This window comes from Aotus nancymaae, unplaced genomic scaffold (assembly GCF_030222135.1).
Source record: "Aotus nancymaae isolate 86718 unplaced genomic scaffold, 86718_ANA_hifiasm-v0.15.2.pri h1tg000028l, whole genome shotgun sequence".
Taxonomy (NCBI): Eukaryota; Metazoa; Chordata; class Mammalia; order Primates; family Aotidae; genus Aotus; species Aotus nancymaae.
In genome coordinates, this window is record NW_026988441.1 from 27161642 (window position 1) to 27215186 (window position 53545).

Consider the following 53545-nt stretch of genomic DNA (forward strand, 5'->3'; position numbering starts at 1 on the left):
TCAGGATGCTGAGGACGGGCGGCCGCTCGGGGCAACCTGGCAAAGAACCTGCCTCCTCGACCATCATCAGCACCCCACACCGGCTGCAGGATCACGCCGCTCCCAGACGCCTCGGATTAGAGGCTGGGGCCACGGAGAATAGGGCTTTGTCCAGCTCTCTCCGAAGGGCACTTCTAGGTTCAGAAGCTACAAAAAGCGGGGAGGTCAAAGGTCAACAGTCTAGACGGTGGCAGCCGAAAGGGGGGCTGCTGTGAGGGGCAGATTTCCATGAGCTGCCACCCTCCACCGGTCACACACCCCCGGGCACGGGCGTGCGGGCGTAAACACACCAGCTGATCTCGCTTCCGGCACAAACGTCCAAGACTAAAAGGCACCTTGGATCTATTTTTCCAGCTCTCCCTTCTGCCCCAGTGTGAATACTTCTGTTCTAGATATTTCTATGCCAGCAATGAGCAGAAGAGCAGAGAGGGGAATTCCTCTTTTTTTTTCTGAGACGGAGTCTCGCTATGTTGCCCCAGGCTGGAGCGCAGTAGCGTGATCTCAGCTCACCGCAACCTCCGCCTCCCAAGTTCAAGTGATTCTCCTGCCTCAGCCTCCGGAGTAGCTGGGATTACAGGTGCACACCACCACTCCTGGTTAGCTTTTGCATTTTTAGTAGAGACGGAGTTTTGCCATGTTGGCCAGGCTGTTCTCAAACTCCTGGCCTCAAGTGATCAGCCTGTCTTGGCCTCCCAAAGTGCTGGGATAACAGGCACAAGCCACCGCGCCTGGCCCTTTTTTTTTCTCTCTCTCTTCATTTTGAGACAGGGTCTTGCTCTGTTGCCCAGGCTGGGAAGCAGTGGTGCAATCACAGCTCACTGCAGCCTCCACCTCCCGGGCTCAGAGGAGCCTCCCAAATCAGCCTCCCAAGTAGCTGGGACTGCAGGTGCTCAACACCACACCTGGCTATTTTTTTTTTTTTTAATTACTGTAGAGATGGGGTCTCACTTTGTTGCCCAGGGCTGGTCTTGAACTCCTGGGCTCAAGCGATCCTCCCACCTCAGCCTCCCAAAGCGCTGGCATTACAGACAGAACCATCTCCAGGATATCCTTCCTTGCCAAGAAACTACTGCCATCCGGAACATCTCCTCCAAAGATCTGGCTCTGAACGGGAAGCTGCGATTCCGCCCCCACCCCCTGCCCCTGCCCAGCCTTTCCAAGTGGCCCTTGATTGGAGCAGGTGGGCCCCCAGCTCAGCCCATCCACCTTGAATTCCTGCTGCTGCTTTTCTTTCCTTTCCACTCCACCTTATTTTTCAAGCTACGTCTCCACATACATGCCACTGACCTTCTTTGGGATGGGGGTGGGGTACTAGGGGCCCAATAAAGAAATAAAAGTCCACAGTCTTGGGCATCTTAAAAGAGATGCCATCATCAAGCTGCTCAGGGCACCAGGTGCCCCGATCACTGTCCCTGCGCCCCCGCCCCGACCTCCGCACCCTCCATGAGGGTTCATCAGGGAAGCCCCCACAATCACTTCTCACCCTTCCCCCCAGCCTTCCCATCACACCCCTCAGCCCGTCCTTCCACCACTGACACTCGCCACGTCCATTCCGCTCCCCAACACCTGCCAAGTCCCACTCACTCTGCAGACCCTTTCTATGACACCTGCAGCCCCCACCCCAGGCTCTGAAAATGACAGGGGAGAGGAAATGGGACTTGGTCCCTACCTTCTTGCACGAGGATTTTTTTTTTTTGGGGGGATACGGAGTCTTGCTCTTGTCACCAGGCTGGAGTGCAGTGGTGCGATCTTGGCTCACGGCAGCCTCCACCTCCAGGGTTCAATCAATTCTCCTGCCTCAGACTCCCAAGTAGCTGGGATTACAGGTGCGTGCCACCACACCCAGCTAACTTTTGTATTTTTAGTAGAGATGGGTTTCACTATGTTGGCCAGGATGGTCTCCATCTCTTGATCTCGTGATCCACTGGTCTCGGCCTCCCAAAGTGCTGGGATTACAGGCATGAGCCACCGCGCCCGACCTTTTTTTTTTAAGACAGGGTCTTGCTCTGTTGCCCAGTCTGGAGTACACTGGTGTGATCATGGCTCACCACTGAAGCTTCAACCTTCCAGGCACAGGTGATCCTCCTGCCTCAGCCTCCTTAGTATCTGGGACCACAGGCATGCACCGCCACATCTGGCTAATTTTTTGTATGTTTTGGTAGATATGGGGTCTCTCACTGTATTGCCCAGGCTGGTCTTGAACTCCTGGGCTCAAGGGATCCTCCTGCCTCAATCTCCCAAAGTGCTAGGATTACAGGTGTGAGGAACCACATCTAGCCCACGTGAGGATATTTTAAGATGAGATCCCACAAAGGTGGAAAAACACATCATAGAGTGCATAGATGAGTTCCACTAAAAAAAAAAAATTATAAAAAAACTCAGCCAGGTGTGGTGGCACGTTCCTGCAATCCCAGCACTTTGGGAGGCTGAGGTGGGCAGATCACCAGGCCAGGAGCTTGAGACCAGACTGGCCAACATAGTAAAACCCCGTCTCTACTAAAAATACAAAAAATTAGCCAGGTGTGGTGGTGGCACCTGTAATCCCACCTAGTCAGGAGGCTGAGGCAGAATTGTGTGAACCTGTGAGGCAGAGGTTGCAGTGAGCAGAGATAGCAAAACTGTACTCCAGCCTGGGTGACGGTGCGAGATTCTGTCTCAAAAAAAAAAAAAAAAATAGGCTGGGCATGGTGGCTCACGCCTGTAATGCAAGCACTTTGGAGGCCAAGGTGGGCAGATCACCTGAGGTCAGGAGTTCAAGACCAGCCTGACCAACATGGTGAAACCCCGTCTTTATAAAACAAAACAAAACAAAAAATTAACAATGAGAAAATTAAAATGAGCCAAATGCTGTGCATGATGGGGAAGGATGAGATACTGGCTTGACTTGGTGAGGAAATGGTAAACCGCTGCAAGAACGTGAAGATGACACACACACACTCGACAATGAGTAGACAGTAAGTTACATCTGTAAGGAGCTACGTCACACAGTGCTTTAAACAGAGGTGAAATGAAGACAAAGGGAAGATAAGTGTGGAGCCGGGGCAGGTGCTTAGCTCAGTTCAGGCCTGGCACAGCCCCTCCTCATTTTGCCCCCGTCTTGGCTAGACTTGTTTGCTCTTCAGAGGCCCGCAGACCAGACCTTTGAGGAACAGAGCAAGAGGAAGCCTGAAGTTATTCTCCACGAGACCTCTGGGGGATCCCTGAGTCTCGAGTTGTTCCCACATCCAAAAGAGGCCACATGATCCTCCTGCCTCAGCCTCCCGGGTATCTGGGACCACAGGCATGCACCACCACGTCTGGCTATGTTTTGGTAGATGTGGGGTCTCTTGCTGCATTGCCCAGGCTGGTCCTGAACTTCCCTTCACAGATGCTGGGGGGACAGAGGCAGTGATGTCTGCCACACTCCAGATTTCTCAGGACAGAGAGCTACCAGGGACGTGGAAGTGGCATTTCCAGCGAAAAGAAGGCTGGCGTGGAGGGAACAAGAGTCCCTACTCATTTCCACCTGCTGGCCACCGTCCACACCCGATGCCAGGTGCCCACGGCAAGGCACCTGCCAGCATCCACCTCCTCCTCCAGAGAAAGCCCAACACTTGGAAAACGTGTTTCACAGAAATCCATCAACCCAGTTCCCAAACGCTATAGAAGAGCAGCAGAGGCAGGAACCACAGCCAGCATCCAAACTAGACAAGGAAGGTGAACGCTGAAGAAAACAAAACAGAACTCTCAGCTGTTTTAAAAAAGAACTGGTCTGGGCACAGTGGCTCATGCCTGTAATCCCAGCACTTTGGGAGGCCGGGAAGGGAGGATCGCTTTGAGTCCAGGAGTTCGAGACCAGCCTGGGCAACATGGCGAAACTGTCTGTATAAAAAACTTAAAAATTAGCCAGGTGTGGTGGTGCATGCCTGTGGTCTCGGCTACTCAGGAGGCTGAGATGGGAGGATCACTTGAGCCCGGGAGGTTGAGGCTGCAGTGAGCCGTGATCACACTACTGTACTCCAGCCTGGTCAACAGCGTAAGACCCTATCACACACAAAAAAACAACCTAGATGGTAGGAAAGCAAGATCAGATTCCACTGTGCCACACTCAGGAAAACAGAACAGCCACATTTCCCCCGCCAAAATAGAAAGTGCTTTCCAGAACGTGCATTTCACTCAATTGGTTTCACCGTGGGGGTCATCCTCTCTCTCTGATGGGTGTCAACATCTGGCTGAACTTTGAGCACCTGGGGAACGTGACCGTCCTCCCTGCCTGGTAAGTTCAAGGTTACCAGGAAGTGAGAGAAAAACTGACTCCTGACTCCTGGGCGAGTGTCCAAAACCAAGCTACATAAAAACCTCAGCCGCCCGGAATTCCTCTTGCTCAGACATGCTGGGACATGCCAAACTCTGCAAACTCCAGCTCCCACGCCTCCGTTTTGTGTACCCCCACATCACCGCTAAGGAGAATAACAAACTCGTCGTGGCACCAAGATCTTGAAGCTCCAGGCCAGATGGTGGGTTTTCTGCTGCTGTGGAGTTTTACGTATTAAAAAGACAAGTCAAAAGCAGACAAAATCCGCCTTCCTGCAGGTGGCCCAGTCTCCATGGCAACAGCTCACAGCTCGGTGTGGAAAGGACCACGCCCTCTCGTGGCCACATCTGGGGCTGCAGTCCCACCCGTTGCCTGGCTACGGACCCTATGCCTTAACCAAGGGGCCCTCATTTTTGTCCCTAAAACAAACATATGTCATCTTAAGTCCAGTTGTTTTTCTGCGATGGAGTCTCGCTCTGTGGCCCAGGCTGGAGTGCAGTGGTGTGATCTCGGCTCACTGCACCTCTGCCTCCCAGGTTCAAGCGATTCTCAAGCCTCAGCCTCCTGCATAGCTGGGACTACGGGCACGAGCCACTATGCCCGGCTACTTTTTGTATTTTTAGTGGAGATGGGGTTTCACTGTGTTAGCCAGGCGGGTCTTGAACTCCTGACCTCAAGTGATCTGCCCACCTCGGCCTCCCAAAGTGCTGGGATTACAGGCGTGAGCCACTGTGCCCGGACAACATGGCATCTTAAGCCCAATTTTCAGGGCAGGAGGCAAAAGTGGCCTCACCCTGGGGGCAGGGGAAAGACACTTGGCTAAAAAGCCTGCATTTTAACCAAAGGGAATATAAGTTACTCTGTGCCCAAACTAGCACTATTATTAAAAAAAAAAAAAAAAAAAAAAAAAAAGAGAGAATAATAATAATACTATTTCCCAGGGTGGCCCCAGAAAGGGCCAGGCTGCTGAGCACAGTTCAAGGTCAAGGACTCTTCAAGAGGCTTTTAAATTTCGGAAAAGCCAGTCAAGTGTATAAAGTGAATTCTGAAATTCCTTCATCAATGGACAGGAAAGCAGTTGAGAACTCGTGGCCCGGCCATGGGATCATAGCACGTGGATCCAGCAGAGATCCGCTCTGGGCATCTGGACCCTATAGGCTGGGCTCCCCGGCCGAGGCAGCTGTGTCTCCAGACGCAGGGAGGAAAATGGAGGAAAAAAAATCTTCAGCCGCTTCCCTCAAATCAACCGGAGCTTTTGTAGAGAAGGAGGAAGAGGAGTTGGGCACATTAGAATCTCTTCCAGATCGGATCCCCAAGCTGAGGAGTTTGTCTCTTCCTGGCCACGCCCCAGAGGGTGGACGTCCCCCCAAGGGTCCTCAGCAGGAGGAGGTCTCAGGAGACCTAAGTGTCCCTCAGTGTCTGTGGCAGTAGCTGATGCTGCCCTCTGACTGCTCCAGAAGGTCCAGCATCTCCTCGATGATGGCTCTCAGCGCCCTGCCCAGCTGGTCGGCGCTGTAAGGCTTCCCCAGCGGGGGCACATGGACGAAGGCTGATCGACCGTGGCTCTGGTACAGAGAGGTGTAGTAGGTAAAGTCGCAGAGATATCTAAGCCGCAGGGTGTGGCGGGTGAGAAAGAGACGAAAATGGGGTCAGAGGGGCAATCCGCAGACCAAGGTGACAGCCCCATCCAAACCCAGGAAAGACCCCAGCCTCACCAGCAACCCACAAGATGGAATAACGCTCTCCTCCCTTCCCAGGTTGGCGAAGATGAAAAAAATCACCAGGGGTGGTGGTGCGTGCCTGTGGTTCCAGCTGCTCAGGAGGCTGAGGCGGGAGGATTGCTCGAGCCCAGGAGATCAAGGCTGCAGTGAGCCATGATTGCACCACTGCACTCAGCCTGGGTGAGAAAGTGAGAGGCTGTCTCTTTAAAAAACAGAAAAACCCAAAAAACTTGTTAACTCCCAGTGCTGTGGCACATGTGGGGAAATGGGCAGAGTGAGCTGTTGCTGGTGGGAATGCACGCTGGTTGCCCCCATGTGGAAGGCAATTTGACAGGCTAGGAAAATCATAATCACCCAGACTTTACAAGCTGGTATTTCCATTTTTTGTTTGTTTGTTTATTGGGACAGGGTCTCACTCTATCACCCAGTCTGGAGTGCAGTGGCACAATCACAGCTCCCTGTAGCCTCAAACTCCTGGCCTCCAGTGATCCTCCCACCTCAGCCGCCTGAGTAGCTAGGATACAGGCGTGCACCACCATACCCAGGTTTTTTGCCTTTCTTTTTTCTTTTCTTTTTTTTTTTTTGATACAGACTCTCACTCTGTTGCTCAGGCTGGAGTGCAGTGGTGCAATCTCAGCTCACTGCAACCTCTGCCTCCCAGGTTCAAGCGATTCTCCCGCCTCAGCCTCCCACGTAGCTGGGATTACAGGCACCCATGACCATGCCTGGCTAATTTTTCTATTATTAGTAGAGATGGGTTTTTACCATGTTGACCAGGCTGGACTCGAACTCCTCACCCCAAGTAATCTGCCCACTTCGGCCTCCCAAAGTGCTGGGATTACAGGAGGGAGCCACGGCACCCGGCCTATTTCCAGTTTGTTTGTTTGTTTGTCTATTTGTTTATTTAGAGATGGAGTCACACTCTCACCCAGGCTGGAGTGCAGTGGTGCAATCTCAGCTCACGATTCTCCTGCCTCAGCCTCCTGAGTAGCTGGGATTACAGGTGCCCACCACCATGTCAGGCTAATTTTTGTATTTTTAGTAGAGACGGGGTTTCACCATGTTGGCCAGGCTGGTCTGGAACTCTTGACTTCGAGTGATCCGCCCAGCTCGGCCTCATAAAGTGCTGGGATTACAGGTGTGAGCTGCTGCACCTGGCCTATTTCCAGTTTTCAGATCTACCCTCAGGAACCCTCTGCACAAGGGTACAAGAAAGTACAACGGGGCTGCTCCCCACCGTATTATGTATAAAAGCAGGAAAACAGAAAGCAACCTAAAGCCCACTGATGGGGCGTGGCTTAGCAAACTGGTTTATCCACACCTTGGAATCCTATGAAGCCATTTACAAGAAATGCGGTACAGCCAGAAAAAAAATGGACTGGCCAGATGCATGTTAAACGCTCACAAGTGAAAACTGAGGAAGAGAATTCTCAGTGAAGTGTGACTTTCACCGTGTGACTCCATCCATGTAAAAGCAAAGCAAAATAAGACAAAACCGTAATCCAGCACACCGAGTGATGTATGTATGTACAGAAACGTGTCAGTGGGAAAAGCTTCACGGTTTCGTGTCTGACTTCTCAGAGGGACCACTATGGGAAAAGAGAGGGAGTGAAAAATTTTCTCGGTTAGACACATGAGGATATGTTCTAGAATTACCTGTGATTAAAAATTAATTTTTTGTTTTGAGATGGAGTTTCGCTCTCGTTGTCCAGGCTGGAGTGCGATGGTGCCATCTCAGCTCACTGAAACCTCCACTTCCCAGGTTCAAGGGATTCTCCTGCCTCAGCCTCCTGAGTAGCTGGGATTACAGGCACACACCACCACACCTGGCTAATTTCTTGTATTTTTAGTAGAGACGGGGTTTCTCTGTGTTGGTCAGGCTAGTCTTGAACTTCCGACCTTAGGTGATCCGCCCATCTCAGCCTCCCAAAGTGCTGGGATTACAGGTGTGAGCCACTGCACCCAGCCTAAAACTTAATTTTATAAAGAGACTGATGGGAGCTGGGTGCAGTGGCTCACACCTGTAGTCCCAGCACTTTAGGAGGTTGAGGTGGGAGTATCCCTTGAGTCCAGGAGTTTGAGACCAGCCTGGGCAATATGGCAACACCTTGTCTCTATCAAAAATACAAAAAGCTCACGCCTGTAATCCTAGCATTTTGGGAGGCCAAGGTGGGTGGATCACCTGAGGTCAGGAGTTCAAGACCAGCCTGGCCAGCATGGTGAAACCCCATCTTTAAAAAGAAAAATAAATAAAATAAATAAATAAATAAATAACTACAAAAAAAGTTGGGCCAGGTGTGGAGGCTCACGTCTGTAATTCTAGCAACTTGGGAGGCCAAGGTGGGCGTATCACTTGAGCTGAAGAGTTTGACACCAGCCTGGCCAACATGGTGAAACCCTGTCTCTCCCAAAAATACAAAAATTAGCTGGACATGGTGATGGATACCTATAATCCCAGCTACTTGGGAGGCTGAGGCAGGAAAATCACTTGAACCCAGGAGGTAGAGGTTGCAGTGAGTCGAGATCGAGCCACTGCACTCCAGCCTGGGTGACAAAGTTAGATGCAGTTTAAAAAAAAACTCAGCCCAAAATCTCCTGAAACTGATTAGCAACTTCAGCAAAGTCTCAGGATATAAAATCAATGTGCAAAAACCACAGGCATTCCTATACACCAATAACAGACTTAAAGAGAGCCAAATCAAGAACGAACTGCCATTCACAATTGCTACAAAGAGAATAAAAGACCTAGGAATACAACTAACAAGGAATGTAAAGGACCTCTTCAAGGAGAACTACAGACCACTGCTCAACGAAATAAGAGAGGACACAGACAGTTGGAGAAACATTCCATGTTCATGGTTAGGAAGAATCAATATCATGAAAATGGCCATACTGCCCAAAGTAATTTACAGATTCAACACTATCCCCATCAAGCTACCAATGACCTTCTTCACAGAACTGGAAAAAAAACCTTAAAATTCATATGAAACCAAAAGACAGCCCGCATAGCCAAGTCAATTCTAAGCAAAAAGAACAAAGCTGGAAGCATCACACTACTGGACTTCAAATTATACTACAAGGCTACAGTAATCAAAACAGCATGGTACTGGTATCAAAACAGAGATATCAACCAATGGAACAGAACAGAGGCCTCGGAGGCAACACCACACATCTACAACCATCTGATCTTTATAACAAACCTGACAAAAACAAGCAATGGAGAAAGGATTCCCTGTTTAATAAGTGGTGTTGGGAAAACTGGCTAGCCATGTGCAGAAAGCAGAAACTGGACCTCTTCCTGACACCTTACACTAAAATTAACTCCAGATGGATTAAAGACTTAAACATAAGACCTAACACCATAAAAACCCTAGAAGAAAATCTAGGCAAAACCATTCAGGACATAGGCACAGGCAAGGACTTCATGACCAAAACACCAAAAGCATTGGCAACCAAAGCCAAAATAGACAAATAGACAAATGGGACCTAATCAAACTCCACAGCTTCTGCATGGCAAAAGAAACAGTTATTAGAGTGAATCGGCAACCAACAGAATGGGAAAAAATTTTTGGAGTTTACCCATCTGACAAAGGGCTGATATCCAGAATTTACAAAGAACTAAAACAGATTTACAAGAAAAAAACAAACGAGCCGATTCAAAAGTGGGCAAAGGATATGAACAGATACTTTACAAAAGAAGACATACATGAGGCCAACAAACATATGAAAAAATGCTCATCATCACTGGTCATTAGAGAAATGCAAATCAAAACTACATTGAGATACCATCTCACGCCAGTTAGAATGGCGATCATTAAAAAATCTGGAGACAACAGATGCTGGAGAGGATGTGGAGAAACAGGAACACTTTTACACTGTTGGTGGGAGTGTAAACTAGTTCAACCATTGTGGAAGACAGTGTGGCGATTCCTCAAGGACCTAGAAATAGAAATTCCATTTGACCCAGCAATCCCATTACTTGGTATATATCCAAAGGATTATAAATCGTTCTACTATAAGGACACACGCACACGAATGTTCACTGCAGCACAGTTTACAATAGCAAAGACTTGGAACCAACCCAAATGCCCATCGATGATAGACTGGACAGGGAAAATGTGGCACATATACACCATGGAATATTATGCAGCCATCAAAAACGATGAGTTTGTGTCCTTTGTAGGGACATGGATGAACCTGGAAACCATCATTCTCAGCAAACTGACACAAGAACAGAAAATCAAACACCGCATGTTCTCACTCATAGGCGGGTGTTGAACAATGAGAACACATGGACACAGGGAGGGGAGCACTACACACTGGGGTCTGTTGGGGGGAAATAGGGGAGGGACAGCAAGGGGTGGGGAGTTGGAGAGAGATAGCATGGGGAGAAATGCCAGATATAGGTGAAGGGGAGGAAGGCAGCAAATCACACTGCCACGTGTGTAACTATGCAACAATCTTGCATGTTCTTCACATGTACCCCAAAACCTAAAATGCAATTAAAAAAAAAATTAGGCCAGGCATGGTGGCTCATGCCTGTAATCCCCGCATTTTGGGACACTGAGGCAGGCAGACCACCTGAGGTCAGGAATTTCAGACCAGCCTGGCCAACATGATGAAACCCTATCTCTACTAAAAATACAAAAATTAGCTGGGCATGGTGGTGTGTGCCTGTAATCCCAGTTACTTGGGATGCTGAGGCAGGAGAATTGCTTGAACCCAGGAGGCAGAGGTTGCAGCAAGCCAAGATTGCGCCACTGCACTCCAGCCTCGCTCCAGCCTGGGCAACAGAGAGAAAAAAAGTTAGTTTTAAAAAGAACTCAGTGGTAGGTGGTGGCTTTTGCCTATAATCCCAGCACTTTGGGAGGCCAAGGCAGGAGGATCGCTTGAGCCCAGGAATTCAAGACCTGCCTGGGTAATGTAGCGAGATTCTGTCTCTACAAAAAAATATAAAAATTGGGCTGGGTGCGGTGGCTCACGTCTGTAATCCTGCACGTTGGGAGGCCAAGGTGGGCAGATCACAAGGTCAGGAGATCGAGACCATCCTCGCTAACACAGTGAAATCCCATCTCTACTAAAAATACAAAAAATTAGCTGGGTGTGGTTGGCAGGCATCTGTAGTCCCAGCTACTCGGGAGGCTGAGGCAGGAGAATCGCTTGAACCCAGGAGGCAGAGGTTGCGGTGAGCCGAGATCACAGCACTGCAATCCAGCCTGGGTGACAGAACGAGACTCCATTTCAAAAAAAAAAAAAAATACAAAAATAGCTGGATGTGGTGGTGTGCACCTGTAGTTCCAGCTACTTGGGAGGCTGAGGTGGGGGGATCCCTTAAGCCCAGGAGGTCGAGGCTACAGTGAGCCATGATTATGTCACTGCACTCCAGCCTAGGCAACAGAGCGAGATCCTCTCTCCAAAAACAAAAATCCTATCCATAAAACCAGGCACTCCTTCTGTCAGCCAATCAACTGCATTGATCAGTAGCCGCCTTTCAGCTGGACAAGCGCACAGATTAGGGAGACGTGAGGAAGCCGGTGCTGGGGGCGCATAACTTCGTCTGGGGAGTTGGCGAGGCCTAAAAGTCACAAGGAGGTGACTGATGTTGGAGTCGAGACTGGAAAAGAGGGCCGGGCATGGTGGCTCACGCCTGTAATCCCAGCACTTTGGGGGGCCGAGGCGGGTGGATCACTTGAGGTCGGGAGTTCAAGACCACCCCATCTCTACTAAAAACACAAGAATTAGCCGGGCATGGTGGCGCACCCCTGTAATCCCAGCTACTTGTGAGGCTGAGGCAGGAGAATCCCTTGAACGTGGAAGCAGAGGTTTCAGTAAGCCAAGATCGGGCCACTGCACTCCAGCCTGGGTGACAGAGAAAGAAAAAAAAGCCTGGAAAGAGGAGTTCTCAGAGGAAGGCATTTTGGGCGGAGGCCATAGGGCATGCAAAGGCCCTGAGCTCGGTGGTTTGAGGAGCAGCAGGAGGCTGCTTTGTGTGTAGAGGCAGAGCGGGGTGGAGAGGAAGGCCAAAGGCCAGGGTTGGGATCTTACTCCACTTGCAGTGAGAGCCACAGTGAAGGTCTAAGAAAGGAACACGTGCATTTATTTATTTAAAGTCAACAGGGTCTCACTCTGTTGCCCAGGCTGGAATGCGGTGTCACCATCACGGCTCACTGCACCCTCAAACTCCTGGTTCAAGCAACCTCCCGCCCCAGCCTGCCATTTTTTAATTTGTTGTTGAGATTGGGTCTCGTTATGTTGCCCAGGCTGGTCTTGAACTCCTGGGTTCAAGTAATCCTCCTGCCCTGGCCTCCCAAAATGCTGGGATTATAGGCATGAGCCATTGTGCCTGGCCCTGATTTAAATTTATAGAAGATCTTTTGTACCAGGTTGAATCATCTGCCCTCAAAATTCATGTTCACCTGAGACCTCAGAATGTGACCTTATTTGGGCCAGGTGTGGTGGCTCATGCCTGTAATCCCAGCACTCTGGGAGGCTGAGGTGGGTGGATCACCTGAGGTCAGGAGTTTGAGACCAGCCTGACACACATGGTGAAACCTCGTCTCTACTAAAAATACAAAAAATTATCTGAGTGTGGTGATGCATGCCTGTAACCCCAGCTACTTGGTAGCCTGGAACAGGAGAATTGTTTGAACCTGGGAGGTGGAGGTTGCAGTGAGCCAAGATCACACCATTACACTCCAGCCCAGGCAACAAGAGCAAAATTCCATCTCAAAAGAAAGAAAAAGAAAAAAGGCCAGACGCAGTGGTTCATGCCTGTAATCCCAGCACTTTGGGAGGCTAAGATGGGCAGATCACCTGAGATCGGGAGTTCCAGACCAGCCTGGCCAACATGGAGAAACCCCATCTCTACTAAAAATACAAAATTAGCCGGGTGTGGTGGTGCATGCCTGCAATCCCAGATACTTGGGAGGCTGAGGCAGGAGAATCGCTTGAACCCAGAAGGTGGAGGTTGCAGTGAGCTGAGATCGTGCCATTGCACTCCAGCCTGGGCAACAAGAGAGAAACTCCATCTCAAAAAAAAAAAACCACCAAGGATGCCAGCAGCCAGCAGCTGCAGGAGAGAGGTGGGAAAGACTCACCCTCAGCACCTCCAGAAGGAGCCAGCCCTGCCACAACCTTGACCTCGGACCTCTGACTTCCAAGGCTGTTAGACAATACATTTTTGTTATGTGAAGCCAGTTTGTGGGTAGTTGTTACAGCAGCTCCAGGAAATTAACACAGAAACTGACTGCTTGGATTGGGGTGGAGGCAGCAGGGAGGAAGACTGCGGTGGCGGCTGGGGCAGTGTCCAGGTGGGAGATGCTGGGGGCCTCAGTGGGGTCCGTGATGGTGGGGAGAAGTGGGCAGATCCATGAGTCCCAGGAGCAGAACCAATGGCATGCGCTACGTACAAATACTTGGCTCTGTGCCTCGTATATACTAAGTACTTGGACCAGAGAGGCCAAGATCAACACACTTAGCTCATTCTACACCTGGGTCAGTGGGTGGAGGAGGGAGATCCCCACTCACCCCCACCCCACAGGGCCCTACCTGCCGGCATCCTGTGAGATGGTCACCGACACATCCAGGCCCAACGTGGTGACTCGCTTGCACACAGCGTCCATGTCGATGATGGAGTCAATGCTTTCAGGCCCGTCCTCCACGCAGCACTGGGAGCCGGGGCAAAAGCGGCAGTTGTCCAGCCCCTTGTAGCCCTTGTTGTGTCCGCATTTCTCCAGTGTGACTGTGGTCGCCATGCCTGACACCCCCACGTGCACCACCAGCTGCACACAGACAGGCAGGACTTAACACGGTCTGCCTGTGGGACTTGGAAGGGGTCCTCCTAAGGCCAAGGAAAAGGCAGCATCCTCACTGAGCTCTGCCTGGGGTTGTGTTGTTTCTGACCTCTTGCTGCTGGAATAGACCCTGCAGTCACTCTTGCAAAAAGGCACGTCACGTAAGACAGGCAAGAATTTAAAACATGCAAGGGTGTTCATGGCAGCTCTTCCTGTTATTGAAATCAAATACTGGAAACAAGCTCACTAGCCATCCAGGGGGAGTTAGTTCAATAAATAATAAGCTACTATGCAGCTGTTAAATGCCAAGGCAGTGTTTTGTTTGTTTACTTGTTTGTTTGAAATGGAGTCTTGCTCTGTCACCCAGGCTGGACTGCAATGGCGCAATCACGGCTCATTGCATCTCTGCCTCCTGGGTTCAAGCGATTCTCCTGCCTCAGCCTCCTGAGTAATTGGGATTACAGGTGCATGCCACTACACCCGGCTAATTTTGTATTTTTAGTAGATATGGGGTTTTGCCATGTTGGCCAGGCTGGTCTCAAACTCCTGACCTCTGGTGATCCACCCGCCTTGGGATCCCAAAGTGCTGGGATTACAGGCATAAGCCACCGTACCCGCCTTGTTTGTTTTTTTAAAAGATGGGATCTTGCTCTGTTGCCCAGGCTGGAGTGCAGTGGCACAAAAATCTTGGCTTACTGTAGTCTTAAACTCCTGGGCTCAAGCAATCCTCCTGCCTCAGCCTTCCAAGTAGCTGGGACTCTAAGCATGTACCATCATGCCTAATTTTTAAATTTTTTTGTAGAGATGGGATCTCACTGCACTGCCCAGGCAGGTCTCAAACTCCTGGACTTAAGCAATCCTTCTACCTCAGCCTCCCAAAGTGCTGGGATTATAGGTGTGAGCTACCACACTTGGCCTGGATAGCCCTTTGGGGTTTTTTTTGTTTTTGTTTTTGTTTTTCTGAGACAGAGTCTCGCTCTGTAGCCCGAGCTGGAGTGCAGTGGCATGATCTCGGCTCACTGCAACCTCCACCTCCTGGGTTCAAGCGATTCTCCTGCCTCACCCTCCTGAGTAGCTGGGACTACAGGCACCCACCATCATATCTGGCTAATTTTTTGTATTTTTAGTAGAGACGGGATTTCATCTTGTTGCTCAGGGCAGTCGAGAACTCCTGAGCTCAGGTGATCTGCCCACTTCCCAAAGTGCTGGGAGTACGGGCGTGAGCCACCACTCCTGACCTGAATAGCCCTTTCGAAGACAAGGCTGTGGCACTGGTCACGTGATCCAATCAGGGACAAAGCCACGGAAGTCCTCCACATGAATGGTGCCAACCTGTAAGTCCTGATGAGGAAGTGCTGCCGCTCAGCACCACTCACCTGCGGACTGTGCTTCTCCCACAGGGCGGGGATGAGTCTCTGGACCGTCTTGTACTCAACCGGAATCTCGTACACATGCAGGTCCACACTGTCACCCAGGCCTAGCTTTTCCAGCTCCTGGAAGAGAGGAGAGTGGGGATGTCGTGGCACGGGATGACAGCTCTGGGGACAATGTGCCCCCTGGGGGTGAAACAGGCCGCTCTGCTGACTCATTCTGTAGAATGGGAAGGGGTGTGTGTTGATTTAGCCCAAAGCCCCTCATTTCCTTCCCCACCCACTTGCCTCGAAGTCTCTCTGCATCAAGGTCACATGACTCTATGGCCCCTGGGGTTAAATCCCAGGCTCCTTGGACTCAATCCTGCCTGAGTGACCTTGGGCAAGCCACTTAAGCTCTCTGAGCCTCAGTTTCCTCATCTGTAAAATGGGAATAACAGAGTCTCAGGCCAGGTGCAGTGGCTCACGCCTGTAATCCCAGCACTTTGGGAGGCGGAGGCAGGCGGATCACCTGAGGTCAGGAGTCTGAGACCACCAGCCTGGCCAACATGGCGAAATCTTGTCTCTACTAAAAATACAAAAATTAGACAGGTGCAAAGCTTGCGGTGAGCTATCATGCCATTGCACTCCAGCCTGGGCAACAAGAGTGAAACTCCGTCTCAAAAAAAAAAAAAAGAAGCCTCTCCAGTATTCACAAGAGCCAAAAGGCAGAAACAGCCCAGATGCCCATTGACAGATGGATAAATGAAATATGGTCCATCCATCTGACGGACTATGATTCAGCCATGAAAGGGAACAAAGCACTGATCCCTGCTACGATGTGGATGAACCCTGAAAACATGATGCTGAGTGAGAGAAGCCAGACACGAAAGGCCACGCGGTGTGTAATCCCATTGATCTGAAATGCCCAGAACAGCCAAATCCGTAGAGACAGGAAGCAGATGAGTGGCTGCCAGGGGCTGGGGGAGGGGAGTGGGGAGTGACTGCTGATGGGGACAGGCTCTCCTTTTCGGGTGATAGAATGTTCTGGAATCAGAAGTGATGGTTGCACAACACAGTGTCCTTCATGATGTATAATTATATACTTCGAAATCATAATTTGGGCAGGCACAGTGTCCCAGGCTTCAGCCAGGGAGGCGGAGGCTACATGCAGTGAGCCGAGATTGTGCCCCTGCGCTGCAGCCTGGGCAACAGGGCCAGGCCTTGTCTCACACCACCATGCCCGGCTAATTTTTGTATTTTCAGTAGAGACGAGGTTTCACCATGTTGGCCAGGCTGGTCTCAATCTCCTGATCTCGTGATCTGCCCACCTCAGCCTCCCAAAGTGCTGGGATCACAGGTGTGAGCCACCATGCCTGGCCAAAAGTAAAGGTTTTTTTTTTTTTTTTAAGTACAATTTCCGTTTTATTTTTCTCCAGAAAATAGTTGTCTTCAGTCTTTTAAGGACTCAGCTCCTTACATGGGTTTTGGTGGGGGTCGTGCGGCTGCACCCGCAGGTCTAAATCGGGGTGGGGGTGTTCGGTGCTTGCCGGCTTCACGAGATCGATTCCTGACTACTTTGCTGTGAATTGCACAACTCACACAGTAGCTTCACATACAGCTTGGGAAGCACACAGGCACCGAAGACGCTTGCTTCAGAAATGTCCTTTTTTTTGAGACGGACTTTCGCTCTTGTTACCCAGGCTGGAGTGCAATGGTGCGATCTCGGCTCACCGCAACCTCCGCCTCCTGGGTTCAGGCAATTCTCCCGCCTCAGCCTCCTGAGTAGCTGGGATTACAGGCACGTGCCACCATGCCCAGCTAGTTTTTGTATTTTTTATTAGAGACGGGTTTCACCTTGTTGACCAGGATGGTCTCGATCTCTTGACCTCGTGATCCACCCGCCTCGGCCTCCCAAAGTGCTGGGATTACAGGTGTGAGTCACCGCGCCCGGCCCTCAGAAATGTCCTTGACCGCTGCAGCCTCCAAGATGTTTCAAACGATGAATTTCTTTGTTTTGCCTTTTTTGTTTTAAGTTTTTTGTTCTTTTTTTTTTGAGACGCCTAGGCTGGAGTGCAGTAGTGCAATCTCGGTTCACTGCAATCTCTACCTCCCGGGTTTAAGCAATTCTTCTGCCTCAGCCTCCTGAGTAGTTGGGATTACTGGTGCGTGCCACCATGCCAGGCTAATTTTTATATTTTTAGTAGAGATGGAGTTTCACCATATTGGTCAGGCTGGTCTCAAACTCCTGACCTTGTGATCCTCCCATCTCAGCCTCCCAAAGCACTGGGATTACAGGCATGTGCCACTGTGCCCAGCCAAACAACGAATTTCTTAATGGTCTTGTCCTTGGGCTCGCATCTGGCACAGTTCATTCAGCGAGTAGGCTGAATGTGGCCGCGGCCCTTTTTGGCACGACCTTTGTTCCTTCTTTTCTTTGTCATCTTGGAGGCACGCAGCGGAGAGAGCAAAAGTAAAGTTTTAAAAAACATTTGCCGGGCGCGGTGGCTCACGCCTATAATCCCAGCACTTTGGGAGGCCGAGGCGGGTGGATCACAAGGTCAAGAGATTGAGACCATCCTGGTCAACATGGTGAAACCGGGTCTCTACTAAAAATACAAAAAATTAGCTGGGCGTGGTGGCGCGTGCCTGTAATCCCAGCTACTCAGGAGGCTGAGGCAGGAGAATTGCCTGAACCCAGGAGGCGGAGGTTGTGGTGAGCCGAGATCGTGCCATTGCACTCCAGCCTGGGTAACAAGAGCGAAACTCCGTCTCAAAAAAAATAAATAAATAAAATAAAAAACATTTACGGCCCCGGGTGCGGTGGCTCACACCTGTAATCTCAGCACCCTGGGAGGCCGAGGCAGGTGTATCACGAGGTCAGGAGTTCGAGACCAGTCTGGCCAACATGGTAAAAACCTGTCTCTACTAAAAACACACAAAAAATTAGCCAGGCGTGGTGGCACATGCCTGTAGTCCCAGCTACTTGGGAGGCTGAGGCAGGAGAATCGCTTGAACTCGAAAGGTGGAGGCTGCAGTGAGCTGAGATCACACCACTGCACTCCAGCCAGAGTCTCGCTCTGTCTCAAAACAAACAAACAAACAAGCAAATCAGCAGCCAGGTGCAGTGGCTCGTGCCTGTCATCCCAGCTACTGGGGCAGACCACTTGAGGCCAGGAGTTCGAGGCCAACCTGGGCAACATAGTGAGACCCCACCTTGAGAAAAAAACAAAAAGCCCATACACACCAAATGACACGAAAAGTACAGACAATAAAAGAAAGAAACTGATAAACTGGATTTCATCAAAATTAAAAAGAGAATTAAAATATTTAAAAGAATGCGTAATCTCTGCCTGGACCAAGCTGGAGGGATTTCCAGGAATGACCCGTGGCAAGACTGCGCGACCTTTGGGCGAGGAAGGAATGGGAGCCGGGATGGGGAGGGGAGGGAGACTTCTCTGCAAAAATCTCATCACATGATTTTGACTTTTGAACCATGTCAATGTTTTACAAAATCAAAAAATAAAACAACCCATAGTCCCATATCAACAGATTGCCTCTTTTCTGTCTTTTCCCTAGGAGGCACAAGGTAATGTCTTGAGTCTCCTGGGATGTGTTATTTTAAAAATCAACATGGAGGCCGGGCATGGTGGCTCACACCTGTAATCCCAGCACTTTGGAAGACCGAGGCAGGCAGATCACAAGGTCAGGAGTTCAAGATCAGCCTGACCAACATAGTGAAACCCCATCTCTACTAAAAATACAAAAATTAGCTGGGTGTGGTGGTGGACACCTGTAATGCCAGTTACTCGGGAGTCTGAGGCAGGAGAATCGCTTGAACCCAGGAGGCGGAGGTTGCAGTGAGCCAGGATCACGACACTGCACTCCAGCCTGGGCAACAGAGCAGGACTCCGTCTCGAGAAAAAAAAATTACCCAGACATGGTGGCACATGCCTGTAGTCCCAGCTACTTGGGAGGCTGAGGCAGGAGGATCACTGGAGTCCAGGAGGTCGACGCTGCAGTGAGCTATGATGGCTCCACTCCTCTCCAGCCTGGGCAACAGAGCAAGACCCCATCTCAAAACAAAAACAGTTTTTCACCGAAGTGATGAAGAAACTTAAGTTCTGTCTACATTGCTTGATGTAAATTATCCCTCGATTTTCAGCAGGGTAACGGCGGGAAGCCGCCTGCCGTACAGGGTATCTGGCCCTAGATGGAAGTGCACGGCTGATAATCTGGCTGAAGTCTTAGCCTCTGAATACGTTCTGTTCCAACAGGGCTGGACGGTTCTCCTCTGGGAGAAGGGGGGCAGGGCACCCCAAGTCCCACATCACTTTGCCGGGAGCACAGCCGGCCTTGCACACCACCCGAGCATACACCGTGAAAGAACGGGGCTCGGGCAGACGCCCCATTGTCTACACCCCGTCTACCTGACAGGACCCCGCCGCGCAGCCGCGTCTGACCGATTCCCCTGACCCCACGACAAAGACCCTCTTTGTTCCCCGGTAATATCCTTAGCAGGTCTGTCTAGACTCACTGTGGCAGCAATTGTCCCATGATGTCACCAAGCTTGGTGACCCGGGTCCTCCTCACCCAGCTCGGGAGGAGACGCCCCAGATGGCCCCGAGCCCCGGGGCTCCCCGGCTTAACACCCACCTGCACCTCCTCAGAAGAGAGAGAAACAGCCAGTGCCCCAGTCCACCCTGAGAGGCAGGGGGGATGGGACACACGAGACACATGGTTCCTCCTGCTTGGGGTGCTGCGGGCAGCCAACATCCCAGAAAAAAAAAAACAAAGGTTCCCCTCTGTACCCCCAACTCTCCTCCAACCTCCTGAACACTGCAGGTGGGAAACAGTCCCGTCTATGTTGCGGCATGACTTCACCCAGGGCACGAAGAGAGAGGATCTGGAGAGGCAGAGACAGGCCGGGCGTGGTGGCTCACGCCTGTAATCCCAACACTTTAGGAGGCCGAGGCGGGTGGATCACCTGAGGTCGGGAGTTCGAGACCAGCCTGATGGCAAAACCCCATCTCTACTAAAAATACAAAAATTAGCTGGGTGTGGTGATGCACACCTGTAATCCCAGCTACTCAGGAGGCTGAGGCAGGAGAATCGCTTGAACCCGGGAGGCGGAGGTTGCAGTGAACCGAGATTGCACCACTGTACTCCAGCCTGGGCGACAGAGAGAGACCCCATCTCATCTCAAAAAAATAAAAATAAAGGAGAGAGAGAGAGAGAGAGAGATATGGAGCCAGAAACAGAATGGAGAGAAAGAGAAGAAGAAAGAGACAGAATCACAGAGAAAGAGACAAGGAGGCAGAGAGCAAGAGACACACAGAGAAAGACAAAGATAGAAAGAGAAAGGGGAAGAGGTAGTGAGACCCAGAGAGACAGGGAGACAGAGAGAAACCCAGAAGCCTGGGCACGGAGGCTCACGCCTGTAATCCCAGCGCTTTGGGAGGCTGAGGCGGGAGGATGGCTTGAGCCCAGGAGTTGGAGACCAGCCCGGGCAACGTGGCCAGACCCCATCTCTACAAAAAAAATTAGCTGGGCCTGGTGGTGTATGCCTGTAGTCCCAGCTAACTGGGAGGCTGAGGCGGGAGGACCACCTGGGCCCGGGAGGCCAAGGCTGAGGTGAGCTCAGATCACACCGCCGAACTCCAGCCTGGACAACAGTGAGACCCTGTCTCAAAAGAGAGAGAGAGAGAAACAGATGGAGAGAAAGAAGGGACGAGGCGGGAAGGAACAGAGAAACCCAAGGAGAGAGGCAGAAAGAGACAAGGAGACAAGAGAGAGAGAAACAGACACGCGCAGAGAGAGGAGGGGAAAGTGACAGAGGGGAGAGACAGGGAGAGATGGAGAGATGAAGAGAGACACAGAGATGAACAGAGATAGGGAGAGAGAGGAGGGGAAAGGGGCAGAGGAGAGAGACAGGGAGAGATGGAGAGATGAAGAGAGACACAGAGATGAACAGAGATAGGGAGAGAGAGGAGGGGAAAGGGGCAGAGGGAGACCCAGAGAGGAGAGAGAGACAGAGAAGTACTTAGGGGGTCCCTGGAGGAGGAGGAGCTTCTGAAAAATCGGTCACAGCAGGAAGCCATTGCCACCCACAGTGCAGAACAAAACACCCATCTTTGGGTGGCGTGACACCTGGCCATGGTGGCCTGCGTTACACCAAGAACACCCGGGGCACATTTTTTTGAGAAGTGGATTCAATCCATTCAACAGTGACACCTTTTTTTTTTTTCCTTCTTTCTTTTGAGACGGAGTTTCGCTCTTGTTACCCAGGCTGGAGTGCAATGGCGCGATCTCGGCTCACCGCAACCTCCGCCTCCTGGGTTCAGGCAATTCTCCTGCCTCAGCCTCCTGAGTAGCTGGGATTACAGGCACGCGCCACCATACCCAGCTAATTTTTTTGTATTTTTAGTAGAGACGGGGTTTCACCATGTTGACCAGGATGGTCTCGATCTCTTGACCTTGTGATCCACCTGCCTCAGCCTCCCAAAGTGCTGGGATTATAGGCGTGAGCCACCGCGCCCAGCCCCAGTGACACCTTTTTAACAGGGAAATCCAGGACAAGGCAGAAGGAAGGGGCAACTCCTGGGCGGCTCTCCCAGCGCTGGGGACCCAGAAGCCACTTGTTCCCGCCAACTTCCAGAACAGGCAAAACTCACCCAGTGGCGTGAAAAAGTCTGCAGAGGTTCACATCTGGAGGGCTTGGGAGTGCTCGGGAAGAGGCTGTGTGGGGCTTCTGTGAACTCGAGGAAGAACCAGGGAATGTTCGAGATCTTGACCTGGCCTTGGGGGTGCACGTATGTAAAATTCCTTTTTTTTTTTTTTGAGACAGAATCTTGCTTTGTCACCCAGGCTGGAGTGCAGTGGCACGATGTTGGCTCACCACAACCTCCACCTCCTGGGTTCAAGCGATTTCTGGCTAATTTTTGTATTTTTAGTAGAGACAGGGTTTTGTCATATTGGCTAGGCTGGTCTTGAACTCCTGACCTCAAGCAGTCCCCCTGCCTCGGCCTCCCAAAGTGCTGGGATTACAGGTGTGAGCCACCACATCCGGCCAAATTTTTTTTTTTTTTTTTGAGACAGAGTCTAGCTCTGTCCCCCAGGCTGCAGTACAGTGACACTATGAGGGCTCACTGCAGCCTCGTCCTCCCCAGGCTTAGTTGATCCTCCCACCTCAGCCTCCCAAGTAGCTGGAACTACAGGCGTGCGATACCACACCAGGCTAATTTTTGTATTTTTTTTTGTAGAGATGGGGTCTCGCCATGTTGGTCAGGCTGGTCTCGAACTCCTGGCCTCAAGTGATCCTCCCACCTCAGCCTCCCAAAGTGCTGGGATTACAGGTGTGAGCCATCGCGCCAGGCCTAAAATTTCACTGATGAGTGCCCTGGGTGTATGTATGTTAAACTTTGTTTTGTTTAAATGAAACAATTGGATCTGAGAAAGTTGGCATCTTTTTAGCAGGGGAATAGTGGGGAATCTTGCGTCCTAAACTTCAAGAAGAAAGCGAAAAGTGGGGCCAGGAGCGGTGGCTCACGCCTGTAATCCCAGCACTTTGGAAGGCCGAGGCAGGCGGATAGCCTGAGGTCAGGAGTTCGAGACCGGCCTGGCCAACATGGCAAATCCCTGTCTCTACTAAAAAATACAAAAATTAGCCGGGCGTGGTGGTGTGCGCCTGTAATCCCAGCTGCCAGGGAGACTGAGTTAGAAGAATCGCTTGAACCCAAGAGGCGGAGGTTGCAGTGAGCCAAGACCACACCACCGCACTCCAGGCTGGGCAACAAGAATGAAACTCCATCTCAAAAAAAAAACCGAAGAAAAAAACAAAAAGTGGGAAGTTGCAGGTCTGGGAAGAAGAGAACCTAGGAGAAGGGCTATTTCCTCTTGGACCACAGGATAAAAACCTGCCATCCTTCACCATCCGAGAAAGCCCGAAGCTCAGAGGGGTTTCCAAAGAGTGTTTAATTGATTTTTCTTCTATTTAGATGCAGATCATAGTGTCTGGGGCCCAGGAATTCAGACACCCGCTTTGTGTCCACTCAGCCCCGTGAAGGCTCCTGTCTGAAATTCGCACAAAGCCTGACACACAAGTCCTCAGAAACACGCTGTTTCTTTTTGTCTGGCTCTCCGGGGAGCGGGTGAGCAGGCAGGGCCTCGGACACGCTCCCATCTACAGGGTCCCGGGACCCCGTCCCTCTGTCCCGTTCACAAAGTGGGCAGAAAAGGAAAAAAAAAAAGAAAAAAGAAAACAGCCAAAACTGTGAGGTCTGAAGTTGGGGAGTGAAGGGGTGATTAAAAAATGGGGGGTACAGCTGGGGACTGCCACGCTGAGGTTTCAACTTAGATTTTTCTCCATATCTAGGACTCTGGAGTGGGAACAGAGGTTACTTTCAATCAGGCAGCAAATGCACTAGCATGAACAGTTTGGCTCTGGTTTGTGCCGTTCTGATTTCTATAAGAAGACATTTCCCTTGGGAGGCCAAGGCGGGTGGATCACGAGGTCAAGAGATCGAGACCATCCTGGTCAACATGGTGAAACCCCGTCTCTACTATAAATACAAAAAATTAGCTGGGCATGGTGGCGTGTGCCTGTAATCCCAGCTACTCAGGAGGCTGAGGCAGGAGAATTGCCTGAACCCAGGAGGTGGAGGTTGCGGTGAGCCGAGATCGTGCCATTGCACTCCAGCCTGGGTAACAAGAGCGAAACTCCGTCTCAAAAAAAAAAAGAAGACATTTCCCTCTCTCCTTCTTCGCATTGCTTCCCAGCCTGTCCCTACAAAATACTCCAACTGGAAAAGAAACTAGAAAGGCTTTGCAGACTGGTGTCTTGTTCAGGGCACCAGGAATGACAGCCCCCTCGGCCCCTAATATGCCATCTTTTCTTCCCCGGCTGCCAGGAGGTGACATCGAGGCTCACTGTACCCCCTCCTACAAGGTCAAGACACATCCCCCTGCCACCCCACCCCACATATCCCTGCCTGGTCCTTCCTAAACCATAAATCACCTGCTAAAACATAGCACAAAATTCTCACGTTGACTGTTCAGAAACCAGCCTAAGTCACGGTTTGACTCTAAGTCGAAGGAAAAGATTTTTGTTAAAAAGGAGAGTGATACTGGCCGGGTGAGGTAGCTCACGCCTATAATCCCAGCACTTTGGGAGGCCGAGCAGGTGGATCACGAGGTCAGGGGTTCAAGACCAGCCTGGCCAACAGGGTGAAACCCCCGTCTCTACTAGAAATACAAAAATTAGCCGGGCATGGTGGCGGGCACCTGCAATCCCAGCTACTCGGGAGGCTGAGGCAGGAGAATTGCTTTAACCCAGGAGGCGGAGGTTGCAGTGAGCTGAGATTGTGCCACTGCACTGCAGCCTGGTGACAGAGTGAGACTCTGTCTCGAAAAAAAAAAAAATCCTAGAGTTGGATAATTCGTAGGCAAAGTAGGATCCAGCACCACATAAACAGCTGTGTCCTGGAAACCAGCTACGTTCCTATCCACACCTGGCCCTGCAGTCCCACATCTGCAGCCTCTGGCCGGGGCCTGAGGCACTTCTGAAGCAATGCCACTCCCACTTCTTGGCTGTGTGACCTCAGAGAACTCCCTTCTTCTCCTCTGGGCCTCAGTTTCCTCTTCTGTTAAGTGGGCGCAAGAGTAACTGCACCTATTACTCAAGGATTGTTGGGAGAATTCAGAGCGCTGGGCTGCAAACAAGTGCTCCACACACGTACGCTCCGGTGGTTACTACCGGGAGGATACGTGGATCTGACGTTGTTTTGTAAAAGCTGGCTACGCGTGGTGGCTCACACCTGTAATTCCAGTGCTTTGGGAGGCTGAGGCACGCAGATTACTTGAGGTCAGGAGTTTGAGACCAGCCTGGCCAACATGGTGAAACCCTGTCTCTATTAAAATGACAAAAATTAGCTGGGCGTGGTGGTGGACACCTGTAATCCCAGGCACTCTGGAGACTGAGGTGGGAGAATCACTTGAACCCAGGAGGTGGAGGTTGTGGTGAGCTGAGATTGCGCCACTGCACTCCAGCCTGGGTGACAGAGTGAGACTCCGTCTCAAAAAAAATTTTCTTGTTAAGAAGAGACTTTCTCACAAAAAAAAAAAAAAAAAAAAAAGAAGAAGAGACTCTTTTGGGTGCCATAACTTTTTGGGGGGTGGGTGCGCAGCTCCAAGCCTGACTCCCCACTCGGGATCTAAGTTACCTGAACTGCAATCCAACTGGCATTCACGGTGTGTTCCCCAAAAGGCCCAAATCCTGAAAAAACAGGAAAAGCAATATATTACCCAAGAGTGGTCCTTTCCAGTCTGCCCCTGGCCTGGCCCTACTGCCACCTGGAGAAGCAAGAAAGGAGCTTCGGGGCACAGCTGCCAGGGACAACATCGGGGGCCTGGTCATGAGTTCTGGGAGCACCTGGAGGCCTGTCAGAGCTGCCATCTTGCACCTGTCTGCTCTGAAGTCCATGAGTCCCTTCCACTGTCACCTCTGCCTGCCCCTCATGCCCAGCCAGGGGCCAGCAGTCTCTTCTGCCTCCGAAAAGGCTGTCCCAATCCTGTCACTACTTTCTCTCTTCCCCTCGACCCAACCTACAATTATTGTGTCACTGTCCAAAATGTCCTGAATTGGCACCGGATGAGGAATAAGCCCTCCAGGGACGTGTGCGGGTTCTTCCCAGGCCAGCCTATCTAGGTAGCACCTTGTCACCCTCCTCTCTGCAAGCTCAAATTCCAGGCCCCCTTTCCAAAACACGACAGTCACTCAAGGCTGTGTGCTAAGTAATCTGACTCAGCCTGGCAGCATCCCCTTTCAGGCAAGGCTGTTTCCTGGGCCCAGTTTCCAGGAGCAGGGACTGAGGCACAGAGACATGGAGCTAGCTGCCCAAGGTCACACAGCAAGAAGGTGAAAGAGCTGATATTCAAATCCAGACCTGGGGCCGGGCACAGTGGCTCACGCCTGTAATCCCAACACTTTGAGAGGCCAAGGCAGGAGGATCACTTGAAGTTAGGAGTTCGAGACCAGCCTGGCCAATGTGCTGAAACCCCTGTCTCCATTAAAAATACAAAAATTAGCCGGGTGTGGTGGCAGGCACCTGTAATCCCACCTACTTGGGAGGCTGAGGCAGGAGAATTGCTTGAACCTGGGAGGCAGAGATTGCAGTGAGCCAAGATTGGGCCATTGCACTCCAACCTGGGTGACAAGATTGAATCTCGGTCTCAAAAAAAAAAAAAAATCCAGACTCAGGAGAGTCCGGAGCTTCAGCCTCCAATCACTGAGTCATACTGCCTAAAAACTACCGTCCATCTGGGCCAGGGATCCCATGGGATATGAAGGCTATGCAGAGATACTGTAGCCTGGGATAGCAGGTAGGGGCTGTGGCTAAGGAGGGGACTTCCTGACCCTATCCTTCTGTACAGCCGAAGTCTGAGTCCCAGTGCAGCTCCGTGCAAGGTGCATGACCTCTGTGAGCCTTAGTTTCCCTTTCTCCACAATGGAGACAGTGAAGGTGTAATCAGCTCACGCAAAAAGTGCTGGAATAAATAACCAGATGAAGGAAGGCTGGAGGGAGTGGGGCAGTGACCCTCCCCCCAGTTATACACACCTGTTAAGCGGGTGCCTGGTTTCTTCCTTCTTCCCCGAGACCCCAGCATCAGCCCCAACCTCCCTTCAACAGCCACAAAACACCTGTATGCACCTTCGCTGGATTTCCCACCCTGACACCCCACTCCTCGACTCTGAGGCCCCAGTGGAAGTTGGCGCCCCACGTGGCCCCGAGGCAGAGTCTCAGGGAGGAGGAACAGTTGGTTTTGGGGTGAGGGGGAGTCGGTGACAGCGGGGGCCCTGACTCACCAACAAACAGCCCCGGCACAAAACACAAAAGCTTTCCGCTGAAGACAGTCCCTGGGACAGCTGGGAGAGCCCAGGTGCCTGAGGTCCCCGGACCCTCACCTGCCCCTGCCTTGGGGGAGCAGCTCCCAAGAGCGCGGGGCGCAGCCAGCAGTGACTGGGAGGTTCATTTGTCACCGGGACACTTCCTGCCCGCAAGTCGGCCTTTGTCCCCTGGGGCCGGGGTTTGACGGAGGGGGGCGGGGAGGAGGGGGGAACAGACCGGACCTCGGAAAGGGCAGGGAGGAGGGGTCCGGTCCAGCCCGCGGGCCAGGCAGCAGAACAGGCAGGTACCAAGAGGGTCACCGTCCCCACCTGGGAGGGAAGGACGCCAGGAGGGCCTGCGCCGTGCCGGGCACTTGTCCGGCCCCCCAACCCCCGCGCCTGACTGCCCTGACTCCCGACTCTGGGACCCCCGAGGCTCCTTCTCCACTTTCCAGGAAGCCTGGGCTGCGCGGGGCTCCCGCGGGCGATGACACCTTCCAAATCCGGGAGGACTTCCAGCACCTGCCCCGCCCGGCCCCGCGCTCCCGGAGCCGCCCCCGCCCCTGCCTCCGGCTGCTGCCGCTACAGCCCCTGTCAGCCTGCGTACCTGTCACCACCACCGCCTTCCTCTGCTGCTCCATGGCGGGATCGGGCTGCGCCTCGACCGGCTCCTTTTCCGACTGGCGCGACAGCTGCGGCCCCTGTAGCCTCCCGGCCCCGTGAGGCCACGCCCCGTCACGCCCCCGACCACGCCCCCAGCAGCCGCTCGGCGTGCGCGCCCCCGGGGCCCGAGACGCAGCGTGCGCGCTTTGCGCCCCGCCCCCGACACTGAGCCCCGCCCCCAACGCCTAGCCCCGCCCCCGACACTGAGCCTCCGTCATCCCCAGACTCTGTTTCCCTGTCTGCAAAATGGGAACAGCTTATGCCGTAGGGTGTAGCAGCTTACACGCACTGAGCCAGGCGCTGGGAACAAGCCGGTCCTTTATTCTGCAAGAGTTTATTGAGGGCCTGCCCTATGCATGTATACTGCCCAGAATTAGAGAGGGGAGTCCCCGCGAGCAAGGCCCATTTTCCAGATAAGGAAACTGAGGCACAGATTGCCACTTCCCAGAGACCACTCGCCTCGAGGGGTCACAGAAGCTGCATTCAGGCCAGGGAGTTGGTGGGGGTAGGGGAGGACGGAATAAAAAAGAAAAAACACAGCAACCATATTTGTGTGGTGCCAGAAGATTCTCTGCAGGCCCAGAATCCTAGGAGGCTAATAGGGAAGGGCCATTGCACCTGCTGTTCCCTCTGCCAGAACACGCCCCGCAGGTACCTGCCAAGCTGGCCGCCTTCAGGCCTCAGCTCCAGTGTCCCAGTGTCGCCTCCCTAGGAGGGCCCTCCTCCTCTCCCTGGCTGACACCTCCTCCAACAGCTGGACTGTCACTTTCTCCTTGGGGCCTTCTCTGGCTGTCATCTCCCCGCTAATCTGTTACCTTCTCTGAGGGTTCCTTCTGGCCCTCCCTGGGTGAAATGATCCCACTGCTGCCCTATGACTGAGGTTTTATCTCATTCCCTGGTTCCATCATCTTCACAGCAATAGAGCTCAGAAATCATTTCCTTTCTCTCTCTCTCTCTCTCTTTTTTTGGAGACAAGGTCTCACTCTGTTGCCCAGGCTGGAGTGCAGTGGCACGATTATACCTCACTGCAGTCCTGACCTCCAGGGCTCAACTGATCCTCCCACCTCAGCCTCCTGAGTAGCTGGCACACACCCAGTTAACTTTGTATTTTTTGCAGAGATGGGGGTTTCACTATGTTGCCCAGTGTTGGAAATAGTATACTCTCACTAGCCATCTTGCCACGAGAGTGCAAAGAACAAAGGAATACACACGAATTTACTCCTTACACATTTGGGGTCGTCCTTACTACTGTGACTGATCTCCATTGGCTGGAGTCAGACCTCACAATTTAAACTAAAACCCGATTGGCTAACGACTTAAAACTTTTCTAAACAGGTGAAAGCAATGGAGAACTGGGACATGCCTGTGAGCACGTCCAGCACAGATTTTTTTTTTTTTCTTTTACTAGAAGTAGAACGTCTGAAGTGAGAAAAATAGCACAGATATCTTCCTTAAAGTATAAGGACACAGGATGTACTAAGTGCCTGTAAACATGGCATGTTTAATAGCTACATAGGATAGAGCTTAACAAAGTTATTAGCACACTTATTCTTTAATAAGAAAGGAAACTTTAAGGCCGGGCGCGGTGGCTCACGCCTACAATCCCAGCACTTTGGGAGGCCGAGGCGGGTGGATCAAGAGGTCAAGAGATCGAGACCATACTGGTCAACATGGTGAAACCCCTTCTCTACTAAAAGTACATAAATTAGCTGGGCACAGTGGCAGGCGCCGGTTACCCCAGCTACTTAGGAGGCTGAGGCAGGAGAATTGCCTGAACCCAGGAGGCGGAGGTTGCGGTGAGCCGAGATCGCGCCATTGCACTCCAGCCTGGGTAACAAGAGCGAAGCTCCGTCTCAAAAAGAAAAAAAAAGAAAAAAAGAAAAGAAAGGAAACTTTAAAAAGGAACTTTTCTACTTCCCACACCCAGGCTGGTCTCGAACGCCTGAACTCAAGCAATCCGCCCACACTGGCCTCCCAAAATGCTGGGATTACAAGCGTGAGCCACCGCGCCCAGCCTGTTTTAATTTTTTTTAACTTTTACATTCTGGGGTATTTGTGCAGGTTTGTTATACAGATAAACTCGTGTCATGGGAGGTTGTCATACAGACTATTTGGTCCCCCAGGTATTATTAAGCAGAAATTATTTATTTATTTAAGATGTAGTTTCATTCTTGTCGGCCAGGCTGGAGTGCAGTGGTGCGATCTTGGCTCACTGCAACCTCTGCCTCCTGATTTCAAGTGATTCTCCTGCCTCAGCCTCCCGAGTAGCTGGGAGTACACACGAGCACCACCACAGACGGCTAATTTTTTTTTTTTTTTTTTTTTTTTTTTTTTGAGACGGAGTTTCGCTCTTGTTACCCAGGCTGGAGTGCAATGGCGCGATCTCGGCTCACCGCAACCTCCGCCTCCTGGGTTCAGGCAATTCTCCTGCCTCAGCCTCCTGAGTAGCTGGGACTACAGGCACGCGCCACCATGCCCAGCTGATTTTTTTTTTGTATTTTAGTAGAGACGGGGTTTCACCATGTTGGCCAGGCTTGTCTCAAAGTCCTGACCTTGTGATCCACCCACCTCGGCGTCCCAAAGTGCTGGGATTACAGGCGTGAGCCAGAGTGCCCGGCTGTGTGGGTCACCGACAGCTTGTTCCACTCTGACTTTGCCACCATTTGCCAGGGCACGATGATCTTTTTATTTTTATTTTTTGAAACAGAGTCTTGCTCTGTCACCCAGGCTGGAGTGCAGTGGCTCAATCTCGGCTCACTGCAACCTCCACTCCCCCGGGTTCAAGCGATTCTCCTGCCTCAGCCTCCTGAGTAGCTGTGATTACCAGCGCCTGCCACTATGCCCAGCTAATTTATGTATTTTTAGTAGAGACGGGGTTTCACCATCTTGGCCAGGCTGGTCTTAAACTCCTGACCTTGGGATCGACCCACCTCGGCCTTCCAAAGTGCTGGGTTTACAGGCGTGAGCCACCGCGCCTGGCTGATACTATGGTCTCTACTGGTTCCACCCCCAAATTCCTCCAACACCAAGGGGAGAGTTCTCTGGACTGCCCCTGATCCCCGTTTGGAAGCCCAGTCCCCAGGTCACATGCTGAGTGGCTATTTTGGTCTTTGGCAGCTTCAGGTAGAATACAGAACATCAGAGAGGCATCTGAGCCGGCCATGGGAATGAGGTCCAAGTGAAGTGGGAGAAGAGAGCCGATCAAAACACTCACCTGGCCGGGCGCGGTGGCTCACGCCTGTAATCCCAGCACTTTGGGAGACTGAGGCAGGCAGATCACCTGAGGCTAGGAGTTCAAGAACAGCCTGGCCAACATAGTGAAACCCTGTCTCTACTAAAAATACAAAAATTAGCTGGGCATAGTGGCACGCACCTGTAATCCCAGCTACTAGGGAGACTGAGGCAGGAGAATTGCTTGAACCCAGGAGGTGGAGGTGGAGGTTGCAGTGAGCTGAGATCGCGCCACTGCACTCCAGCCTGGATGAGCGAAACTCCGTCTCCAAAAACAATAGTAACAAAAAACAAAACAAAACAAAAAACCCCACTCACCTGAAGTCAGGTTCTATAACCCAAGCGTGTCATACGTGCCTGGGGTGGAGTACATGCGTTGCTAGAAGTCAGGGATATGGAGAGAGGGAAGTGACAGCGGATTTTAGTTTCCTCAATTGCACTGGGAGGAACAAAACCTGCAGAGTCGGCGGTGATGGGGGAAACTGAGTCATGCCCCACTGCCCCAATGACTGGCATCAAGGCTAATGTTCACTGGTAGCCCTAATCATGCCCGGCCATGTTTTGTTTTGTTTTTTTGTTTTGAGATATGATCTTTCTAGGCCAGGCGTGGTGGCTCATGCCTGTAATCCAAGCACTTTGGAAGCCAAGGCGGGCGGATCACCTGAGGTCGGGAGTTCAAAAGATATGATCTTTCTTTGTCTCAAAGGCTGGAGCACAGTGGCGCAATCACAGCTCACTGCAGCCTCCACCTCCTGGACTCAAGCCATCCTCCCACCCCAGCCTCCCAAGTAACTGGGACTACAGGCTTGTGCCACCATGCCTAGCTTGAAGGAACTTTTTTTTTTTTTTTTTTTTTGAGACAGAATCTTGCTCTGTCACCCAGGCTGGAGTGAAGTGGCACGATCTTGGCTCACTAGTTTGTCTCCTAGGCCGAGATCATGCCATTGTGCTCCAGCCTAGTGACAGAGCGAGATTCCATCCGAAAAAAAAAATTCAAATTGGGTGTGGGCCAGGTGCGGTGGCTCATACCTGTAATCCCAGTGCTTTGGGAAGCTGAGGCAGGAGGATCACTTGAGGCCAGGAGTTCAAGACCAGCCTGGGGAAACCCCTTCTCTACTAAAAATACAAAAAAATTAGCCAGGCATGGTGGCATGTGCCTGTGGTCAGCTACTCAGTAGTCTGAGACATGAGAATTGCTTGAACTCATGAAGTGGAAGGAGCTGAGATCGCGCCACTGCACTCCAACTTGGGTGACAGAGTGAGACTGTCTCAAAAAAAAAAAAAATTGGGTGTGGGCCGAGCGCAGTGGCTCATGCCTGTAATCCTAGCACTTTTTTTTTTTTTTTTTTTTTGAGACGGAGTTTCGCTCTTGTTACCCAGGCTGGAGTGCAATGGCGCGATCTCGGCTCACCGCAACCTCCGCCTCCTGGGTTCAGACAATTCTCCTGCCTCAGCCTCCTGAGTAGCTGGGATTACAGGCACGCACCACCATGCCCAACTAATCTTTTTTTGTATTTTTAGTAGAGACGGGTTTTCACCATGTTGACCAGGATGGTCTCGATCTCTTGACCTCGTGATCCACCCGCTTCGGCCTCCCAAAGTGCTGGGATTACAGGCGTGAGCCACCACGCCCGGCTAATCCTAGCACTTTGGGAGGCCGACGCAGGTAGATCTCTTGAACCCAGGAGTTTGAGACCAGCCTGGCAAAACCCCGTCTCTGTTTGTTTTTTGTTTTGTATTTTTTGAGACAGAGTCTCCCTCTGTCACCCAGGCTGGAGTGCAGTGGCACCATCTCGGCTCACTACAACCTCCGCCTCCCAGGTTCAAGCGATTCTCCTGACTCAGCCTCCCGAGTAGCTGGGATTACAGGTGTGCGCCATTAACCCTGGCAGATTTTTGTATTTTTAGTAGAGGCGCTGTTTCACCACGTTGACCAGGATGGTCTCGATCTCCTGACTTCGTGATCCATCTGCCCCGGCCTCTCAAAGTTCTGGGATTACAGGTGTGAGCCACCACCTTGTCCGCACCGAAAAGAGGGATTTCAGTATCCCAGGGTTTCTGGCCTTGGTGTATCAGAAGAATCAGATCACACCTGGGCTTGGAGAATGAGTATCACGTGTTATTGAGTGGAAGTAGCCTCAGGAGATGGGGAGCCAGAAGGCACGTGGGCTTTCTCTGGAGTCGGGCTGCTCAGTAGCTCTGGCTCTCCTCTGACTGCCCTGGCCGAACTCCCCCGATCTGACTGGTCGCCCGCCCAGCCGCACGCCAGCGTCTGTCAGCGCGCGCCCCTGCCGGCATGCTCCCCAGTGCCTCTTGCTGTCCAGACACTTGTATCTTCTTCCGCGGATGTGTCCCTCAGGACGTCCAACAGCTTATGTGTCTGCCCACTATGGTCTCGGGGATTTTTTTGGTTTGTTTCTTTTTGAGACAAAGTCTCGCTCTGTTACCCAGGCTGGAGCACAGTAGTGCAATCTCGGCTCACTGTAACCTCTGCTTCCTGGGTTCAAGCGATTCTCCTGCCTCAGCCTCCCCAGGAGCTGGGACTACAGGTGTGCGCTACCACTCCTGGCTAATTTTTGTATTTTTAGTAAAGATGGGGTTCCACTATATTGTTGAGGCTGGTCTCGAACTCCTGACCTTGTGATCTGCCCACCTTGGCTTCCCCAAGTGCTGGGATTACAGGCGTGAGCCATCACAAATAATAATAATAATTAACAAATAAATGCTGTGGAGCCTGACGTAGAGGCTCATGCCTATAATCCAGCGGTCCCTAACCTTTTTGGCAGCAGGGACTGGTTTTGTGGAAGACGATTTTTCCATGCACTGAGAGTTGCAGGGATAAAGATGGTTTCAGGATGAAACTGATCCACCTCAGATCATCAGGCATTAGATTCGTATAAGGAGCACAAAACCTACTTCCCCCGCATGTGCAGTTTACAATAGGGTTCAGGCTCGTACGAGAAGCTCCAGCTGCCACTGCAGGTCTGACAGCAGGCGGAGCTCAGGTGGTCTTGGGGAATGACGCGCAGTGGCTATAAATACAAACGAAGCTTCACTCATCTGCCCACTGCTCACCCACTGCTGTGTTCCTAACAGGGCACAGACTGGTATCAGTCCTCAGCCCACGGGTTGCGGACCCCTGCTGTAATCCTAGCACTTTGGGAAGGTGAGGTGGGAGGACTGCTTAAGGTTAGGAGTTTGAGATCAGCCACAGCAACAGAGCAATACCCATCTGAAAAAAAAAAAAAAAAAACTGGGCGCGGTGGCTCACGCCTGTAATCCCAGCACTTTGGGAAGCCGAGGTGGGCAGATCACGAGGTCCAGAGATTGAGACCATCTTGGCCAACATGGTGAAACCGCGTCTTTACTCAAAATACAAAAATTAGCAGGGCATGGTGACATGTGCCTGTAATCCCAGCTACTTGGGAGGCTGAGGCAGGAGAATTGCTTGAACCCAGGAGGCGGAGGTTGCAGTGAGCTGAGATCGTGCCACTGCACTCCAGCCTGGCAACAGAGCGAGACTCCATCTCAAAAACAAAAACAGACAAATAAAATTTTTAAAAACTGATAAATAGAGCAACAACTGCCTATCTGGATATTGGCTTACAAAAGAAGCTCCATTTTTAAAATTTATCTTTTTTTTTTTTTTTGAGACAGAGTCTTGCTCAGTCACCCAGGCTGGAGGGCAGTGGCGAAATCTGGGCTCACTGCAACCTCCACCTCCCAGATTCTGGGAGGTGGAGGCCTTCTCATGCCTCAGCCTTTGGAGTAGCTAGGGCCACAGGCACATGTCACCACACCCAGATAATTTTCTTTTTTTTTTTGTAGAGACGGAGTTTTACCATACTGGTCTGGAACTCTTGACCTCAAGGGATCTGCCTGCCTTGGCCTCCCAAAGTGCTGAGATTACAGGCATGAGCCATTGCACCCAGCCAAAAATTTATCTTTTTTAGAGACAGGGTCTCGCTATGTTGCCCAGGCTGGAGTGCAGTGGCTATTCACAGGTGCGATCCCACTACTGATCAGCACTGTAGTTTTGACCTGCTCTGCTTCCAACCTAGGCTGGCTCACCCCTAATTGGGCAACCTGGTGGTCCCCCACACCCGGGAGGTCACCATATTGATGCCACACTTAACGTGGACACCCAATCAGCACAGTGAACTACAGCTCAGAACTCCTGGGCAGAAGCGATCCTCCCGCCCCAGTCTCCCAAGTAGCTGGGACCATGGATGTGCTTCACCGTGCTGGGCGGAAGCTACATTTTTCTCTGGCCTCGCACCCCCACAGCCCTGGGAGGTTTGGGGAGCTTCTGAACACTAAGGCCACCCTGAACCCAAGCCCTAAGGCGCCAGGTGGGGGAGGGCAGGACTCATGGACTCTGCACCTGGTGCTCAGATCCTGCCCCCTGGGGGCTCCAGGCCTCTCTGAGCTTTGCCAGCTGCTGGTAGGAGTGGCCTTGGAAGGGAGGGAGATTTGGAGCTCGTGGAGGCCACACAGCTCTGGGCTCTGTGTTAGGGATCTGTCCTTTAGGCCCTGTCCAGTTAAACCAAGCCCAGTTTAGGGACTGCAGGGGCCTCATGGCCATGGTAGAGAAAGAGATGTCTGGGTAGACACACGTTATTATTATTATTTTTTTGAAAGAGAGTCTCGCTCTTGTCCCCTAGGCTGGAGTGCAGTGGCGTGTCTCAGCTCACTGCCACCTCCCCCTCCCAGGTTCAAGCGATTCTCCTGCCTCAGCCTCCTGAGTAGCTGAGATTACAGTTGTGCGCCAACATGCCTGGCTAATTTTTGTATTTTTAGTAGAGATGGGGTTTCACAATATACCTCCTGACCACAGATGATCTGCCCGCCTCAGCCTCCCAAAGTGCTTGGACTACAGGTGTGAGCCACCGCGACTGGCCCAGACACGCATTCTTAAAGGATGAATGTGTCTATTTTCTCCAGGTAGTGTCTGGAGATGGTGAGGTCTTTGGGGAGCTCAGCTAGAAGACGAGGCTCATACTCGGGAGGTGGAGGCAGGAGGATCGCTTGAGCCCAGGAGTTTGAGACTAGACTGGGCAACCCTATCTCTACAAAAAAAAAAAAAAAATTAAGACAGAGTTTTGCTCTTGTTGCCCAGGCTGGAGTGCAATGACTCAATCTCAGCTCACCACAACCTCCGCCTCCCGGGTTCGAGCGATTCTCCTGCCTCAGCCTCCTGAGTAGCTGGGATTACAGGCGCCCACCACCACGCCCAGCTAATTTTTTGTATTTTTAGTACAGACAGGTTTCACGATGTTGGTCAGGCTGGTCTCGAACTCCTGACCTCAGGTGATCCACCCGTCTCGGCCTCCCAAAGTGCTGGGATTACAGGCGTGAGCCACCATGCCCAGCCTCTACAAAACATTTTAAAATCACCCAAGGGTGATGGTGAGTGCATCAGGTCCCAGCTTCTCAGGAGGCTGAAGCAGGAGGATCACTACAGTCCAGGAGTTCAAAGTGAGCTACACCCTTTTTTTTTTTTTTTTTTTTGAGACGGAGTCTCGATCTGCTGCCCATGCTAGAGTGCAGTGATGCGATCTTGGCTCACTACAACCTCCACCTCCTGGGTTTCCAAGCAATTCTCCTGCCTCAGCCTACCGAGTAGCTGGGATTACAGGCATGCACCACCACACCCGGCTAATTTTTGTATTTTTAGTCGAGATGGGGTTTCACCATGTTGACCAGCTGGTCTCGAACCCTTGGCCTCAAGTGATCCACACGCCTTGGCCTCCCAAAGTGCTGGGATTACAGGTGTGAGCCACCACGCCCGGCTGTGGTACAATCTTGCCACTGCACTCCAGCCTGGGCAACAGAGTGAGAGCCTGTCTCAAACAACAATAACAAAAAGACGAGGCTCACAGATGTGGTTTTTGTGGTTGGCCGCTGCCTCTGGCCCCTGCTCCCATGTCCGGACTGGCCCGCCCCTTGGAGGGTCTGTTTCCTGCTCCACTCCCCCGACCCCCGCCTCTCCTGCTTTTTGCCCCGAGTAAACGCTGGGTATTCTTTCCCTTTAGTCTGTGCCAGCATGCAGTAGGTACACAATTAATGCCCAGAGGCAGGGATGTGTGCAGGATGAAGGCAGGACTGGATCCTGCTGTCTCCGTGCCCATCTAAGGAACTTCCACCAGGCCACTGGGTGCAGGTGGGCAGTGGAAGAGCTTTCAAGACCCCACTTGAGGCCAGGCACAGTGGCTCACACCTGTAATCCCAGCACTTTGGGAGGCTGAGGTGGGCAGATCACTTGAGGTCAGGAGTTCAAGACCAGCCTGGCCAACATGGTGAAACCCCGTCTCTACTAAAAATACAAAAATTAGCCAGACATGGTGGTGTGCACCGGTAATCCCAGCTACTTAGGAGGCTGAGACAGGAGAATTGCTTGAACCAGGGAGGCGGAGGTTGCAGTGAGCCGAGATCGCACCACTGCGTTCCAGCCTGGGCAACAGAGTGAGACTCCATCTCAAAAAAAAAAAAAAAAGACCCCATGGCCGGGAGCAGTGGCTCACACCTGTAATCCCAGAACTTTCGGAGGTTGAGGGGGGCGGATCACCTGAGGTCAGGAGTTTGGGATCACCCTGACCAACATGGAGAAACCCATTGCTACCTAAAATACAAAATTAGCCAGGCGTGGTGGCGCACGCCCATAATCCTGGCTACTCAGGAGGCTAAGGCAGGAGAATCGCTGGAATCCAGGAGACACGGGTTGCAGTGAGTGGAGATCGCACCACTGCACTCCAGCCTGGGTGACAGAGTGAGACTCCATCTCAAACAAACAAGCAAACAAAAAAACCCTATCTGAGGAATCTCTGCTTCTTCTCACTCTGGGATATGAAGGCGGCCAAGCACGGGGCAAAATCACCTCTGTTCTTTGGTTCCCTGCACCCCAGGAATGCACTGGGCAAGGTACCATGATATTTTGTTTCAGTTCAGGCGGCCACAGATCAGGAGGGGGCCATGTGAAGCTCCTGGTTCCGCGGATGGGAGAGGGACATGGTCACTGCCTTGACCAGAGAAGTGTGAACCATGAGGGCGTCTGGGTTTCTGGCTTCTCTCCTCTTTTATTGTTATTATTATTTTTTGAGATGGAGTTTTGCTTTTGTCACCAAGGCTGGAGGGCAGTGGCAGGATCTCAGCTCACTGCAACCTCCACATCCTGGGTTCAAGTGACTCTCTTGCCTCAGCCTCCCGAGTAGCTGGGACTACAGGCATGCACCATCACACCTGGTTAATTTTTGCGTTTTTAGTAAAGACGGGGTTTCATCATGTTGGTCAGGATGGTCTCGATCTCTTGACCTCATGATCTGCCCTCCTCTGCCTCCCAAAGTGCTGGGATTACAGACATCAATCACTACGCCCGGCCCTTTTTTTTTTTTTTTTTTTTTTTTTTTTTTGAGATAGGATCTTGCTGTGTTGCCCAGGGTAGAGTGTAGCACAATCACAGCTCATTGCAGCCTTGAAATCCCAGGCTTAAGCCATCTTCCCATCTCAGCCTCCCAAGGAGTTGGAATTACGGGCACTGCCAGCATGCCCAGCTAAGTATTTTAATTTTTTTTGTAGAGATGAGGTCTTGCTAGGTTGCCCAGGCTGGTCTCGAACTCTTTGGGCTCAGGTGATCCACCTGCCAGCCTCCCAAAGTGCTGGAATTACAGGCATGAGCCGTGATGCTCAGTCAGCCAGGGAAGCCTTCTGATTACTGACCCCCACCCCGACCAGGTCATGCATTCATGATGATAGGGGAGGGTAAACCGTCCTGAACAGCCCCATAGAGGCCCAGGAAAACCTCTGAGGTCCTTGCTCCTACAGCTCAAAGTCAAGAGAGCTGAGACAAGCAATTACAACATGGCGTAAGCCAGACAATGATAGAAATCAGTGGAGGGTACTGAAGTTCAAAGAATAAGAGAAGGAATGAGCCGGGCGCGGTGGCTCAAGCCTGTAATCCCAGCACTTTGGGAGGCCGAGGCGGGTGGATCACGAGGTCGAGAGATCGAGACCATCCTGGTCAACATGGTGAAACCCCGTCTCTATTAATACAAAAAAATTAGCTGGGCACGGTGGCGTGTGCCTGTAATCCCAGCTACTCAGGAGGCTGAGGCAGGAGAATTGCCTGAACCCAGGAGGCGGAGGTTGCGGTGAGCCGAGATCGCGCCATTGCACTCCAGCCTGGGTAACAAGAGCGAGACTCCGTCTCAAAAAAAAAAAAAAAAAAAAAAAGAGAAGGAATGATTAATTTTTGAGCAGGGCAGGCAGGGAAGAGTTCACAGAGCAGGTATGCATTCGTATTGGCTCTTTATTTTTTCTTTTTTTTGAGATGAAGTCTCACTCTGTCACCCAGGCTGGAGTGCAGTTGTGCCATCTCAGCTCACTCCAACCTCCGCCTCCCGGGTTAAGCGATTCTCCTGCCTCAGCCTCCTGAGTAGCTGGGACTACAGGCGCCTGCCACCATGCCTGGCTAATTTTTGTATTTTTAGTACAGACAGGGTTTCACCATGTTGGTCAGGCTGGTCTTGAACTTCTGACCTCGTGATCCACCTGTCTCGGCCTCCCAAAATGCTGGGATTACAGGTGTGAGCCACTGCACCCGGCCTAGTATTGGCTCTTTTGCCAAGGACAGACTGCAAATTCCAAGTGGATAAAGCAATTTTAAAAAATTTATTGGGGGTCATATAAGTGGAACATCACAGCTGTGGCTTCAGGTACGGCTGTATCCAGGGGCTCAAATCATGCCTCCCTTTCCACCAAGTAGCCCTGCCTTCTTGTGTCTGCTGGATTTTTTTCTGCAGAAAGCTTATTCCAGAAGGCAGAGCCTAAGGGGTGCTGGACTTTCCCTTTAAATCCCCAGAAAAGAGCTCCTCTCCCTCCCAGCCCTCAGTATCCTTCCCAAGGGAGAATCGTATTGGCCTTGGTAAATTCCGTGCTCTTCCTTTAACCAATCCCTGTAGCCAGGGGGATGAGGAACTCTGATTGTCCACCCCTACTATCGAAAGGGCAAATGGGCTGGGCCCGGTGGCTCATGCCTGTATTCCCAGCACTCTGGGAGGCCGAGGCAGGCAGATCATGAGGTCAGGAGATCGAGACCATCCTGGCCAACATGGTGAAACACTGTCTCTACTAACAATACAAAAATTAGCCAGGCATGGTGGCATACACCTGTAATCCCAGCTACTTGGGAGGCTGAGGCAGGAGAATCAATTGAACCCGGGAGGCAGAGGTTGCACTGAGCCAAGATTGCGCCACTGCACTCCAGCCTGGCGACAGAGTTAAGACTGTCTCAAAAAAAAAAAAGAAAGAAAGAAAGAAAGGGCAAACAAAAATACTGCAGTAACCACTGTCTGCCACACGGGGACACCCAAGCAGAGGTTTCAACGGTGAATAGGAGTTTGCAAGTTGCGCAAAAGAAGAAAGACTTTGCATGTAGAAAAGTCTAGAAGAGTCCGAAAGGATGACCCAGAATGCAGTTTGCTGCTACTTTCATTGCCATGTTGATGCTGGGACACCCCATAGACCCTGTTTCTTTCTTTCTATCTTTTTTTGAGATGGAGTCTCATTCTGTTGCCCAGTCTGGAGAGCAGTGGTGCGATCTCGGCTCACTGCAACCTCTGCCTCCTGGGTTTAAGTGATTCTCCTGCCTCAGCCTCCTGAGTAGCTGGGATTACAGGCGTCTTCCACCACGCCCGGCTAATATTTTTGTGTTTTTAATAGAGACGGGGTTTCACCATGTTGGCCAGGCTGGTCTCAAACTCCTGACCTCAGGTGACCCGCCCACCTCAGTCTCCCAAAGTGCTTCAGTTACAGGCGTGGGCCACCTCATCCAGTCTTTATGTTTCTTTATGCCCGACATGGGCAGATCATCAGGTCAGGAGATCGAGACCATCCTGGCCAACATGGTAAAACCCCAGCTCGACTAAAATACAAAAAAAAAATTAGCTGGGTGTGGTAGGACGCACCTGTAGTCCCAGCTACTCATGAGGCTGATGCAGGGGAATAGCTTGAACCCGGGAGGCAGAGGTTGCAGTGAGCCAAGATTGTGCCACTGCACTCCAGCCTAGCAACAGAGCGAGACTCCGTCAAAAAAAAAATCAGCAAATTGAGTTCACGTGCTTGGTGTGGTTATATACATATGTATATATGCAAATACATACACACATACACATGCATGTATTTCTTTTTTTGCACACAAAAAATGGCATACTGTAAAACTTGTTCTCTACCTTGGTTTTTTTTCCACTTAATATATCCAGACAACATTCAATTTTACTATATGAAGACTGTCTTCATTCCTTTTTATAGCTGTATTACTCCATTATGTGGTCGCATTGGGTTTCTTTCAGTCTTGATATTATGAATAATGTCAATAAATAGCATCAGTCATTAAAATATGGGGCTGGGCATAATCCCATATTACGTAATCCCACGTCAGTAATCCCAGCACTTTGGGAAGCCGAGGTGGGTGGATCACCTGAGGTCAGTAGTTCAAGGCCAGTCTGGCCAACATGGTGAAAGCCTGTCTCTTCTAAAAATAGAAAAATTAGCTGGGCATTGTGGCATGTGCCTGTAATCCTAGCTACTCGGGTGGCTGAGGCAGGAGAATCCCTTGAAGCTGGAAGACAGGGGTTGCAGTGGGCCAAGATCATGCCACTGCACTGCAGCCTGGGTGACAGAATGACTCCATCTCAAAAAAAAAAAAAAAAAAGGATCTTTGCAGATGTAATTAAGGATCCTGAGATGGCATTATCTTGAATTTAGGGTGAGCTTAATAAGAGAAAGGACTGTACTTATAAGAAAAAGGAATGGCTAGGCTGGGTGTGATGACTCATGCCTGTAATCCCACCACTTTGGGAGGCCGAGGCAGGTGGATCACCTTAGGTCGGGAGTTTGAGACCAGCCTGGCCAACATGGAGAAACCCCATCTCCACTGAATATACAAAAAATTAGCAGGGCATGGCGTCGCATGCCTATAATCCCAGCTACTCGGGAGGCTGAGGCAGGAGAATGGCTTGAACCCGGGAGGTGGAGGTTGCAGTAAGCCAAGATCACAACACCATTGCACTCAAGCCTCGGCAACAAGAACAAAACTCGTCTCAAAAAAAAAAGAAAGAAAGAAAAAGAAAAAGGAACAGCTGGGCTAAGTGGCTCACACCTGTAATCCCAGAACTTTGGGAAGCAGAGAGGAGGGAGGATCGCCTGACCCCAGGAGTAGTCTGAGACTAGCCTGAACAACATATCGAGACCCTGTCTGTCCAAAAAAAAAAGGAGAGAAACATTTGAGACTGAGAGACACACAGAGAAGGCCAAGTGAAAACAGGGGCAGACAGAAAGCGGAAGGCTCCATGTATAAGTCAAGGAACTCCAAGGACTGGCAGCAGCCGGCAGAACCCAGGAGAGAGGCACAGGACACACAGAGCCTCCAGAGGGAGCCAACTCCGCTGACAACCTCATTTCAGAATTCTGGTCTCCTGAACTGTGAGAAAATCATGTTCTGTTGTTTTAAACCTCTCAGTTTGCGGGCATTTGTTACAGCAGACCCCAGGAAACTAACAGTATTTGCCTATTTACTTTGTTTACCTTCTATCTCCCTGAGGGCCACGAATTTTGTGTTTTGTTCATTTCTGTGAACAGAAGCAGGCACAAAGTATATTGTTTTTTTTTTTTTTTAAGACGGTGTTTCACCATGTTGGTCTGGCTGGTCTTGAACTCCCAACCTCAGGTGATCCGCCCGCCTTGGCCTCCAAAGTGCTTGGATTACAGGCGTGAGCCACAGCGCCCGGCTATATATTGTTAAGTACTTAATATGTGCCAGACGCTGTTTTTGTTTTGAAACAGAGTTTCGCTTGTTGCTCAGGCTGGAGTGCAATGGCTCAATCCTCTGCCTCCTGGGTTCAAGCGATTCTCCGGCCTCAGCCTCCCGAGTAGCTGGGATTACAGGTATGTGCCACCACGCCGGCTAATTTTGTATTTTTAGTAGAGACGGGGCTTCTCCACGTTGGTCAGGTTGGTCTCGAACTCCTCCGTCTAGCTCGGTCTCCCAAAGTGCTGGGATTACAGGCGTGAGCCACCGCGCCCGATCGCCAGACGCTGTTTTAAGTGCTTTTTTACATAGTTTCACTCATTTCGTCCTCATAGCAAGCAATCTTTTGGAGCAGACACTACTATTATAACCCATTTTACAGGGAGCAAACTGAGGCTCCGAGGGGCGTGGTCAGGATTCCAACCTACTAAATTATGTTCCCTGGATAATTACAGAATTAGAAAACTATGAGTCCGAAGGGCGACCTCAGGGACGTCCCAATCACCATGAGGCCTCGATCTCTCTCGACTGCAAACGAAAGGCATTAACTGGCTTTGCCCACAGCGTGGAGCCCAGGAGACCGACGGCTTCACCTGCGCATGCGCTTACCCACAATGCACCCCACGCCAGGGCGCGTTGCTCCGCCCCCGTTTGCAGTAAAAGCCGCGACACTTTACGGCTCTCTTCCTCGTTCCTCCGGCGGGATCACGTCCCGCCCGCCCCTTTCGCCCAGTGGGCCCCGCCGTGCTCCGCGTGGATTGGTTGGCCGCCCTTGGAGCCCGGTCCTGACTGGTCCGCGTGTCTGCCACTTTCTTTCAGCCTAGTGGCGCGCGGCGCTGCGACGACCGCCGGGAGCGTGTGCAGCGGCGGTAGCGGAAGTGGCCGGCGAGCCCGGTCCCCGCCGGTACCATGGTGAGGGCAGGGCAACGGCGGGATCTCACCGGGAGGCGGAAGCCGCAGTCGTTGGGAGCTCTCCGGGCGGGCGCTGAGGGTTGGGTTGGCGCGAGGTGAACGTACAGTCCGAGCCTCGAGTCCCGTCCCCCGGCACGAGGCTGGGAAACTGAGGCCGGAGACTGCAGATGGCTCTAGGACGTCTGTGTCTGAGATTTAGGGTTGCACAGACTTGTATCCATAGTACAGCGGGCTCGCCTTATTTAGTTTTTCCCATTTTGCAGGTGGGGAAACTGAGGTCAAAAAAGGTGGGGGCCCGCCAAATGCAGCAGAGAGTTTTGGGGCAGGAAAGGGGCCCCGAGTACTTCGGTCCCGGTCTGACCTCCCAGATTGAAAATTAGAGTGCTGGGAAGTAGGGGGCCAGTCTGAGTTGTGAAACTTAGCTTTAGGAATTTCAGAGCTTTCAAGATGCATAAAATGCTAGCAGCACAGCCTCCTAGGCCTCTTGTTTTCTGGCTGAAAAGCAGTCCTGGTGCTGGGGTGTGGTCTTTCTCCTTGGGTCACATAGCATGTCATTCCAGGGGAAGGGGACATTTTGAGCCAGGGGTGGATGAAGTGCATCCTCCCAATACACAGAAGGAAAAACTGAGGCCCAGGTCTCTGCAGGGCCAGATGTTTGTGATTATGGAAGTTCTGGATCTGGGCCAGAAAGTGCCCGTGTCCTCAAATGTGCAGATCAGAAAACAAAGTCGGAGCTAGGAATTTCCTGGCCCATCAGCATCTGGCGCTTCTTTTTTTAGGGAGAGAAATCTAGGCCTTTGTTGGGGATGTGACTTCCAGACTCTGTGAGACGGTGGGAGGTTTAGTAACCAAGAGGGACCGTCAGGGGTGGCTGCATCAGAGCTGAGGATTAGTGAGAGAGTGCTCCCTAAATCCTGGGGTCAGTGTGTATCCACCCAATGGGTTCACCTGGCCTGCTCCTAGAGCCGATTTATCAAGACAGGGGAATTGCAATGGAGAAAGCAATTCACACAGAGCCAACTCTGCAGGAGACTGGAGTTTCACTCTTGTTGCCCAGGCTGGAGTGCAGTGGCACGATCTTGGCTCACTGCAACCTCTGCCTCCCAAGTTCAAGCTTTTCTCCTGCCTCAGCCTCCTGAGTAGCTGAGATTACAGGCGCCAGCCACACCATGTCCGGCTAATTTTTTTTTTTTTATTTTTAGTAGAGACAGGCTGGTCTGGAACTCCTGAACTCAGGTGATCCACCCACCTCAGCCTCCCAAAAGTTCTGGGATTACAGGGTGAGCCACTGTACCCGGCCTAGTGGATCCGATGATTTGGCAGGTAGGGGCTCAGGAAGTGGGGGATGCTGATTGGCTGGAGCTTCCTGAGGCTGGAGATGGAGTCCTGGGGAGGTTGAAGTGAGATTTTCTTGCTGTCTTCTGTTCCTGTGTGGGATTCTGTTCGTGGGTGGGATTGCGGGACTGGCTGAGCCAGATTACTCGTCTGGGTGATGTCAGCTGATCCATCCAGTACAGGGTCTGCAAAAATATCTCAAGCACTGATCTTAGATTTTATAATAGTGATGTTATCCCCAGGAGCAATTTGGGGAGGTTCAGACTCTTGAGCCAGAGGCTTTGTGACCCCTAAACGATAATTTCTAATGTTGCAGCTTGTTAGTCCTCCAAAGGCTGACTGGTCCCAGGCAAGAAGAGGGTGTTTTTGGGAAAGAGCTATTACCAATCTTGTCTCAGAGTCAAACTATAGACTAAATTTCTTCCCAAGGTTAGTTCGGCCTATGCCCAGGAAAGAGTAAGGACAGCTTAAAGGTTACAAGCAAGATGGAGTCGCTTAGGTCTGATCTCTTTTCGCTGTCATAATTTCCTCAGTTACAGTTTTTGCAAAGGTGGTTTCAAGTGCAACAGTTCAGAGAAGGGAGCCCGTCCCTCTCTGCTGTGTTCCTAGAGGGCAGAGTTGGAAGGATCCATCCTGTGATAAGTTTTGTGGAAGCAGGATCTTCATTTTCCTTCCCTCTGTATTCCCACTGTGTAGAACGATGCGTGGGCAAAGTATGAACTCATTCATTCAGCCCGTCCCCACCTTCTGAACATCCAGAGTCCCCAAGTCCTGGCTATCCAGGCGTTTCCTGGAGGAGTGGCCAAGAATGGACAAGGCGGGCCAGGTGAAGTGGCTCATGCCTCTAATCCCAGCACTTTGGGAGGCCGAGGTGGGTGGATCACCTGAGGTCGGGAGTTCGAGACCAGCCTGACCAACGTGGAGACACCCGGACACCCCGTTTCTACTAAAAATAGAAAATTAGCCGGGAGTGGTGGGATTACATGCCTGTAAGCTACTTCGCCTAGATTGTGCCATTGCACTCCAACCTGGGCAATAAGAGTGAAACTCCGTCTCAGGGGAAAAAAAAAAGAATGAACAAGGCATCACGGGATACACACTTCCAGTTTCCTGTGGTCAGGGCAGGGCTAGAAGGAGTGACCTGAGTTAGCAGCCGGGGAGGGCACTCCTGGAAAGCTTCCGGAATTAGGAGCCACTGGGTTTAGTCCTCATGGGTCTAAACCTGAGAACCAGACAACAGATGTTCTAAGAAAGCGCAGAGAAAGGAATTCTCTCTTCTGAATTTTCTTGTGATCTTCCCTGAGCCAGGTGATGGGGCCGCTCCCATCACACTTGGCACTTTTTTCTTTTTCTATTTCATTTTATTTATTTTCTGAGACAGTCTCGCTCTGTCGCCCAGGCTGAAGTGCAGTGGCACAATCTCGGCTCACTGCAACCTCCACCTCTCTGAGAGACTGATTCTCCTGCCTCAGCCTCCCAAGTAACTGAGATTACAGGCATGCACCACCACATCTGGATAATTTTTGTATTTTCAGTAGAGATGGGGTTTCACCACGTTGGCCAGGCTAGTCTTGAACCCCTGACCTCAGGTGATCTGCCTGCTTCCGCCTCCCAAAGTGTTGGGATTGCAGGTGTGAGCCACTGTGCTCTGCCAACTTTTTTTTTATTTTTATTTTTTGAGCTGAGATCTCGCTCTGTCGTCCAGGCTGGAGTGCAGTGGCACAAGCACTTCAGCCTCAACCCGCACTGGCTCAAGTGATCCTCCCACCTCAGCCTCCCAGAGTCCTGTGATTATAGCCGCAAGCCACTGTGCCCAGCCTCACTTGGCCCTTTGATGTATCTTCTTTTAAGTTTTTGAGGATCCACCCCATCCTCTGACCTCATTCTCCAACAGGGTTTGGAGGTGAAGATGGAGGAGGAATCAAAATGTGTGGTCATGGCTCCAGGCCACGGCAGCTGTGGAGGGCCTGGGAGTCAGGCAGCTCCGTGTCTGGAAGTTACTTGTCCCTATGGCACTCCTTCCCTTCCCTGTGGGGTAGGTCGAGTGTTCTGCCTGCCCCGTGTGCCTCCCTGGGTAGTATGTGCATTTCTCTTGTGTATTTATTCAGCAAATATTTACTGAGTCCCTTTCCTGTGCCTGGCCTTGTGCTTGGTGCTAGACAAAGTCCACACCCACTTTTGAGTGTTCCAGTCTAGCAAGGGACTCAGGTAATAAACAAGGTAATTAAAGACTGGCTGCATCCTATGATGGAAGTAAACACCCATGCTGCAGAGGGTGGCTATTAAGTGCCTGGCCGAAGGCATGACGTTTCAGCAGCCACAGGAAGGTCTAGGGAAGGTCACCTCAGGCAGAGGCAGCAGCAGGAGCAAAGGTCAGGTGGCAGGAATGGGTGTGGCAGCCGGTGTGGCAGAGCCTCTCAGGCCAGGCTCTGTAGCCACCCTGGGGAGCATTGTGATCAGGTCTGTGCCAACCTTATTTGTTTTGTTTTGTTTGAGACAGAGTCTCGCTCTGTCGCCAGGCTGGAGTGCAATGGCTCGATCTTGGCTCACTGCAGCCTCCGCCTCCTGGGTTCAAGTGATTCTCCTGCTTCAGCCTCTCGAGTAGCTGGGACTACAGGCGCGCACCACCACACCCAGCTAATTTTTGTATTTTTAGTAGAGACGGGGTTTCACCATGTTGGCCAGGATGGTCTTGATCTCTTGACCTCGTGATCCACCCACCTTGGCCTCCCCAAGTGCTGTGATTACAGGCAAGAGTCACGGTGCCCATCCACCAGCCCTATTTGTATCTTAGATGTTCTTTCTCCTGCTTTTTGGACAGGGGACTCGGGTGACAGCCAAGGAGGCTGTGGGTCCTTCCGGGCTGTTCTGTCAGTAGCTGGGACCAGGTGGTGGCCCGAGAGGGGCTGTCACTGGCATGGGAAGTGTGTCTACGGGCCACCTCCTGACAGGAGGGCATCTGCCTCTGTCCCTGGGCAGGTCCCTTCTGCTGTGGGCGCTGGCGCCTCTTCTGCAGAGTGAGAGGAGGGCCTTTAAGGGCTAGCCTGACCTCTGCCCCTTTCCCAGTGAGCCAGGAAAAAATCCCAGGTCTTGTATCTGTTGTGGACTGGAGAAAGAAAACAGGTTTGCCAAGGAAAACCCACAGCTTCTTCACAGTAAAGGGCCACCTGGGCATGGACCCCGTGTGCCAATCTGTGACTCTCATGTTTTCTCTGTGGCTGGTGCCACCCAGTCAGATGCACGCCCAGCCGCCCACAGCCCTCCTCCCTGCCTTTCCGAGCAGCTGCCCCAGGGCCACGTGGCCCCTTCTTCCCCCTTATCTGGCTCTTCCAGGAAGCCGATGCAGGAAGTGGGCTTGGGCCTGGCTTCCTGCTGGCACCAGCCTCCCCTGGGCTGCTCTTCTCAGGAAGGGGCTGTGGGATGTAGGATTCCCTCCCCAACCCCTTCCTTTCATGGGGGAGCCACCCTGCCAGGGTTGAAGGCCATTTCGGGCCTTCGTAGGGAGAGGCCTTCAAGTTCCCACCCCCTGGAGAAGCAGCCACCCTGCAGATCACGGTGATGGCTGGGGCGGGCCTCCCAGCAAAGGCTTCTGGGTCAGGGCCACCTGGAATTCCAGAGTCACCAGGACAGGGCAGGGTGAAGCCTCTGTCCCTTGAGGCACTGTCTTGTCATCAGGGCTCCTTGGTGCTGGGACCTTCCTTACAGAGGTACTAGAACAGACATGTTACAGGACCCCCCACCCAGGCACAGGCCCGAGGTAGCCCCCAGTGTACGGGTAATAGAAGTACTACGTATTTGACAAATAAAGACATTCAGTAATGATGGAAAAAACATCTCGAAACCAGGCGCGGTGGCGCATACCTCTAGTTCCAGTTACTTGGGAGCTTGAGATGGGAGGACTGCCTGAGGCCAAGAGTTCAAGGCCAGCCTGGGCAATATAGCAAAACCCTGTCGCCACAAAAAAAAAAAAAAAAAACCTTGAAAGTTCACCTTACCTGGTGACTTCCTGTTTTTGAAAACCCAGTTCACACTGGGTGCAGTGCCTCCTGCTGTTATCCAGCACTCGAGGAGGCCAAAGTGAGAGGATCACTTGAGGTCAGAACTTTAAGACCAACCTGGCCAACATAATGAAACCCTTAAAAAATACAAAAATTGCCGGGCATGGTGGCTCATGCCTGTAATCCCAGCACTTTAGGAGGCCAAGGCGGGCGGATCACAAGGTCAAGAGATCGAGACCATCCTGGCCCAGATGGTGAAACCCCGTCTCTACTAAAAACACAAAAATTAGCTGGGCGTGGTGGTGTGCGCCTGTAGTCCCAGCTACTCGGGAGGCTGAGGCAGGAGAATTGCTTGAACCCGGGAGGCGGAGGTTGCAGTGAGCCAAGATCGCGCCACTGCATTCCAGCCTGGCGCCTGGTGACAAAATAAGACTCTGTCTAAAAAAAAAAAAAAAATACAAAAATTAGACTGGGCGTGGTGGCTCAAGCCTGTAATCTCAGCACTTCGGGAGGCTGAGGCAGGTGGATCGCCTGAGGTCGGGAGTTCGACACCAGCCTGACCAACATGGAGAAACCCTGTCTGAACTAAAAACACAAAATTAGCCAGGCATGGCGGTGCATGCCTGTAATCCCAGCTACTCGGGAGGCTGAGGCAGGAGAATCGCTTGAACCAGGGAGACAGAGGTTACTGTGAGCCGAGATCAAGCCGTTGTATTCTAGCCTGGGCAACGAGAGGGAAGCTCCATCTCAAAGAAAAACAAAACTTAGCCGGACATGGTGGTGCACCCTTGTAATCTCAGTTCTTGGGAGGATGAGCCAGGAGGATCACTTGAACCTGGGAGGTGGAGGTTGCAGGGAGCCAAGATCACACCACTGCAGTCCAGCCTGGGCAGCAGGCTCGTCTCCCAGGCTCAAGCAATCCTCCTGCCTCAGCACCCTGGAGTAGCTGGGACTACAGGCGCACGCTAAGTTTTGTATTTTTAGAGCGAGACTGCATCTAAAAAAAATAAAAATAAAACCAGCTGAGATGTGGCCTTCTCAGAGGGGACCGACCCCTGCAATGGGGCATGGCAGTGTCCGTCTTGGGCTGGTTGGGGTTGCCCTGCAAGGCATGGGCTTGTGCTGCTTCAGACAGAAAGGGCCAGGCCAGCTGTGTTTCCTCCCAGCTCCATAGTACTGGGCAGGTTCCTCGGTCTCCAAGATGTGGTGTCCTCAACTCCATACTCACAGTAACCTCATCAACATGGATGCCTCTCAGAGATACCAGTTTGACCCTAAAATACAGGCAGCAGGCCAGGCGTGTGGTTCATGCCTCTAATGCCAGCACTGTGGGAGGCTGAGGCGAGTGGACCACCTGAGGCCAGGAGTTTGAGACTAGCTTGGCCAACATGGTAAAACCCTGCCTCTTCTAAAAATAGGAAAATTAGCTGGGTGTGGTCACACATGCCTGTAGTCCCAGCTGCTTGGGAGGCTGAGGCAGAAGAATTCCTTGAACCCAGGAGGTGGAGGTTGCAGTGAGCTGTGATCGTGCCACTACACTCCAGCCTGGGCAACAGAGCGAGACTCTGTTTAAAAAAAAAAAAAAAAAAAAATTGGCCAGGCACGGTGGCTCACACCTATAATCCCAGCACTGTGGGAGGCCGAGGTGGGCGGATCACCTGAGTTCAGGAGTTTGAGACCAGCCTGACCAACATGGAGAAACCCCGTCTCTACTAAAAATACGAAATAGCCAAGTGTGGTGGTGCATGCCTGTAATCCCAGCTACCCAGGAGGCTGAGGCAGGAGAATTGCTTGAACCCAGAACGCGGAGGTTGTGGTGAGCCGAGTTCGCGCCATCACACTCCAGCCTGGGCAACCAGAGCGAAACTTGGTCTCCAAAAAAAAAAAAAAAAAAAAATTGACCAGAGTGTTCAGCACCAAGAGCAGGTGGTGGCCACCTGTGGGAGGAGGGAGAGCGTGTGAGGCTTTTCTTCCTAATCCAAGAGGCAGGTGTGTGTTCTGCGCTGGGCAGAGTAAGGAGATGGCATTTCCAGCAGGGAGTGATTGACACGCACTCCTGTGCCCCCAGCACTGCACCATCCATGAGTTGTGGGGTGGACTCGAGACCAGAGCTCCCAGCGCTGGCCAAACAGACAAATCATGCAGCTTTATTTGCCTTTCAGCTTCCCTTGTCACTGCTGAAGACAGCTCAGAATCACCCCATGGTGAGTACTTGCTGGTCTGGGACAACCTGTTGGAGAGGGGGCCGGCCTCAGCACAGGAGCAGTGGCTGAGCAGACGGCTTCCTGCCTGTCCACCAGTACGGCAGCTCCTTCCCTTCTCTCTTCCCAGGCGTGTCCACACCCCTGTCTTTTCTGCTGCTTATAATAGTAATATATACATACTTATTAAAAACGTAATGGGCCAACTGCAGTGACTCACGCCTGTAATCCGAGCACTTTGGGACGCCGAGGCGGGCAGATCACAAAGACAAGAGATGGAAACCAGCCTGGCCAACATGGTGAAACCCCGTCTCTACTAAAAATACAAAAATTAGCCGGGCATGGTGGCGCACTCCTGTAATCCCAGTTATTCGGGAGGCTGCGGCAGGAGAATTGCTTGAACCCAGGAGGCGGAGGTTGCAGTGAGCTGAAATTGCACCACTGCATTCCAGCCTGGCCACAGAGCAAGACTCTGTCTCAAAAACACATGCGCGCGCGCGCACACACACACACACACACACACTCTTAAAATTTAGCCAGATGAGGTGCTATGTGCCTGTAGTCACAGCTACTCAGGAGGCTAGGCAAGAGGATCGATTGGTCCCAGGAGTTTGAGGCTGCAGTAGACTATGATCACACCACTGTGCTCCAGCCTGGGCGACAGAGTGAGACCTTGTCTCTAAAAAAGAAAAATAAATAATGAGGTGGAAGGATCGCTTGAGCCCAGGAGTCCAACCTGGGCAATATAGCAAGACCCTGTCTCTTAATAAAAAGAACATCAGGCTGGGCATAATGGCTCACACCTATAATTCCGTACTTTGAGAGACTGAGGCTAGAGGATGGCTTGAGCCCGGGGGTTTGGAGACCAGCCTGGGCAATATGGAGAAACCACATCTCTCCATAAAATATAAAAATTAGCTGAGTGTAGGGCCAGGTGCGGTGGCTCATGCCTGTAATCCCAGCACTTTGGGAGGCCGAGGCAGGTGGATCACCTGAGGTCAGGAGTTCGAGACCAGCCTGGCCAACGTGGTGAAACCCCGTCTCTACCAAAAATATAAAAATTAGTCAGGTGTGGTGGTGCGTGCCTGTATTCGCAGCTACTCAGGAGGCTAAGGCAGAAGAATCGCTTCCACCTGGGAGGCGGAGGTTGCAGTGAGCTGAGATCACACCGCTGCACTCCAGCCAGGGTGACAGAGCGAGACACTGTCTAAAAAAATAAAAGTTACCTGGGTGTAGTGGCGTGCACCTGTAGTCTCAGTTACTTGGAAGCCTGAGGCAGGAGGATCACCTGAGCCTGGGGTGTTTGAGGCTGCAGTGAGCCCAGAGCAAGCCTCTGCACTCCAGCCTGGGCGACAGTGAGACCCTGTCTCCAAGAAATGATGATAATAATAATTATATTATACACTTCAGTTAAAGTGCACAATTTAGTGGCATTTGGTACAGTCACAGCGTTGAGTATTCACTACCTCTGTCTAGGCCGGAACATTCCCATCTCCCCCAGAGGAGACCCTGTCCCCACAGCAGTCATTTCCCATTCCCCAGCCCCAGCCCCAGTCCCTGATGAGCATGAGGCAGCTGCCATCTCTGTGGGTGTGCCTATTCCAGGTATTTCCCATTCGTGTGAACGTAGCAGAGCCTGAGGCCTTTCAAGCCTGGCGGCTTCTGCCCAGCACCGTGTGTTTGAGGTTCATCCACCCTGTGGCCCGTCTTGGTGCCTCCTTCCTTATAGCCAGGCGATACTCTGAGGAGCAGACGTTGTTGATCTGTTTGGCTGCTGATAGGCATCTGGGCTCTTTCCCCTTTTTGGCTATTGCGAATAGCGTCACTGTGAATGTTCATGAACACTTTTTTTTTTTTTTAAGACAGTTTCGCTCTGTCACCAGGCTGGAGTGCAGTGGTGCAATCTCGGCTCACCGCAATTGAAGGCCATCCCGGGTTCAAGGGATTCTCCCCTGTCAGCCTCCTGAGTAGCTGGGATTACAGGCATGCACCACCACACCCAGCTAATTTTTTTTTTTGAGACAGAGTTTTGCTCTTGTTACCCAGGCTGGAGTGCAATGGCGCGAACTCGGCTCACCGCAACCTCTGCCTCCTGGGTTCAGGCAATTCTCCTGCCTCAGCCTCCTGAGTAGCTGGGATTACAGGCACGCACCACTATGCCCAGCTAATTTTTTGTATTTTTAGTAGAGACAGGGTTTCACCATGATGGCTAGGATGGTCTTGATGTCTTGACCTCGTGATCTGCCTGCCTCGGCCTCCCAAAGTGCTGGGATTACAGGCGTCAGCCACCGCGCCCAGCCCATGCACACATTTTTGTATGGT

The 53545-nt window shown here is 51.8% G+C and overlaps 2 protein-coding genes across 4 annotated transcripts in view; one reads left to right on the top strand and one right to left on the bottom strand.

Moving 5' to 3' along the window:
- Positions 1 to 2019: 2019 nt before the first annotated feature.
- PGPEP1 (pyroglutamyl-peptidase I) lies at positions 2020 to 27804 on the bottom strand. Of its 3 annotated transcripts, XM_064381626.1 has the most exons (6): positions 27688 to 27804; positions 25417 to 25469; positions 15224 to 15340; positions 13603 to 13835; positions 13152 to 13216; positions 5730 to 5938 (listed from the first exon to the last, which is right to left on the bottom strand). In XM_064381626.1, the coding sequence occupies exons 1-6, from the start codon at positions 27719 to 27721 to the stop codon at positions 5820 to 5822; spliced, it is 621 nt and encodes a 206-aa protein (XP_064237696.1). In that variant the 5' UTR covers positions 27722 to 27804; the 3' UTR covers positions 5730 to 5819. The 3 variants fall into 3 exon arrangements, with proteins under 3 accessions (XP_064237695.1, XP_064237697.1, XP_064237696.1); XM_064381625.1 differs by lacking the exon at positions 13152 to 13216 and having other exon boundaries at positions 2020 to 5938; XM_064381627.1 differs by lacking the exons at positions 13152 to 13216; positions 13603 to 13835 and having other exon boundaries at positions 2020 to 5938.
- Positions 27805 to 43612: 15808 nt separating this feature from the next.
- LSM4 (LSM4 homolog, U6 small nuclear RNA and mRNA degradation associated) overlaps positions 43613 to 53545 on the top strand; it is a 17338-nt gene continuing 7405 nt past the window's right edge. Inside the window, exons 1-2 of the mRNA XM_012443601.3 lie at positions 43613 to 43689; positions 51185 to 51226. Of these exons, the coding sequence (XP_012299024.1) occupies positions 43687 to 43689; positions 51185 to 51226 (45 nt within the window). The 5' untranslated portion in view covers positions 43613 to 43686. The remainder of the gene's footprint in view (positions 43690 to 51184; positions 51227 to 53545) is intronic.

Excerpts from the sequence above, each read along its gene's own strand:
- PGPEP1 (XM_064381625.1), bottom strand. The coding sequence starts at position 27,721 with ATGGAGCAGCAGAGGAAGGCGGTGGTGGTGACAG. Across the intron at positions 15,341-25,416 it reads CCAGTTGGATTGCAGTTCAG|GAGCTGGAAAAGCTAGGCCT; the intron begins GTAACTTAGATC and ends CCTCTCTTCCAG. Across the intron at positions 5,939-13,602 it reads ATCTCACAGGATGCCGGCAG|ATATCTCTGCGACTTTACCT; the intron begins GTAGGGCCCTGT and ends CCTGCGGCTTAG.